Here is a 60,336-nt window from a genome sequence, read left to right as displayed (position 1 = left end):
ACTGCTTAGCATGTAGTACGTCCTTATCAAGTACCATAATCAATATTATCAGTGCTTAGCACAGTGCCTAGCACATAAGTGATTTACAAATACCATAATCATAATCATTGTTAATAAATACAATTGAATGATTAAATAAATTAAGTGCTGACCATACCCAGTTCTGTGTTCCTCTAAGTAGCATGGCTCAGTGGAAAGAGCATGGGCTTTGGAGTCAGAGGTCATGGGTTCAAATCCCTGCTCCGCCACTTGTCTGCTGTGTGACCTTGGGCAAGTCACTTAACTTCTCTGTGCCTCAGTTGCTTCATCTGTAAAATGGGGATTAAGACTGTGAGCCCCCAGGGGAACAACCTGATCACCTTGTAATCACCTTGTAACCTCCCCAGTGCTTAGAACAGTGCTTTGCACATAGTAAGCACTTAATAAATGCCATTATTATTATTATTATTATTATCAAGTGCAGGGGTGGGGAAAACCGAGCTCATAGTTGAGCTTTTTTATCCTCACACTGCCTTCTATAATGTCCCCTCAACTCTAGGCCTCTACCTGATCTGATGCTCTCAGTGAGCTGTTAATTTAAAATTAAAGTGGTATTTGTTAAGCACTTATTATGTTCCAGACATTGTACTAAGCGCTAGGGTGGATATTAGCCAATCAAGTTGGACATAATTCCTGTCCTATATGGGGCGCACTGTCTCAATCGCCCTTTGATAGAAGAGGTCACTGAGGCACAGAGAAGTGAAATGACTTGGCCAGGGTGACACAGTTTCCCTAGGATCTCCACTGAGGCAGCTGATTACTGACATTGAGAATCTGCATCGATGCCAAACTCCAGGAAACAGAGAAAGCCCTGAGCCAACACCCCCTCCCTGCTTCCAAGTGTCCATCCACCCTCTCCCTGTCCCAACTACACAGGCATATTCCCCTTGTCCACAACTGGGAGTCCCCCATGCCCCCTAAATATTAATAATAATTATTATAGTATTTGTTATTATGTGCCAGGAACTGTTCAAAGTGCTGGGGTAGATACAAGACAATTGGGTTGGACACATTCCTGTCCCACATGGGTCTTACAGTCTCAATCCCCATTTTACAGATGAGGTAACTGAGGCCCAGAGAAATGAAGTGACTTGCCCAAGGCCACACAGCAGACAAGAGGCAGAGCCAGGATTAGAACCCAGAACCTTCTGATTCCCAGGCCTCTGTTCTAGCTACTACACCTTGCGCAGCCTCTCAGGTCAAAGACATGGTTTGAACTTGTCCATGAAGCCGTGTGAACGTGATTCTAAAATGGTCAATCAGCAGGTATTGTCACCTGTCACGTGTCTACTTGTTTTTGTTTCGTTGTTTCTCTCCCCCCTTCTAGACTGTGAGCCCGTGGCTGCGTAGGGATTGTCTCTATATGTTGCCGATTCGTACTTCCCAAGCACTTAGTACAGTGCTTTGCACACAGTAAGCACTCAATAAATACAATCGAATGAATGAATGAATCCAAGGTTGGGCTAGGATTCAAAATAATCCGTGAATGCCACTGATAGATTTAGGCCAGAGACAATGCAATTGGCCCCATCAAAGAGGATTGAGGGTTAGGGGAGGGATGGGAGAAGCTTGTGTCCCTCAGAATAAAACTGGTATTTCTTCACTCCCTCAGCCCCCCACCCAGGCTCTCTCCCGGAAATTACACCCGATGGGAGAGAGGGGTACCAGTGACGGCTGTGAGGACAGGCCTGCGTGAGGGTTGCCTCCCTCGACGTAGCAGGAGCTGGTGGCTTGTGTGGCAGAGCCAGGCAGGGCCTGGCATGGACACTGAGGAGGCATTCACACCCTCCAGCTCAGGGGGGTTAATTGGTTTAGGCTCAGAGCTGAGATGTGATCAGGGGAAGAGGGGAAGGGGCGAGGCTGGGCCCAGAGCAGGAGCATAAAAGGAGGGAGGAAGGCCAGAGAAAACCAAACTCTCAGGGAGCTCACAACACTCTTTCAGAACAGCAACACTATTCAAGTAAGTCCTGGGCCGGGCTGAGGGCATCCCACCCAGAGGAAGGGGCACGACTAAGGAGACAGGCAGGGTGGGTAGGGGGTAGGGAAGACGATGAGAAAAGGCCGGGAATATATCCACTTGGAGTCCCTCTGTCCCTGTGGGAGTCGCTAGATGGTTTCCTCTCCGTGACCCTATAGGAGACAAGCCATGAATCTGCTCTTGTGTGTGGTGTCCCTGTGCTGGGGTTAAATAATAATAATGATAATTATGGTATTTGTTAAGTGCTTTCTGAGGAAACATTCACACCCACCAGCTCAGGGTGTGAATGTGTTGGGGTTTAGCACATTTTAACCAGTTTAGTGGTTTAAACTCAGCGCTAGATGTGTGAAAAGAGGAGGAGGGGAAACAGGGAGGCTGGGCCCAGAGCAGGAGCATAAAAGGAGGGGGGAAGGTCAGACTGAACCAAACTCTCAGGGACCTCGCAACACTCTTTCAGAATGGTCACTCTCTTTGAGTGAATTCTGGGCCGGGCTGAGGACATCTAACCCAAAGGAAGGGGCAAGACGAGGGAGACGGGCAGGGTGGGTAAGGGGTAGGGAAGACGACGAGAAAGAACAGAAGCGTTAGGGGGATCCTCTGCCTGGGGAGGGGCATGACTGAGTCAGAGGACACCAGAGGGTGAGTACCAGCAGGGAAAAAGTCCACCTGGTGTCCCTCTGGTCCTGTGGGAAGAGCCACTAAATAATTTCCTCTCTGTGACCCAATAGGGGACAAGCCATGAATCTGCTCATGTGTCTGGTGTCCCTGTGCTGGGGTTTAGCAGTCAGCGTTTCACTGGGGGACTTTGAACTGGACAGACACTGGAAGCTATGGAAGAACTGGCACCAGAAGAGCTACCATGAGGTGAGGGATGCACAGAATCAGGCACATGGAAGGTTCTATTCTGGGTTGGGATTTCTCTCTCTCTCTTCAGTGTATCTGCCCATCTCCCACACCGAAGCTGGAGCCTGGGGACTGAAATCATGAGAGAATGTTCATCATGTATTCTTGTTACGGGCAGGGAACGGGCCTGCTAATTCTGTTGTATTGTAGTTTCCCAAGTGCTCACATAGTAAGCGCTCAGCCAATACCATTGATTAATTGATTGATTCATCCCGGGAATGAACATTGTGCTTGGCATAGAGTAAGCACTTGAAAAATACTGTAACAAAGAGCTGTGTTCAGGCTGCATCAGACAGAGTTAGATTTTATCAACTAGGTCATCGTTTTCAAGAGGCCTTCCCTGGCTTAGCCCATTTTTCCTCTTCTCCCACTCCCTTCTTTATCACCCTTGCACTTAGATTTCCACCCCTATTCACCCCATCCTCACAGCACTTATATATCTGTAATTTATTTATATTTATGACAGTTTCTCCTTCTAGTCTGTAAGCTCTTTGTGTCTACTAACTCCTTTACATTAACAATAATAATAATGGTATTTGCTAAGTGCTTACTATATACAAAGCACTGTTCTAAGCACTGGGGTAGATACAAAGTAGCCAGGGTGTCCCACTTAGGGCTCACAGACTTCATCCCCATTTTACAGATGAGGGAACTGAGACCCAGAGAAGTTAAGTGATCTGCCCAAAGTCACACAACTGACCAGTGGCAGAACGGGACTAGAACCCACAACCAAGCCTGGGCTCTTTCCACTAATCCACACTATGTTGTACTCTCCCAAGCGCTTAGCACAGTGCTCTGCATGCAGAAAGTGATCAGTAAATACAGTTGATCACTGAGGTCCCCAAACACTGGGAAAACAACAATTGTCTAGGTTCAGAGACAATCCAAACTCTGATTTCTGGCTTTCCCTCGAGGCGGAGGAGGCTTGGAGAAGAACTGTGTGGGAGGAGAACTTGAAGGCGATCGAACTGCACAACCTGGAGCAGAGCCTGGGGCTCCATACCTACCGGCTGGGAATGAACCAGTTTGGAGACCTGGTGAGTTTGGGTGAGGGTCAGGGGGCTCGTTCCGAGGGAAGCAATGTGGCCCAGGGGATAGGGCCTGGGCCTGGAGTCAGAAGGCCCTGGGTTCTAATCCCAGCTCACTACTTGTCTGCGGTGTGACCTTGGGCAAGTCACTTTACTTCTCTGGGCCTCAGTTCCTTCATCTGTGAAATGGGAATTAAGACTGTGGGCCCAAGGTCACGCAGCAGACAAGTGGCAGAGCCGGGATTAGAAACCAGGATCTTCTGGCTCCCAGCCCCTTGCTGCTCAGATCAACCCCACCGGCGCTCAGTCTGCTCTATCAATGCTTATTTCAGACCAACAAAGAGTTTCAAGAAATTCTGACTGGTGAAAGACACTTCTCCAAGGGAAACAGGATCAACGGTTCGGCGTTCCTGGAAGCCAACTTTGTCCAGGTCCCCACATCTGTGGATTGGCGGGATCACGGATACGTGACTCCTGTGAAGAACCAGGTATAAGCGCTTTCTCTTGGACCCAGTGGCCTGATGAACAGAATTCTCCTTGTGGGCCACCCAAGGGGGAAGACAGGATCTGAGCGCTGGTATATCGATCATAGCCGCTCCCCAAATTCATTCATTTGGTCATATTTATTGAGTGCTTACTGTGTGCAAAGCCCTGTACTAAGCACCTAGTAGGGTATGAAATAACAATAAATAGGCACAATCCCTGGCCACAGCGAGCTGACAGTCTAGAGAGGGAGATAGACATTAATATAAATAAATAAATAACAGAGATGGACATAAGTGCTGTGGGACTGGGGTGAGGGATGAAAAAAGGGAGCAGGTCAGAGCAACGCAGAAGGAAGTGGGAGAAGAGGAAAGGAGGGCTTCATCAGGGAATGGCTGATAAAAGAGCATCAGCAGCTGTGGCCACGGGGTGCTCGCTTCCCACAAATGTCCAGTGACCTTGGGCAAGTCACTTCACTTCTCTGGACCTCAGTTATCTCATCTGTAAAATGGGGATTGAGACTGTGAGCCCTATGTGTGACAGGGACTGTGTCCATCCGATTTGCTTGTATCCACCCCAGCACTTAGTACAGTGTCTGGCACATACACAGTAAGCACTTAACAAGTACCATAATTATTAGTATTATTATTATTGCTCTGGGCAAACGCAATCTTGGGACTGACCACGGTAGCCCCATTTCCCAGCATCCTCTCAGATGGTCTGCCTCTCTCTCCCTCAGGGTCACTGTGGTTCCTGTTGGGCCTTTAGCACCACCGGTGCCCTAGAGGGTCAACTTTTCCGGAAATTGGGCCGGCTGATCTCACTGAGCGAACAGAACCTGGTGGACTGCTCTTGGCAGCAAGGGAACCATGGCTGCCATGGAGGGTTTGTGGATTTTGCCTTCCAATACATCTTGGAAAACCAGGGCATTGATTCGGAGGACTGCTACCCCTACACAGCCAAGGTTAGTGGAAATTCTTCCCCGGTCCCTCTGGTTTGGTTTCATCTACGGTCCCCTGAGCATCTGGACTGGAGCTGGACTGTCCCAGTGGGAATTCTGGGACCTGCTTGGTGGACTGTGGGACCAGCTGGACTTTTCTGTCTCCTGTAGGACACCGCCCAGTGCTCCTTCAAGCCCGAGTGTGCCACGGCTCGTGTGACTGGCTTTGTGGACATCCCTCCCCAAAGCGAGGAGGCCCTCATGAAGGCCGTGGCCACCATAGGGCCGGTCTCCGTGGGCATCGATGCCAGCTCCACCTCCTTCCGTTTCTATCAATCAGGTAAGCCCCTCTTTTGCCTCTGTGAGTTTGGCTTTGATCTTGTTCCTTCTTGGATGGTCGAATGGCCTTCTGGTCTCCTTCTTGACTGCAGCTTGCCTTTTCTAGGAATTTTTTACGACCCCGAGTGCAGCAGTGAGAGCCTGGACCACGCGGTCCTGGTGGTGGGTTATGGCTACGAGGGAGAGGACGAGGCTGCAAAGAAGTATTGGATTGTGAAGAACAGGTACAGTGGGTGTGATGGGTGGGCTTGGAGGCCCTTCAGATTGGAGGAAAAGGGAGGCAGGGTTTGGCAGATCTCCCCAAATTTAACAGTGCGTGCAAGGCATTCTGGGATTTTCAAACTCTTCTTCCGCTAGCCCGCAAACCCATTTTTCCAAGTGATCTGTACAGATTAGAGCTGAAACCTTGGAGTGTGGTCAGGGTTAGAATACCCACAGGGCATTTGGACACCTGTGGAATAGGCTGCTGTTTTTAAAGTTTTCCAGAGGGAACCCGGACAGTGATATCACTGCCCCATTCCGTCCCTGACCACTAGTTATTGCACAAAGGACCCTTCCAATCCCAAGTAGCCCCATCCTTCATTCCATTTACCGTTGGTCTGACAAGCCTACAATGGCTCAACCTGCAAGGTGGAAGTGGTCCAGACCTGGTTTGGGGCCTACTGAAGGAAGTTCTTGGCCCAGACCCTGTCCAGACCCCACCCCCTCATTCAGCTGCTTTGTTTCTTTCCAGTTGGGGCGAGCACTGGGGAGACCATGGCTATGTTTACATGTCTAAGGACCGGGGCAACCACTGTGGCATCGCTAATGTTGCCAGCTACCCGCTGCTGTGACCACAACACTCCCCCACAAGAGCCCCCCAACCAAGCATCACCTACGAGGGACCCAGCTACGTAGCTAAAACATGGCCATGGTGGAACTGTTCACCACCCAGCTCTCAGTGGCTTATTCCGTGTAAGCTTGTCTCTACATCATAAGCTCGTTGTTATATTGTGTTGTACTCTCCCAAGCGATGCTCTGCACAGAGTAAGCGCTCAATAAATCCAATCGATAGAGCACTGACCCATCTGGATGTTCATATTTGGAATTTGTACATTTAGACATTCCCAATTTGTCAACCTGCAAATGAAGTTTCTCTTCTAAATAAACATCATATCATGGAGGCCTGGTGGAGTGAGTGGATTCCTTTCTCGTGACTCTGCATCCTTAACAGATGGCAGAACTTCTTTTGGAGGGTGATGGGAGGAGGGAGAGGGTCCATTACCTGGAGGCAGAGGTGGGGGGCAGGATTAGTGAGGATAAGGAGAGGCAATCACAAAAAGGGTGGGGGTCTTTGCACATGTCTGCTTTGTGATCTAGGACAAGTCTCTTCTCAGGGCTTCAGTTTCCTCATCTGTAAAATGGGGATTAAGACTGTGAACCCCATGTGGGACATGGACTATGTCCAAATTTATTATCTTGTATGTTCCCCAGTACATAGTACAGCACCTGGCACAGTGCTCAATAAATATGATTGAATGAAATGAATGAATAAGGAGTGTTTAACAAATACCACTAAAAAAACGAGGGAGAAACAGTGTGGCCTTGCTGCCTCATCTGTAAAATAGGAATTAACTTCTATGCTTCCTAATTTAGACCGTTCGCTCCATGTGGAACAGGGACTGTGTCCAACCTGATCAACCTGAATCCTAGCACTTAGTACAGTGTTTGGCACATAGTAACTGCTTAATAAGTACCATTAAAAAAAACCAACAAGTACCATAATGATGAACTGTGCATCACACTGTGGGAAGAGATTGTGAGCTTGTTGTGGGCAGAGAGTGCCACTGTTTATTGTTGTATTATACATTCCCACGTGCTTAGTACAGTGCTCTGTAACCAAAAGTAATTCATACAATTGAATGAATGAATGAATGAGACAAAGAATGCTTCTGGTTTCCGGCCACTTGTCTGCTGTGTGACCTTGGGTAAGTCACTCCACTTCTCTGGGCCTTCGTCTTTCATCCGGAAAGTGAGTCCCTTTCTGGGACAGGGACTGTGTCCAACTTGATTATCTTTCTTATATCCACCCCAGGGCTTAGTATAGCTCCTGGCACAAAACAATTGCTTAACAAATACTCCAAAAAAAAAAAAGGGGGAGGGGGGAGAAACAGCTTGGCCTAGTTACCTCATCTGCAACATGGGAATTAACTTCTCTTTCATTCGAATTTAGACTGTGGACAGGAACTGGGTCCAACCTTATTAACTTGATTCAAAGCGTTTAACAGCGTTCTTGTCACATAGCGAAGTACCATTAAGAAACAACAATGAAGTAACATATTGATGAACTGTGAATCACAGCGTGGAAGGAGACAAAGACCGCTTCTAGTTTCCCGCCATTTGTCTGCTGTGTGACCTGGGCCAAGTCCCTTAACTTCTCTGTGCCTCAATTTCCTTACTTGGAAAATAGGGATTGACTGTGATCCCTACGTGGGACAGCGACTATCTCCAATCTGATTATTCTGTACCGACCCCAGCTCTTGGAACAGTGCTTAGGACACAAATACTGTTAAAAACGATTTAAAAACATTAAAAATAAGGACCTATTGATAGACTGTGAATCACTTTGTGGGCGGAGACAAAACCCAGGTCTGGTTTCCCGCCCTCTGTCGTGTTTTCATTCAGGTCCGACTATTGCCTATATAAAGACATAAATAGGGTTCGTTTTACCAATTTTGCTTTTCTTTCGAAGGTAACTGCTGCATTTAGCCATGTCTGGTCGTGGAAAAGGGGGCAAGGGTTTGGGGAAAGGCGGTGCCAAAAGGCACAGGAAGGTTTTGCGAGATAACATCCAGGGCATCACCAAGCCCGCTATCCGCCGTTTAGCTCGTCGTGGAGGAGTTAAGCGCATCTCCGGGCTGATCTACGAGGAAACTCGCGGGGTGCTTAAGGTTTTCTTGGAGAATGTGATCCGGGACGCTGTCACCTACACGGAGCACGCCAAGAGGAAGACTGTCACCGCCATGGATGTGGTCTACGCCCTCAAGCGCCAAGGCCGGACCCTCTATGGTTTTGGCGGCTAGATTGCTCTGGTTGCCCCCAGTACCAAAAGGCCCTTTTCAGGGCCACCCACAACATCACTTAAAGAGCTGCCACGTAAGGTTTCCAAAATAGGTGGTTAAAGTGTCCCGCTTCTTGGAAGCAGTAAAGAAATTTGAAGCTTAAAGACGCCTTATACTGTGCGGTAGGCTTATAGGAGACACGGAAAGTAAATGCTGCAGTTTATAACTAATGAATTAATGTTATTAAGCGCTTGCTATGTGCCAAGCACTCTTCTAAGCGCTGGAGTGAATAGAAGATAATCAGATTGTCCCATGTGGGGAACACAGTTTCAATCCCCATTTTACTGGTGAGGAGTGAAGTGACTTACCCAAGATCATAGCAGACAAGTGGCAAAAGTGGGATTAGAACCCGCGACCTCCGGCTCTCAAGCCTGTTCATGCTACTCTAAAACAACAGCACAAAGTGGCAGATACGGTAGAGTGATTTTAAACAGGCAAAAGAAGGACGATGAAATACGTGGTCCTGATCGGGGGGCAGGGGGGGACGATAGTAATGGGTGATATTTGTTCTTACAAAACAATAGACAAGGTCCCTACCCTATGTTAAATTCAAAGCCTAGCGGGGAAGTTTGGCAGTCCCTAACCCTTTTAAATACCAACTAATTTATATTCCACATAAGGAGCTAGCCGAGCATTCCTATTCAAGCCCTGGGCTACTGCTGGCCTGTGAGACAGTGGTGCGGAGCCTTTCACAGCGGAGTCCCATTTTAAAATTGATGTGTCGATTTTAAAGTTGGTGTCATGGTACCGTAAAATGAAAGATTAGGAATGCAGCATTCAAACTCGGAGAAATGACTCTGAAGGGAGCCTTAGGCTTCTGTAATGAACAGACGAGATGGGATGTGTTTACTTGGAAATGGTTTATTTGATATCAGCCGCGGTATCTTCGCAAAGCCGATTGCTTCAGAAGACTAGAGAATTACCAGTCACTTCCAATTCTGAGAAAGTTTACATTCCTTGTAGGAACTGGGTGTTCATCAAAGCACGAGGTAATTGTAAAATATGACCCCACCACCATTGGGAATTACTTTTTCATTGTTGAGAAAAGTGCTTAACTCTTTTGAAGGAAAGTGTGGTCGGCTCTGAAAAGAGCCTTTGGTTTCAGGATATGAGGAATCTGACGGTCACTTTACTTGGAGCTGGTGTACTTGGTGACGGCCTTGGTACCCTCGGACACGGCGTGCTTGGCCAGCTCCCCGGGCAGCAGCAGGCGCACGGCCGTCTGGATCTCCCGGGAAGTGATGGTGGAGCGCTTGTTGTAGTGCGCCAGGCGGGAAGCCTCGCCGGCGATGCGCTCGAAGATGTCGTTGACGAACGAATTCATGATGCCCATGGCCTTGGACGAGATGCCCGTGTCGGGGTGGACCTGCTTCAGCACTTTGTACACGTAGATGGAATAGCTCTCCTTGCGGCTCCGCTTGCGCTTCTTCCCATCTTTTTTCTGCGACTTGGTCACAGCCTTTTTCGAGCCCTTTTTGGGCGCCGGAGCGGATTTGGCCGGTTCAGGCATCTCAGAGGAATAATGCTAACAGTAGAGACTCAAAAAGAAATGCTCTTCAGGCAGTGGGGCCACTCTACTTTAAAGTGACAATATGCAAATGACTTCTTTAATCTGCGAAATCTCATTGGAGGATACCCGTGGGCACGCCATGCAAATGAGAGGATTGTAATCGCTGAATTCCATTGGTTAAGACATCACGGGGCTTTTCTGACCAATTAAACGGCTTCAATTTGGCTCCCGGTACAGACTATAAATAATCCTAGTACGCCGTACCATTCTCACTCGGTTGTTTGCTGAGAGGTTTGGTTTTTAGCAAATTTCTATCATCATGTCTGGACGCGGAAAGCAAGGGGGCAAAGCTCGCGCTAAGGCCAAGACCCGCTCTTCCCGGGCCGGTCTGCAGTTCCCGGTGGGCCGCGTGCACCGTCTGCTCCGCAAGGGCAACTACGCCGAGAGGGTCGGAGCCGGCGCGCCCGTCTACCTGGCCGCCGTGCTCGAGTACCTGACGGCCGAGATCCTGGAGCTGGCGGGCAACGCGGCCCGCGACAACAAGAAGACCCGCATCATCCCCCGCCACCTGCAGCTGGCCATCCGCAACGACGAGGAGCTCAACAAGCTGCTGGGCAAGGTGACCATCGCCCAGGGCGGCGTCCTGCCCAACATCCAGGCCGTGCTGCTGCCCAAGAAGACCGAGAGCCACCACAAGGCCAAGGGCAAGTAAAGCCGAAACGAAGTATTCCGATTCCCGTAGCTACAGTCTCTAAAAACAAAGGCTCTTTTCAGAGCCACCCAAACTCTCGAAAAGAGGGCTGCCCACCTGTTTTTCTCATTTCATAATCACATTCAAATTAATCATCAAGGCAACTGGTCAAAGTCGACAATTTCTAAGTGGAGAATCCAATTCTATTCGAGTACTTTAATTGCATAGTGCAATTAAATCAATTTACTAAGTAAATCACTTGGCTCAAACGCTATCACCCTTCTCTAACCAACATTCATCAATCAATCGTATTTATTGAGCACTTACTATGTGCAGAGCACTGTACTAAGCGCTTGGGAAGTACAAGTTGGCAACATATAGAGACGGTCCCTACCCAACAGTGGGCTCACAGTCTAGAAGTACATCCTTGAACATTCATGTACATCCTTTTGAAGTATTGCTTCTGCGTTCCTATTATACACCTGGTTTTTTTTCTCCAGACGGTATCAAAGCAGGAATCGCTTTTACTAATCTTAACCAAGAGCTTACTATTCTGCAGAAAGCAAGCTCAGAAAACGTCCTTATTCTCACCGGATGACATTTCCGCTGTTAGTAATTTTCCTCTTCATAAATTGCTCCCGAATTTCTAAGCTCGTTGCCCTAAAAATTATGCCTGTTGTTTACCGGAGCTGCAAGAAGCAAAATTCAGGGCAATTCATTACTTTGAGGGAGTGGGAAGGGAATGGGCGGGAAAATTAACGTTGGATTGAAGAAAGGAGGGGGGCAGAGGAAGGGGACGTTGAAACATTACTCCTTATCCAATCGAACTAAAGAATGCACAAAGAACGCCGTTTTGAGTACCCAATCTAGAAAAAGAGCGGAAATTTCAAATCTTTTCGCATCCAATCATGGGAGATCTTTAGCTATATATATAACAAAGGCACCAGCAGTTAGACTTATATTGTGATCTGTGTACTTTGAGAGAGGTCTTTAGGCTTTGTGAGATGGCTCGTACAAAGCAAACCGCTCGCAAATCCACCGGCGGCAAGGCGCCCCGCAAGCAGCTGGCTACCAAGGCCGCCCGCAAAAGCGCCCCGGCCACGGGAGGTGTAAAGAAGCCCCACCGCTACCGGCCCGGCACCGTGGCGCTGCGGGAGATCCGCCGTTACCAGAAGTCCACCGAGCTGCTGATCCGCAAACTGCCCTTCCAGCGGCTGGTGCGGGAGATTGCCCAGGACTTCAAGACGGACCTGCGGTTCCAGAGCTCGGCCGTCATGGCCCTGCAAGAGGCGAGCGAGGCCTACCTGGTGGGGCTGTTTGAGGACACCAACCTGTGCGCCATCCACGCCAAGAGGGTCACCATCATGCCCAAGGACATCCAGCTGGCTCGCCGCATCCGCGGGGAGCGGGCTTAAATCCAACTATTCCCACCACCCAAAGGCTCTTTTAAGAGCCACCTCCATTTTCTGTAGAGTGCTGTATTCACACTAGTAAATTTTGCCTGAGCTGCGGAGTTGATAGATGTAAGCCTTAGTAAAGGTGAGTAGAGCAGGGGCCTGGGAAGGTGATGGGTTTCTAATCTTTTGCCACTTGCCTGCTGTGTGATAAGTGCCAGTCCTGTGGCCAAGTCACGTTTACTTGAGACAAGATTCTGTCCAACCCGATTTTCCTTTGAAGGGACCGTTCTGGTACTGTGTGCATTCCAAATTCTGGAGAAGGTGGCTGCAAAATCACCTGCAGTTAGCGCTCGCGCTCAATAACATTTATAATTATAGGAAACTGCCTTTTCTCCCTCCCTCCCACCAAGGAACAAGGTACTAACGAATTGTACTCAGCTCTTTGTCTGAGATCTATGGGTGGCTCTGAAAAGAGCCGTTGGGATGGAGGACAGAGTTATCGCAGGACCTTCCTACTTCTTCTTGGCCGCCGTGGTCTTCTTGGGCTTTGCAGACTTCGGTTTAGCCGCTTTGGGCTTGACAGCCTTAGGCTTGGCCGGACTCTTGGTTGCTTTCTTAGCCTCTTTGACCCTTTTGGGGCTCTTGGCAGCTTTTTTGGCCGCCGCCGCCGCCGCCGCTACCGGCTTCTTGGCTTTCTTCGGAGTCCTTTTCACGCTCTTTTTGGCCGCGGAGGCCGCAGGCTTTTTGGGCTTCTTGGCGGCCCCAGCCGCTTTCTTGGGCTTGGCGGCTGCCGCGGGCTTCTTGGCTTTCGGCCTGGCCTTGCCTTCGGAGCCGGACGCCTTCTTGTTGATCTTGAAGGAGCCCGAGGCGCCGGTGCCTTTGGTCTGCACCAGGGTGCCTTTGGCGACCAGGCTCTTGAGCCCCAGCTTGATGCGGCTGTTGTTCTTCTCCACGTCGTAGCCGGCGGCGGCCAGAGCTTTTTTCAGGGCGGCCAGGGACACCCCATTGCGCTCCTTGGACGCCGACACGGCCTGGGTGATCAGCTCGGACACCGAGGGCCCCGCAGCCTTGCGCCGCGCTCCGCCCGCAGGCTTCTTCGCCTTCTTCTTGGTTGGAGTCTTCTCCGCGGGGGCCGGGGCTGCGGGAGCGGCCGGTGGAGCAGGAGCCGTTTCGGACATAGCAACAGTGAGCTAAAAAAAAAACCCCAAAAATAAGAAAACCAGAGGAATCAAAAGAGTGAGAGACCATTGCGACTGTGGCGTGTATTTATAGGGCGGAGCTGCTCTGTGATTGGTGCGCTGTCCAGCCTGCCTCTCTGCCAACTCAGACCTCTCCGCTCGGCTCCCGAATTGTGTTTGTTACCCCCTAAAAAACGATAAATATCTAAAGTTCTCGGGAATACTTTGACTTTATTTCTATCGGTATAAGAGGAGAGATCCCTCAAGCTTCCCTCGGTTTCCTCCTCTTTCGGGAAACATCCCGCTTTCGTTCAAAAATCTGGAAAAATTCCTTCGGTTGCAGGCGAAATTCAGCCAAGATAGACAAAACTTTCCGATTTCATTGTAAATTGCTAATCAACCATTATACCTGAGGATGCCGGACCACTCGAGGTTGATTCTTTAGATTCTTGGCCTCTGTTCTGGACAGAAAGCCAGCTGCTGCTCCCGAAATTTTCGGGACAAACTCATGTCTCCGTGGGGGAAGTAACACAGCCTCTTCGGTGGCTCTACCTGAGTAGTTGAAGGTTCTGCTATTGCTCAGACTCGTTTAGTTGAGGGGAATCGGGGGTTTCTGTTGGGTTTTGTTTGGGGCTGGGGCTCTGAGCAGGTAACTAGGCAGCGTCACGGCATTTGTCGCTCGTGAATCCGATTATTTGAGCAGTCAGAGGGTCAAATAGGGATTTCGATCCCCCGAGGACTGGGAGTGGGGTGACTCCATGTCTTTCGTTCAGAATAACAAAGCAGCTGGGGACTGGGAGTGGGGTGACTCCATGTCTTTCCTTCAGAATAACAAAGCAGCTGGGGAAAAATGTTCAGAAGCAGAATGAGAACTGGGGGTTATTGGGAGGAAAGGCTTCGGCCGAGAATATAGTCCTGTGTAAAATGACAAATCAGTGTATGACCACCAAAGGCCTTCTGTGCTAGCCACCATTCCTGTCCTTGAGGAGCTTACTCTGTGCAGAGCACTGTACTAAGTGCTTGGGGGACTATAATAGAACAGGAATAGCAGGCACGTTCCCTGCCCACAGTGAGCTAACAGCCTTCATTTCTTTATATCCAACTTCAGCATGTGTGTGTATTTGTTAATAATGAAAAATTTATCATTGTCATTTTTAATATTAATAAATTGGATATTCAACAAGTGTGAGTAGTTCCTGTCCTACTCAATCAGGACAACTATATGGTGCAACTCAGAGATATAGGAGGACAGACCGAGGGGCCATGAAGGCGACCTAGGAGAAAGATGGGAAACCATGGTTGAAGGGGGGCCATATTGGGATTTTGAGGGGTGAAGACTCACCCGATTTCATCATAGTGAGCAGCATCCCCGCGCTGCTCTGTCACTCTTTCATACCTTCAGTGGTGAGAGCCTGGATCTGATATTAGTAGCAGGTGTCAGCTTCCTTGGTCAGGTTTCTGATCTGCAGAGACCCTGCATATTTCTCGGGGTCCTCGACCAGAAAGTGGTGCCCCTGGTTGCCCCTGGAAGAGTCGAAGATCACCGGCCCGTAGGAAACCTGCCATCTCCAGTCGCCTGTGGGGGCCGGACCAGCGCCTAGGGGTGGAAAGAAGCTGCAGGAGAGGGTGACAGTGCTGCCTTCAGGGGCCAAAATATCCAGGGGTTGAGCCGCGCCATAGCTTCCTGCAGACACATGGAAGGAGACAGGGACAGTCTGACTGTCCAGACTGGTGAGGGAGATCCCTGCCCTCTGCCACTCAAGAAGGGTTTGGGCTGCAGTTGGGTGCGAAGGGGCAAGAGAGGAGCATCTCAGGATGGCCGGGTCTGGGGAAGGGAGGTCCGGGGGCTGTGGGGTGAGTGGCGGGGGCTGGGCAAGTGCAGGATATCCAATCCCAGTCCTGATTGCTGTTAGGGAAATACTTGGATACACTTCCTCTGCTATCTCTCAGTTTCCAGGGCAGAAATAATAATACAAATAATAGTAGTAGTATTTATTAAGTGCTTACTATGTACCAGATACAGAACTAGGTGCTAGGCAGGATACAAGCAAATTAGCTTGGACACAGTTTCTGTTCCAGTGGGGCTCATAGGCTTAATCCCCATTTTACAGATGAGGTATCTGAGGCCCAGAAAAGTGGAGTCACCTGTCCAAGGTCATGCAGCAGACAAGTGGCCGGGTCATCTCCTTCAGCAAGCTTCCGTTAATGAGCACCTCCTACTAACCCAATCTTTGTTCTCCTTCTCCTCCTCTTTCTCTCTCCCCAACCCCCCAGCCTGCTCTTGTCATGACAGTATCATCATGCCTTACTCATGTGAACAGGGTGTTTGTCTTGTCTCTGCTGTGCTCCCTGCAGGCTGGGAATTACTGTATTTTCTAGAAGATCTCAAGCTCCTGGTTTTATGAGCCCCCTAATGCTCAGAAAAACTTTCCTGACAGAGGGGCCATGAAGGAGACCTAAGGGAAAGATTGGAAACCATGGTTGAAGGAGGGCCATATTGGGATTTTGAGGGGTGAAGACTCACCCGGTTTCATCATAGTGAGCCCCGGTTGCCCCGGGAGAAGTGGAAGATCACTGGCACATAGAAAACCTGCCATCTCCAGAGCACAGTCACCTGTGAGGGCTGGACCAGCTTCCAGGGGTGGAAGAAGCTGCCGGGGAAGGTGATGGTGTTACACTTGTAGCCTCCCCAGTGCTTAGAACAGTGCTTCACACATAGTAAGTGCTCAACAAATGCCACCATTATTATTACTGTTACCCTCGGGGGCCGAGATATCTGGGGGCTGAGCCACGCCATAGTTTTCTGCAGAGACACAGAGGGAGACAGAGACTGTTTGGCTGCCCAAGCTGGCGGGGGAGATCCCCGGACTTTGCCACTCAAGAAGGGCTTGGGCCAGGGATACCTTCCTACCTGAATCCTGTCCTTCCCTTGACTTTCCCTTCACTGTAGATGATCCCACCAGCCTTCCCATCTAACAAGCCCATAAGCTTGGCATTATGCTTGACTCCTCTCTTTCATTCGACCCACATATTTAATCCACCATGAAATCCTGTAGGTTCAATCTTCGCAATATCATTAGAATCTGCCCTCTCCTCTCCATCCAAACTGCTACCAAGTTATCACAATCACTCGTCCTATCCCTCCCGGATTTTTGTACCAGTCTGCTTGCTGACGTCCCTGCCTCCTGCCTCTCCCCACTCCAATCCATGCTTCACTCGGCTGCCCGGATCATTTTTCTACAAAAATGTTCAGTCCATGTGTGGCCCCTCCCCAAGAAACTCCAGTGGTTGTCCATCCACCTCCACATCCACAACATCCATCTTCACATCACAAACAGAAACTCCTTACTATTGGTCTTAAAGCACTCAATCACCTTCCCCCTCCTACCTCACCTCTCTATTCTCCTACTACAGTCCAGCCCAAACCCTTCTCTCCTCTAATGCCATCCTATTCACTTTACCTCAATCTCAACTATCTCACCACTGACCTCTAGCCCACATCCTGCCTCTGGTCTGAAACACCCTCCCTCTTCATATCTGTCAGACCACTGCTCTCCCCACCTCCAAAGCCTTATTGAAGTCATATCTCTTCCAAGAAGCCTTTTCAGACTCTCTCCTTTCTTCTTCTCCCACTCCCATCATCATCATCTTTGCACTTCTACAGTCACACACAGACACAAAGGTTCACATGAAGACACTCAACAAGCTATCAATGGTATTCATTGAGTGCTTACTTTTTGCAGAGCACTGTGCTAAGCACTCAGGAGAGTACAATATAACAGAGTTAGTAGACACATTCCCTGGCCACGGTGATCTTACACACCAACACAGATACATGCACATACATGTTCCCATGGTGTAGTGGATAGTACACGGTCCTGGGAGTCAGGTCATGGATTCTAATCCCAGCTCCACCACTAGTCTGCTGTGTGGCCTTGGGCAAATCACTTTGCTTCTCTGGGCCTCAGTTACCTCATCTGTTAAATGGGAATTGAGACTGTGAGCCCCATGTTGGACAGGGACTATGTCCAACCCGATTTCCTTGTATCCACCAAACAGTATGCTGCCTGGTACATAGTAAGTGCTTAACAGTGAGCTCCTTGCTTTTAGATGCTTACAAACCATGATACCCCAGGCCAGATGAGACAAGTGCTTGCTTCAGAGTAGAAGAGGGCCAGAAAGGCAGGAACTGGCCCTTCCCCCCAATTATTGCACCCCCTGGGTGTCAGGACCTGGCTGGATCAGGTAGGTATAAGGGTGAAATCCAGACGCGGCAGGAAGAGGTGAAAGTTAACATGCCCCTGGCCTCAGAAAGGGGTGGGTTATATTGGTGGGGAAAGGTGGTGAGAAATCAGTCATTTCCTTTTTCCTCTTTCCACTTCTGCAGTGAGCTTCCATGCCCTTCCTTATATAGTCTCCCTAATTCTCGAATTCACCCCACATGCCAAATAATAATAATAATAATGATAATGGCATTTGTTAAGTGCTTACTATGTGCAAAGCACTGTTCTAAGCACTGGGGAGGTTACAAGGTGATCAGGTTGTCCCATGGGGGGCTCAGTTTTAATCCCCATTTTACAGATGAGGTCACTGAGGCACAGAGAAGTTAAGTGACTTGCCCAAAGTCACACAGCTGACAGTTGGCAGAGGCAGGATTTGAACCCATGACCTCTGACGCCAAAGCCCGTGCTCTTTCCACTGAGCCACACGCCCTCATTCCTGGATATGACCATCCCCATTCCTCCTCCTTCTTCTCCACCTGACTCCAACATCTCTGTGCCAACTTGCCCCATACCAGCCTGATTAACTTGTAGTCATTCATTCAATCATATTTATTGAGCACTTACTGTGTGCTTGGGAAAGTACAGTATAGCAATAAAGAGAGACAATCCCTTCCTACAAGGAGCTCACAATCTAGAGGGAGTTTACAGTCTAGTATCTACCCCAGAGATTAGTACAGCACCTGATACACACTTAACAAATACCACTAAAAGTATATGTAAAGAAATGGTGTGGCTTAGTGGAAAGAGCACGGGCTTGGGATTCAGAGGTCGGGGGTTCTAAATCTGGCTCCGCCACTCATCAGCTGTATGAATTTGGGCAAATCCCTTAACCTCTCTGTGCCTCAATTCCCTCATCTGTAAAATGGGGATTAAGATGCGAACCCCACGTGGGACAACTTGATTACCTTGTATTCATTCATTCAAATGTATTTATTGAGTGCTTAATGTGTGCAGAGCACTGTACTTAGTGCTTGGGAAGTACAAATCGGCAACATATAGAGAAGGTCCCTACCCAACAACGGGCTCACCGTCTAGAAGGGGGAGACAGACAACAAAACAAAACAAGTAGACAGGTGTCAATACCATCAAAATAAATGGAATTATAGTTATATGACATCAGTAATAAAATAAATAGAGTTTTACATATGTACAAATATACACAAGTGCTGTGGGGAGGGGAAGGGGGTAGGGCAGAGGGAGGGAGTGGGGGTGATAGAAAGGGAAGGAAGAGCAGAGAAAAGGGGGAGCTCAGTCTGGAAAGGCCTGCTGGAGAAGGTGAGCTCTCATTCATTCATTCATTCATTCATTCATTCATTCATTCAATCAATCGTATTTATTGAGTGCTTACTGTTTGCAGAGCACTGTACTAAGCACTTGGGAAGTACAAGTCGGTAACATATAGAGATGGTCCCTACCTAACAACGGGCTCACAGTCTAGAAGGGGGAGACAGACAACAAAACAAAACATTGTCTACATGTCAAAAACGTCAGAACAAATAGAATTAAAGCTATATGCACATCATTAACAAAATAAATAGTAAATATGTACAAGTAATAGAGTCTAAGTGTCTAAGCGTCTCCTCAGTGAGACTAGTTTGTCTGTTTACTTGTTTTGATGTCTTTTCCCCCCTTCTAGACTGTAAGCCCGGTGTGGGCAGGGATTGTCTCTCTTTATTGCTGAATTGTACTTTCCAAGAGCTTAGTTCAGTGCTCTGCACACAGTAAGCGCTCAAGCAGCGTGGCTCAGTGGAAAGAGCACGGGCTTTGGAGTCGGAGGTCATGAGTTCAAACCCCGGCTCTGCCAATTGTCAGCTGTGTGACTTTGGGCCAGTCACTTAACTTCTCTGTGCCTCAGTTCCCTCATCTGTAAAATGGGGATTAAGACTGTGAGCCCCCTCGTGGGACAACCTGATCACCTTGTAACCTCCCCAGCGCTTAGAACAGTGCTTTCCACTGTGCACAGTGCTTTTAGACTGTGAGCCCACTGTTGGGTAGGGACTGTCTCTATATGTTGCCGACTTGTACTTCCCAGGCATTTAGTACAGTGCTCTGCACACGGTAAGCGCTCAATAAATACGATTGATTGATTGATTGATTTGCACATAGTAAGCACTTAATAAATGCCACCATTATTATTATTATTATTAATAATAATAAATACAATTGAGTGAATGAATGCTTCCTCTCTACCCGTCCTCCCTGTCCCTTCCCCCCTCCCGCTTGGCCCTAGATATTGCAATTCCCCCACCTTGTTTACTATGGTTGGCGGCGGGGAGGCAGTCTTAAATTAGCGTGCCTGTACTCCAAGTGAGATTCCGCGCCTGTCGCGTTTCATATGGCTACCGTAAGCTTTCATTACCATTAGCTGTCTCGCTTCCACAATGTAATAATGATGGCATTTATTAAGGGCTTGCTATGTGCAAAGCACTGTTCTAAACGCTGGGGGGATACAAGGTAATCAGGTTGTCCCACATAATAATAATAATGGCATTTGTTATGCGCTTACTATGTGCAAAGCACTGTTCTAAGCGCTGGGGAGGTTACAAGGTGATCAGGTGGTCCCACGGGGGGGGCTCACAGTTTTAATCCCCATTTTACAGATGAGGTAACTGAGGCCCGGAGAAGTGAAGTGACTTACCCAAAGTCACAGAGCTGAGAGTTGGCCGAGCCAGGATTTGAACCCATGACCTCTGACCCCAAAGCCCGGGCTCTTTCCACTGAGCCACGCTGCTGCTGGCCTGAGGATATCCAACAGTTAACCAGACTAGGATGAGCGGGAGAGAAATGGCTAGATCAGCTCCTTTCCCCCATTCCACACCTCCCCTTATACCGGCTTCACAGATGCCAACTCCACCCTGCCCTAGGTAGGCCCAACTCCTCCACTCTGCCCTCCTGCCTCCCCGCCTCTCTTCCTCACTTGGTCTTAATCCCCATTTTATAGATGAGGTCACCTCAAGTGGCTTGCCCAAAGTCACACAGCTGATAAATTAGAACCCATGACCTCTGACTCCCAAGCCAGGAGTCTTTCCACTGATCCACGCTGTTTCCCACGCCTTCTCCCTCTCACCCTCACCTCTGGGGTCGCCCCCCCACCCCCGGCCCAACTACACAAGTCACACTTTTAAGCCAAAGTGGGGGTTTCCCAGTGAGCATTTACAACACCAGAAAGTCCGTGGAGACCTCAAATTGCGGGAGTGCATTGCTTGGTCAGCAAGAAAGCAGTTGGATAGAGCAAAAGATAACACTAAGCGCTGAGCACTGTTCTAAGCTCTGGGGTAGATGCAGGGCAATCAGGTTGTCCCACGTGGGGCTCACTCTCAATCCCCACATGATCCCCAAAGAATTCCCTTTGTAATGCAGCTACATCCACCCCTCGGTCAATGTTCTACTTTGAGTAATTAGACGTCTTCCAATCGAGACTATAAGAGCGTTCAAAATGAGAGTTCAGATATCACAGTTCCTTCAGGAAAATTGTGGGTGGCTCTGAAAAGAGCCTTTGGTTTCAGGGAGTGTGAAGTCTCTCGGACGGTTTACTTGGAGCTGGTGTACTTGGTGACGGCCTTGGTGCCCTCGGACACGGCGTGCTTGGCCAGCTCCCCGGGCAGCAGCAGGCGTACGGCCGTCTGGATCTCCCGGGACGTGATGGTGGAGCGCTTGTTGTAGTGCGCCAGGCGGGAAGCCTCGCCGGCGATGCGCTCGAAGATGTCGTTGACGAACGAGTTCATGATGCCCATGGCCTTGGACGAGATGCCCGTGTCGGGGTGGACCTGCTTCAGCACCTTGTACACGTAGATGGAATAGCTCTCCTTGCGGCTCCGCTTGCGCTTCTTCCCATCTTTCTTCTGCGACTTGGTTACAGCCTTCTTCGAGCCCTTCTTGGGCGCAGGGGCGGACTTGGCTGGCTCAGGCATTTCCAAAAGCCGGGATCCTACTAGCTCATACACTGCTACCCAATATCGGATTCCTGGTATTTGTAGGGAATGTATGCAAATTGGGTTTTCTTTTTAAAACTTCTGATTGGACTATATCCTGTTCCTGCTCAATGCAAATAACCGGATTCTAGTTCTAAAAGTCTATTGGCTGTATTTAACAAACGGATTTTTCTGACCAATTAAAAGGCTCCCTTTGGCTCCCGGCAAAACCTATAAGACTAACGAGTGCAGCTCGCTTTTACAATTTCATTCCTTTTCTCTTGCAAGACTCCATCTCTTCTGGTTCGTTATCACTATGTCTGGTCGCGGAAAGCAGGGTGGGAAAGCCCGCGCTAAGGCCAAGTCCCGCTCTTCCCGGGCCGGTCTGCAGTTCCCGGTGGGCCGCGTGCACCGTCTGCTCCGCAAAGGCAACTACGCCGAGCGGGTCGGGGCCGGCGCTCCCGTCTACCTGGCCGCCGTGCTCGAGTACCTGACGGCCGAGATCCTGGAGCTGGCGGGCAACGCGGCCCGCGACAACAAGAAGACCCGCATCATCCCCCGCCACCTGCAGCTGGCCATCCGCAACGACGAGGAGCTCAACAAGCTGCTGGGCAAGGTGACCATCGCCCAGGGCGGCGTCCTGCCCAACATCCAGGCCGTGCTGCTGCCCAAGAAGACCGAGAGCCACCACAAGGCTAAGGGCAAATAAATCCCACACGGAATAACCGATAAAAACAATCTGAACCCAAAGGCTCTTTTCAGAGCCACCCACACTTTCAGTTAAAGAGTTGGCCACGTACGCATGAAAATGAAAACAACCTCACTTGAAAGTCGAACTATTCATTAGCCCTCCTATTGTCAGTGAGCGTCATAACACCGAAAATATTTCGTAGTTCAAGGAAACCTTTAATTGAGCCCACTGTTGAGTAGGGACTGTCTCTATGTTGCCAATTTGTACTTCCCAAGCGCTTAGTACAGTGCTCTGCACACAGTAAGCGCTCAATAAATACGATTGATGTTTGATGATGTGGGAGTAGTTTTAAAAAACGGGAGAGTAAAACTAACAGGCTTTGTCCGGAGACACAATTATAACCAGTATAAAATAGATACTGAGAGGGAAGGGAAATGCTGGGTGCAGTGGATGGTCAAGTGGATTTTTGAAAATTGAAAGAAAGGAAGGTTCAAAAAACTAAAGTGGAATCAAGGCCCGAAGACGCAAAGGGGCCGTCCCTTTGGTTGGGCGGGGAAATAGCCCGTTAAAGGAGCGGAGGGAAACGAAGTGGCGAAACGGTGGCTCGCAGCGGGAAGGTCGGAGGCGGAGCTAGGCTTTTAAAAGGAGAGCCAATCAGTGGAGAGCGCGCGACTTTCGAAAATTTTTCGTCCAATCAAGACGGACCTCATCCTATATAAGCCGGCACCGAGCGTCCCCTTTTAGCTTTTGCTCCCGACAAGGCTGGTGACACTATGGCTCGTACGAAGCAGACCGCTCGCAAGTCCACCGGTGGCAAGGCGCCCCGCAAGCAGCTGGCTACCAAGGCCGCCCGCAAGAGCGCCCCGGCCACCGGCGGCGTGAAGAAGCCTCACCGCTACCGGCCTGGCACAGTGGCGCTGCGGGAGATCCGCCGCTACCAGAAGTCCACCGAGCTGCTGATCCGCAAACTGCCCTTCCAGCGGCTGGTGCGGGAGATCGCCCAGGACTTCAAGACGGACCTGCGCTTCCAGAGCTCGGCCGTCATGGCCCTGCAAGAGGCGAGCGAGGCCTACCTGGTGGGGCTGTTCGAGGACACCAACCTGTGCGCCATCCACGCCAAGAGGGTCACCATCATGCCCAAGGACATCCAGCTGGCCCGCCGCATCCGCGGAGAGAGGGCTTGAATCTCTCTTCCTGCTTGCAGCATCCAAAACACCACCAAAGGCTCTTTTAAGAGCCACCCACGTCCTCATTAATCGAGCTGTTGTGCTGTTTCAGCGGCCTTTTTTCGGTTAGTAAGTACCGTGTTCAAAAAAAGATGCATGTTACTCATCAGCGTTTAATATTAGACCCTCCTATGCCCGTCGATAATGGTTTTATTGTGTGTATTACTTTAGGAATGGCATTGGAGAGTAAGAATATTGTAATCTCCATGTGTTCTAGGAGAATCCCAACTATACATATCACTCCTATAGGCCCTTTCATGAGAGCCACATGTATTTCCTGTATCAAGGGCTCAACTTCCCCCTCTCTATTCCCCCTGCCTAACCTCCTTCCCTTCCCCATAACACCTGTATATATGTTTGTACGTACTTATTACTCCAACTTGTAAATAATTCTGCTTGTTTTGTTAATGTTTTGTTCTGTCTCCCCCTTCTAGACTGTGAGCCCATTGGTGGGTAGGGGCCGTCTGTATGTTGCTAACTTGTACTTCCCAAGTGCTTAGTACAGTGCTCTGCACAGAGTAAGCGCTCAATAAATATGAATGAATGAATGAATGAAGTGCTGAACCGGCATTACCAAATCTTAAACTCCACATATTAAGGAGCGTAGGTAAAAGCATTCTTTACCTAATGAGTCAAGCTGCAGGGCGTAGTGGATAGAGCGCGGAATGGGTAGTGAGTCAGAAGGTCATGGGTTCTAATGCTTGCACCACTACTTTCATTTGTTCAATCGTATGCGGAGCACTGTACTAAGCGCTTGGGAAGTACAAGTCGGCAACATATAGAGATGGTCCCTACCTAGCAATGGGCTAACAGCCTAGAAAGGGGAGACAGACAAGAAAACAAAACATGTAGACAGCTGTCAAAACTGTCAGGATAAATAGAATTTTATGCAGACATAGAATTATATATAAACAGAACACTTGTCTGCTGTGTGACCTTGGGCATTTTGATTTAGTTGTCTAGGCCTCAATTACCACCTCATCTGGAAAATGGGGATTGAGACTGTGAGCCCCACCTGAGACAGGGACCTCGTCCAACCCGATTTGCTGTCTACCACTACGCTTAATATAGTGCTTGGCACATAGTAAGTGCCTAAGAGACTGTCCAATCCAATTTGCTTCTACTCAAGGCACATAATTGCCTAACACCGTAACTGTCATACTTGGCTCACATCATCATCATCATCAATCGTATTTATTGAGCGCTTACTGTGTGCAGAGCACTGTACTAAGCGCTTGGGAAGTACAATTTGGCACCATATAGAGACAGTCCCTACCCAACAGTGGGCTCAGTCTAAAAGGGGGAGACAGAGAACAAAACAAAACACATTAACAAAATAAAATAAATAGAATAGATATGTACAAGTAAAACAGTAAGTGCTCAACCATAGTAATGACATTTAAATTCCCTTACTGTGTGCATACTAAATTTTGGAGAATTGGGAAAGTGTCCAGAGGTGGCTTATGACTGATTATAACATTTATTATAATGCATCGAATTCATTACTAATTCATTCCCTCTAGACTGAAAATTTGCTGTGATGGAAACCTCTGCTAATTCGGTTGTGCCGGGTCGTGCTCTGCACCTTGTAAGCGCCCAATAGCTACCTTCCCAAACGCTTAGTACAGCGTTCTAGCATTCAGTAAGCGCCTAATAAATACGGTTGAATGAATTAATTCTTAAGGAAGCTGCCTTATCTCCCTCCCACCAAGGAACAAGGTACTAACGAAGTGTACTTAGCTCTTTGTCTGAGATCTATGGGTGGCTCTGAAAAGAGCCGTTGGGGTGGAGGACAGAGTTATCGCAGGACCTTCCTACTTCTTCTTGGCCGCCGTGGTCTTCTTGGGCTTGACTGTCTTGGGCTTTGCAGCCTTCGGTTTAGCCGCTTTGGGCTTGACAGCTTTAGGCTTGGCCGGACTCTTAGCTGTTTTCCTAACTGCTTTGACCTTTTTGGGGCTTTTGGCAGCTTTCTTAGCCGCCGCCGCTGCTACCGGCTTCTTGGCTTTCTTCGGGGTCCTTTTCACGCTCTTTTTGGCCGCGGAGGCCGCCGGTTTTTTGGGCTTCTTGGCGGCCCCAGCCGCTTTCTTGGGCTTGGCGGCTGCCGCGGGCTTCTTGGCTTTCGGCCTGGCCTTGCCTTCGGAGCCGGACGCCTTCTTGTTGATCTTGAAGGAGCCCGAGGCGCCGGTGCCTTTGGTCTGCACCAGGGTGCCTTTGGCGACCAGGCTCTTGAGCCCCAGCTTGATGCGGCTGTTGTTCTTCTCCACGTCGTAGCCGGCGGCGGCCAGAGCTTTTTTCAGGGCGGCCAAAGACACCCCATTGCGCTCCTTGGACGCCGACACCGCTTGGACGATCAGCTCGGACACCGAGGGCCCCGCAGCCTTGCGACGCGCTCCGCCCGCCGCCGGCTTCTTCACCTTCTTCTTGGCCGGGGCCTTCTCCGCGGGGGCCGGGGCTGCGGGAGCGGCCGGTGGAGCAGGAGCCGTCTCAGACATAGCGATAGTAGTTTTTAAAAAAAATCCAAAATAAGAGAAAGTCAGACGAATCAAAACAGTTGCAAGACCTCTGCAAGCGCGGAGTGTATTTATAGGGCGGAGCTGCTCTGTGATTGGTGCGCTGTCCAACCCGCCTCGCCACCAGCCCAGACCTCTCCGCTCGGCTCCGGAGTTGTGTTTGTTACCTCTCAAAAAAAGACAAATATCGAAAATTCTCGGGAATACCTTGACTTTATTTCTGTCGTTATAAGAGGAGTGATCCCTCCAGCTACCCTCGGTTTCCTTTTCATTCGTGAAACAACCCGCTTTCGTTCAAAAATCTGGAAAAATACCTTCGGTTGCAGGTGAAATTCGGTGAAGAGGGACAAAACTTTCCGATTTCATCGTAAATTGCTAATCAATCATTATACCTGCGGCCGCCCGACCACTTGGGGTTGATTCTCTAGATCCTTGGCCTCCGTTCTGGATAGAAAGCCAGCTGCTGCTCCTGAAATTTTCGGGACAAACTCGTGTCTCCGTGGGGGAAGTAACACAGCCTCTCCGGTGGCTTTGCCTGAGTAGTTGAAGGCTCTGCTATTGCTCAGGCTCGTTTAGTTGAGGGGAATGGGGGGTCCCTGGTGGGTTTTATTGGGGGCTGGGGCTCTGAGCAGGTACCTAGGCCGCGTCACGGCATTTGTCCCTCGTGAATCCTGTTATTTGAGTAGTCAGGGGGTTAAATCGGGACTTTTATCCCCCGAGGACTGGGGGCGGGGCGACCCCATCTAAATAATAATAATGGTATTTGTTAAGCGCTTTCTATGTGCCAGGCACTGTACTAAGCGCTGGAATGGATAAAAGCAAATCGGGTTGGACAGGGTCTCAAATCTCCATTTTACAGATGAGGTAACTAAGGCACAGAGAAGTTATGAGACTTGCCCAAGGTCACACAGCAGACAAGTGGCGGGGTTGGGATTAGAATTCGTGACCTCTGATTTCCAGGCCCGGGCTCTATCCACGGGGCCATACTGTTTCTCTTCCCTTCAGACATAACGAAGCATTTGGGGAAAATGTTGAGAAGCAGGGCTAGTAGTAGAGGTTATTTGGAAGAAAATGAGGAGGCTACGGAGGTTGTAGTCCCGTGTAAAATGACATCAATAATAACAAGTAGTAATTATGGTATTTGCTAAGCGCTTACTATGTGCCAAGCACTGTTCTAAGCACTGAGGTAGATACAAGGCAAACAAGTTGGATACGGTCTATGGCCACTACAGGCCCTCTGTGCTAGACACCATTCCTGCCCTTGAGGAGCTTACTCTGTGCAGAGCACTGTACTAAGCTCTTGGAAAAGTGCTATACAACAGAATTAGCAGATACAGTCTCCTTCCACAGTGAATTTGCAGTCTTTATTTCTTTATACCCAACCTCAGCATGCGGGTATATAGGTTTATACTAGTAAAATTTTTATGATTATTTTTACTATAATTATTAAATTGTACATTCAACAAGTCTAAGTAGTCCCTATTGTACTCATTCTGGACAACTGAATGGCGCAATTCAGAGACACAGGAAGACCAAGGGTTCACCACCCAGAAGTAATAATGATAATAATAATAATTGTACTTGTTAAATGTTTACTATGAGCCAAACACTGTTCTAAACACTGGGGTAGAAGCAAGTTAATCAGGTTGGGCATAGCCTCTGTCCAACATTGGGCTCACACTCTTAAAACCCATTTTTTCCAGATGAGGGAATTGAGAAACAGAGAAGTTAGATAATAATAATAATAGTATTTGTTAAGTGCTTACTGTGTGCCAGGCACTGTGCTAAGTGAAGGGGTGGATACAAGTAAATCATGTTGGTCACAGTCCCTGTCCCACTTAGGGCTCACACTGTCAATCCCCATTTTCCAGATGAGGTAACTGAGATCTGGAGAAGTGAAGTGACTTTCCCAAGGTTACACAGCAGACATGTGGCAGAGCCAAGATTAGAATCCAGGTCCCAAGCCTGTGCTCTGTCCACTAAGGCACTCTGCTTCACACCACATCATGACATCATTTTCCTACAAACTCTCCCCACACCCAATTGACCTGACCTCAAAAGCCTTATAAGAGAGCAGGGCCAAAGAGGGGGGCATGGTATCGGTCAGGGCTGCCCAGAAGGAAAGGGAGAGGCATGGGCGGGTGGCCCTTTCCTTAAATCATTACTTAGGAGAGGATTCCTCACACCCCTCTTTTCCCTTCCTTTCCCTCTTTTTCTCTTCCCCTTCTCCCCCTCTCCCCCTTTATTTAACTGTTCCAATGCCCCAGATTTCTGGTAGCTGATTTATTTATACTAATGCCTGTTTCCCCATCTAGACTGTAAGCTCGTTGTGGGCAGGGAACCTGTCTGCTTATTGTTTTATTCTACTCTCCCAAGCTCTTAGTACAGTGCTCTGCACACAGTAGATACTCGATAAATACAAATGAATGGATGAAGACCAAAGCCCATGCTCTCTGGTCCAGCACTGGCCAATCAGTACTTATTTCCAAGTATCTATGTCCAATCCCACTCCCTTTCACTAAATCAAATTTAAAGGGGTATGTCAGGGAGGCTTTTATACAACCAATCCAAATCCAGAGCCATTCAAACATCAATATTTAATCAGACTGGAGGTAACACCATCAAACAATTGTCAATAATCAGAATATGATTATACTGGGCTTGGAGGTGAGGGGGTTAAGCTGGGACCCTTTTCTGGTGTTACTGATGAAACTGAACGATCAAATCACACCCTTGATTACCTCAGTGCCCACTGTGATCCCTCCGCCCACCCCCCCATCCAGGTCGCTGGAGAAATAACTCTGTAAGAGACTTGGGTCTGTAACATGGAGGTGATTGGGCTGGTCTAGGAGCTGGTTTTTCTTGGGGGGGAGCTTGAATGTGCTGGGCTTTGTGTGGGAAGGGACAACAGGGAGAGAGAGAGAGAAAGGCTCAGTCAGTGATGGGAAGAATGATGGGGGGCAGGCTCCCCTGGCACCGAAGCCCTAAGAACAAAGCCACGTAAATCCCGATCTTCAAGGAGAGACAGAGGACCAAGGATACAGCCAGGTCCACAGGGGAGAAGGAAAAGAGTTGAGAATAGTTGTCTTCAGTTCCGGAAGGCTTAGACGAAGCTGTTGGTGTCACTGGGGAGAAAATATCAGTCAGTCAATCAATGTGCTGTTTTAAGCACTTGGAAGGGCAAAATACAATAGAGTTGGTAGACATGAACCCAATCCTCAAGGAATTTGCGTCTAGTCGGGTAGACCGACATTAAATTAAATTTCAAATAGGGGAAGGGGCAGAGTATGAAAACATGGACATAAGTGCTGTGGGGCTGGGGAGGGGTGGGTAGCAGAGTACTTAAAGGGATTAGACTCAAGTAAATAAATGATACCAAAGGAAAGGCAACTAGGGTGAAGAAAGAGAGGTTAGTCAGGGAAAGTGTGCTGGAGAAGGTGTGATTTTAGCACTCAATCACCTTGCCCCATCCTACCTCCCCTGGCTGCTCTCCTTCTACAGTCCGGCCCTCACACTTCACTCCTTTAATGCCAAACTTCTCACTGTACCTCCATCACATCTATCTCACCACCACCTCTCGCCCACATCCTGCCTTTGGCCTGGAATGGCCTCCCTTCTCGTATCTAGTAGACAATGACTCTCCCCCTTTCATAGCCTTACTGAAGACACATCTCCTCCAAGAGGCCTTCCCTGACTAAGTCCTCCTTTCCTCTTCTCCGACTCCCTTCGGCTTCACCCTCACTTGCTCCCTTTAAAGTAATAATAATCATAGTGGTATTTGTTAAATACTTCCTATGTGCCAAGCACAGGGTAAACAGGTTGTCCCACTTTGGGCTCACAGTCCTAATCCCCATTTTCCAGATGAGGTAATTGAGGTACAGAGAAGTGAAGTGATTTGCCCAAAGTCACGCAGCTGACAAGCGGCAGAGTCAGGATTAGAACCCCCAACCTCTGACTCCCAAGCCCAGGCTCTTTCCGCTAAGCTACGCTGCTCCTCTAGCTATGCTGTCACCTCCCAGCCTCACAGCACTTATATAAATATCTGTAATTTATTCATTCATATCAATGTCTGACTTTCCCTTTAGACTGTAAAGCTCATTGCAGGCAGGGAATATGTGTGTCCCAAGCACTGAGCAGAGCGCTCTTCACACAATAAGCACTCAATAAATATGACTATTTGGGATATGAAAATGGGGAGAGTGGTGGGCTCTGGGCTATGAAGGGGGAAGGAGCTACAGGCCAAAAGGAGGATTTGAGCAAGTGTTCAACGGAGAGAGAGACGAGATCGAGGTATAGGTTGAAACTGGGTAGTAAGAGTTGTGCAAGGTCAGAGTGGAGGGGGAGAGCTGGTGGAGTGCCTTAAGAGAAGCAGCGTGGCTCAATGGAAAGAGCATTGGCTTGGGAGTCAGAGGTTATGGGTTCAAATCCCGGCTCTGTGAATTGTCAGCTGTGTGACCTTGGGCAAGTCACTTAACATCTCTGTGCCTCAGTTCCCTCATCTGTAAAATGGGGATGAAGACTGTGAGCCCCACGTGGGACAACCTGATCACCCTGTATCCTTCCCAGAGTTTAAAACAGTGCTTTGCACATACAATGGGCATTTAATCCTACTTCTTTCTACTTCTGCTGTGAACACCATGTGTACAGGAACTGTATCCAACCTGATTACCTTGTATCTACCCCAGTCCCTAGCACTTGGTAAGTGCTTAACAAATGATATCAATCAATCAATTAATTGTATTTATTGAGCATTTACTGTGTGCAGAGCACTGCATAAAGAGCTTGGCAGAGTACAACAGAGTCGGTAGACACGTTCCCTGCGCACAATAGTTTTACAGCCTATTAAGCGTTTACTGTGTGCAGAGCACTGTACTAAGAACTTGGAAGAGTGCAGTGTAACAGAGTTGGTAGACATGTTCCCTGCCCATAAAGAATTTAGGATCTAGAGCTGGTCTGTGGTGACGGGGATGATGGAGGTGAAAAGGACAGGCCCCGTTTCCCTAGGGACAAGGATGGGAAATACGGAAGGGAGGAGATGGGTCCAAGGATCTATTCTGGGATGGAAGGAGCACAGGCCTGGGAGTGAGAGGACACAGTATATAATCCCAGCTTTATCTTGTGCCTGCTTTGTGACCTTAGGTAAGTCACTTTACTGAGCCTCAGTTTCCACATCTGTGATATGGGGATTCAATACCTGTCCTCCCTCCTATTGGACCCCATGTGGGGCAGGGATGGTGTCTGACTAGATTATTTTGCATCGACACCAGTGATAACTAAAGTGGTTGGACTATAGTAATGATTCTTTTTTTTAAATGGTATTTGTTGAGCGCTTACTTCGTGCCAGGCACTATACTAAACATTGGGGTAGGCACAAAGTAATCAAGTTGGGAAGCAATGTGGCCTAGTAGATAGCAAATGGGCCTGGGAGTCAGAAGGATCTGGATTCTAATCCTGGGTCCACCACTTGTCTGCTGTGTGACCTTGGGCAAACCATTTGACTTCTCTGTACTTCCTTTAAATTCTAGCTCAGGGTCACTTCCTCCAGAAAGCTTCCTGTGATGAGCACCACCCGCTTGCCCAGTCTTTGTCCTCCTCCTCCTCCTCCTCCTCCTCATTCTCCCCAATGCCCCCAGCCTGCTCTTGTCATGACAGAATCGTCACATATTACTCATGTGGACGATGTGTTTGTCTTGTCTCACCTGTGCTCCCTGCATTTTCTACAGGATCTTAAGCTTCTGGTTTTATGAACCCTCTAGTTCTCAGAAAACCTTTCCTGACTGAAGGGCCGGGAAGGAGACCTAGAGGAAAGATGGGATACCCTGGATGGAAGGGGGTCAAATTAGGACGTCATGGGGTGGAAACTCACCTGTGAGCAATGTCCCACGTATATTCTGCACTGTCTTTGTCCCTTCTGTGGTGAGAACCCGGATTCGGCAGAAGTAGCTGGCCTCATCCGCCTTCGTCAGGTCTCTGATCTGCAGGGACCCGTTGCCTTTCTCGGGGTCCCCGACCAGAGAGCGGTGCCCCTGCTTGTCCTCCTGGGAGGAGTCAAAGATACATGGCCCGTGGAAATTCTGCCATCTCCAGATGATGGTCACCTGTGGGGGCCGGACCAGCGTCCAGGGGTGGAAGAAGCTGCAGGGGAGGGTGACGGTGCTGCCCTCGGGGGCCGAGATGTTCGGGGGCTGAGACACACTGAAGTTTCTTGGAAACTCTGGAGACACGCGGAGAGAGACAGAGACCATCCGGCTGCCCAGGCTGGAGGGAGAGATCCTCACCCTCTGCCGCTAAGAAGGGCTCGGGCAGGGGGTGGGTGTGAAGGGGCAAGTGAGGAACTTCTTAGGACGGCCGGATCCGGGGGAAGGAAAGTCAGGGGGCTGTGGGGTGAGTGCCGGGGGCTGGGAGGGTACAGGGACACCCGATCCAAGCCCTGGTGGCTGTTGGGGAAACCCTGGTACACACCTCCTCCGCTACCACCTTCCCCTCCCCACAGCACCTGCATATATGTTTGTACAGATTTATTACTCTATTTATTTTACTTGTACATATTTACTTTTCAATTTATTTTGTTAAGGATGTGCATTTAACTTTAATTCTATTTGTTCTGACGACTTGACACCTGTCCACATGTTTTGTTTTGTTGTCTGCCTTCCCCTTCGAGACTGTGAGCCCGTTGTTGGGTAGGGACCGTCTCTATACGTTGCCGACTTGTACTTCCCAAGCGCCTAGTCCAGTGCTCTGCACACAATAAGCGCTCAATAAATACGATTGAATGAATGAATGGATCTCTCAGTTTCCGGGTTAGAGCTAACACTACCCCCATCACCTCCCCTGCTCCCAAACATAGGTACACACACACACACACACACACACACACACACACACACACACACACACACACACACGTATTTACATGCAGACATTGGCACATACCCATATAGACACAAATACAGACACCTTCTACCGGGGTAATAATAAAAATAATAACAATAATGATGCCATTTGTTAAGCACTTACTATGTGCAAAGCACTGTTCTAAGCACTGGGGGGGGTATACAATGTGATCAAGTTTTCCCACGTGGGGCTCATAGTCTTAATCCCCATTTTTACAGATGAGGTAACGGAGGCTCAGAGAAGTTAAGTGACTTGCCCAAGGTCACACAGCAGACTTGTGGTGGAGCAAGGGTTTGAACCCATGACCTCTGACTTCAAAGCCCGTGCTCTTTCCACTGATCCACACTGCTTCTCTAGGGAAGGGCACCAGATTGTCTCAACCGACTCCTCTCAAACAGGCCCCAGCCTCCTTCCCCACTCCTTATTGGCTCTAATCAGGTCCCACATGAGACTCCGGATCTATGAAGGAGGAAAGAACAGGTATTGAATCCCCATTTTGCCAATGAGGGAATTAAGGCACAGAGAAGTGAAGTGATTTGCCCAAGGACCCACCACAGGCAAATGGCAAAGCCAGGATTAGAACGCAGGGAGGGCCTCGCACTCCCAGACCTGTGCTCGTTCTACTAGGAACACATATGCACTCCCATAGATATACATAATCCCAGCTCCGCCACTTATCAGCTGTGTGACTTTGGGCAAGTCACTTAGCTTCTCTGTGCCTCAGTTACCTCATCTGTAAAATAGAGATTAAGATCGTAAGCCCCACGTGGGACAACCTGATCACTTTGTATCCCCCCCCCCCAGCACTTAGAACAGTGTTTTGCTCATAGTAAGCGCTTAACAAATGCCATCATCATTATTATCATTACATACACATACTGACACTCGCACAGAAACACACACTCGGCAATCAATCAATCACTCATATTAACTGAGCGTTTACCATGTGCAGAGCACTGGACTAAGCACTTGGGAGAGTACAATATGACAGTGATCTTACACACCCACGTAGAAACACATAGACCCACATAAATACATACACACTCATATACCCACACACAAAAACACTCACAGAGACACACACATATACACACACACATTCGGCTCACCTTGTTGCTCCACACACCAGAATAGCAACCCCAGCAGCAGGAAAGCCAGAAGAGGCCTCATTGTCTCCTCCCCTTCCCCATCCACCCTCCGCCTTCTTTTCAGATGCTCACAAACCGTTAAGAGGCAGTGGTTTGACTCCCGATTGGGAAAAAAGACAATCCGATAGGAGAGAAAGGCAGGAACCAGTCCTTCCCCCAAATACCCTCACCCCCGAGCTCCCTGAGAGGTACTGGAGTCAAGACCCACCGGGGGGTGGGAGCGGTGAACCCAAGAGGGCAGGAAAAGGTGGAAGTTATATGCAACTGGGATGGGTGGGGCATGTTGATGTGGAGGGGGGTAAAAAAATAAGTCATTTCCTCTTTCCTTCTAAATTCTTCGCTCCTCTTCTGCCGAAAGCTGCCATGATCCTCCTTACATAGTTTTCCTAGTCCTAGTCTCTAATCACATGCCACCCCGTCTTGATATGGCTAAGACCCTCCCCTGTTCCTTCTCCCTCTTCTCCAACTGCTCTCAACACCTCCATTCCAGATTGCCCTAAAACCAACCTGATTAGTTTGCATTTACCGCAGCATAAGATATATACTGCACCCCATATAGAGTACGTGCTTAATAAATACCATTGAAAATGTAATATCCACTTCACTTTTCTGGGCCTTGATTACCTCATCTGTAACACGGGGGTTAAGACTGTGAGCCATCTTGATCATTTTATAATCTACCCCGGCACTTCATACAATGCCTGATACATAGTAAGCGCTTAACCAATTCCATTAAAAGAAAAAATACTAAGCATGTTGTAGAGAACAATAGTTACTAGACCTGATCACTGCTTTCAAGGAGTTTATATATCAACCTAGCAGTTTGTAACTTTTTCTCTTTCCCATATCCCCTGCTTTCTTTCCCCACTTCCTCCATTTTTTAATGCTGTTTGTTTAATGTTTACTGTGTGTCAAGCACTGTTCTAAGCACTGGGATAGATACAAGTTAATCAGGGCCGACACTGTCCCTCTCCCACCTGGGACTCACAGTCCAAGTAGGAGGGAGAACAGGTATTGAATACCCATTTTGCAATTAAGGAAACCGAGGCACAGAGAAGTGAAGTGTCTTGCCCAAGGTCACACAGCAGGCAAGTGGAGGAGCTGGGATTAGGACCCAGGCCCTCCAACTCCCGGGCCCATGCTCTTTCCACTAGGCCACACTACTTTACTCTGATCCTCCATTTACATCCTCCATGCTACTTACTACATAGTAGGCACTAAATAATAATTGTATTACTTATTAAGCTCTTCCTATGTGCCAGGCACTGTACTAAGCGCTGGGGTGGGTACAAGGAAATCAGAATGGAAACAGTCCTGTCCCACATGTATTTGGGCACTTATTGTCATTTAATCAATCAAATGCTTTCTTGTGTGCAGAGCCCTATAATATAATAATAATTATGGCATTTATTAAGCGCTTACTATGTGCAAAGCACTGTTCTAAGCACTGGGGAGGCTACAAGGTGACCAGGTTGACCCACGGGGGGCTCACAATCTTAATCCCCATTTTACAGATGAGGTAACTGAGGCCCAGAGAGGTGAGGTGACTTGCCCAAAGTCACACAGCTGACAATTGGCAGAGGCAGGATTCGAACCCATGAAATCTGACTCAAAAGCCCAGGCTCTTTCCACCGAGCCATGCTGCTTCCCCCTGTACTAAGTGCTTGGGAAAGTCCAATTCAATAGAATTGGTAGGTGCGACCCCTGATCAGAAGCATCCTACAGTCTAAGCGCCATGTCTCTAGTTCACCGGAGAAAGGCTAAGAATTCTTTTCATTCTTTCAATCATATTTATTGAGCGCGTACTGTGTGCAGAGCACTGTACTACGTGTCTCAAGACCACGTTTGAAGCCAACTTTGAATTTCCGATATGAAATGGAACAACACCTGTTTCAATAATAATTATTATAATAATTATGGCATTTGTAAAGCACTTACTACATGCCAACCATTGTTCTAAGCACTGGGGTAGACACAAGGTAATCAGTTTGTCCCACATAGGGCTCACAGTCCTAGCAGTCCTAATCCCCATTTTCCAAATGAGGTAATTGAGGCCCAGAGAAGCAGGGTGAGTGGCCCGAGGTCACTCAGCAGACAAGGGGCGGAGACAGGATTAGAACCCACACCTTCTGACTCACAAGCCCCTGCTTCTTCTCTGTGCTTCCTCTCTTCCTGTCACACCTCTCCCTTCTCCTCTCCCCCACCCTTGTTATTACATTTAGGGAAGCAGCGTGGTGGCTCAGTGGCAAGAGCAAGGGCTTTGGAGTCAGAGGTCATAGGTTCAAATCCCGACTCCACCAGTTGTCAGCTGTGTGACTTTGGGCAAGTCACTCCACTTCTCTGTGCCTCAGTTACCTCATCTGTAAAATGGGGATGAAGACTGTGAGCCCCCTGTGGGACAACCTGATCACCTTGTAACCTCCCCAGTGCTTAGAACAGTGCTTTGCACATAGTAAGCACTTAATAAATGCCATTATTATTATTATTATTATTTGGAGTCAGAGGTCATGGGTTTAAATCCCGGCTCTGCCAATTGCCAGCTGTGTGACTTTGGGAAGTCACTTAACTTCTCTGGGCCTCAGTTACCTCATCTGTAAAATGGGGATTAAGACTGTAAGCCCCCCGTGGGACAACTTGATTTCCTTGTATCCCCCCAAGTGATTAGAACAGTGCATCGCACATAGTAAACACTTAACAAATGCCATCATTATTGGAGAAGCAGTGTGACTCAGTGGAAAGAGCTCGGGCTTGGGAGTCAGAGGTCGTGAGTTCTAATCCCGGCTCCGCCACTTGTCAACTATTAACAAATCAATCAATCAATCAATCGTATTTATTGAGCGTTTACTGTGTGCAGAGCACTGTACTAAGCACTTGGGAAGTCCAAGTTGGCAACATATAGAGACAGTCCCTACCCAACAGTGGGCTCAAAGTCTAGAAATGCCGAAGCAGTGTGGCTCAATGGAAAGACCTCGGGTTTGGGAGTCAGAGGTCGTGGGTTCTAATCCCAGCTCCGCCACTTGTCAGCTGTGTGACCTTGGGCAAGTCACTTCGCTTCTCTGGACCTCAGTGACCTCATCTGTAAAATGGGGATGAAGCCTGTGAGCCCCATGTGGGACAACCTGATCACCTTGTATCGCCCCCCCGCCCCCCGCGCTTAGAACAGTGCTTTGCGCATAGTAAGCGCTTAATAAGACTGTGAGCCCACTGTTGGGTAGGGACAGTCTCTGTGTGTTGCCGACTTGTACTTCCCAAGCATTTAGTAAATAAATACGATTTATCATCAATAAATACGATTGATGATGATGATGATTTAGTACAGTGCTCTGCACACAGTAAGCGCTCAATAAATACGATTGATTGATTGGCTAGAGAAGCAGCATGGCTAACTGGAAAGAACACGGGCTTTGGAGTCAGAGGTCATGGGTTGGAATCCCGACTCCGCCACATGTCTGCTGTGTGCCCTTGGGCAAGTCACTTAACTTCTCTGAGCCTCAATTACCTCATCTGTAAAATGGGGATTAAGACTGTGAGCCCTGCGTGGGACCACCTGATCACCTTGTATTCCCCCCCAGCGTTTAGAACAGTGCACATAGTAAGCGCTTAATAAATGCCATCATCATCATCGATTGATAAAATGCCATCATTATTATTCCCACCTCTCACCCTCCCGCCGTCTCGTTTCCTAGTGGGAGGGGGGAGAGGGGACGGAAAGCGCGGGAGCAAATCGGCAGTTCTCAAACAGGTCGGACAGCAGGCTATATAACTACAGTTCGTTGAGTAATGCTCAGTTAGTTGTGAACGACTGTCACTATGTCTGGGCGAGGTAAAGGTGGTAAAGGGCTCGGGAAAGGAGGTGCCAAGCGCCATCGGAAGGTGCTGCGTGATAACATCCAGGGCATCACTAAACCCGCTATTCGCCGCCTGGCTCGTCGTGGTGGAGTCAAGCGGATCTCCGGGCTGATCTACGAGGAGACCCGCGGGGTGCTCAAGGTTTTCCTGGAGAACGTGATCCGCGACGCCGTCACCTACACGGAGCACGCCAAGAGGAAGACCGTCACCGCCATGGATGTGGTCTACGCCCTCAAGCGCCAAGGTCGTACTCTCTACGGCTTCGGTGGTTAAGTTTCGGTCTGAATCCACTTCCAACAACTAAAGGCCCTTTTCAGGGCCACCCACGTTGTCACACAAAGAGGTCTGACACATTGCGTTGCCTTAATAGAAAAGCAGTAGAAAAATCCTGGGCTTTGGAGTCAGGTCCCTTATGGAGAAGCAGCGTGGCTCAGTGGAAAGAGCCTGGGCTTTGGAGTCAGGTCATGGGTTCAAATCCTGACTCCACCAATTGTCAGCTGAAGTCCCTTGGCTTCTCTGGGCCTCAGTTCCCTCATCCGTAAAATGGGGATTAAGAATGAGCCCCTCGTGGGACAACCTGACCACCTTGAAACCTCCCCAGCGCTTAGAACAGTGCTTTGCACATAGCGCTTAATAAATGCCATTATTATAGGTCATGGGTTCGAATCCCGACTCCACCACATGTCTGCTGTGACTTTGGGCAAGTCAACTTCTCGTTGCCTCATCTGTAAAATGGGGGTTAAGACTGTGAGCCCCCCGTGGGACAACTTGATTTCCTTGTATCCCCCCAAGTGATTAGAAGAGTGCCACGCACATAGTAAACTTTTAACAAATGCCATCATTATTGGAGAAGACCGAGCCCCACGTGGGGCAAGTGGCAAAGTCTGGATGAAAACTTAGGTCCTTCTGACTCCCAGTCCCCTGCTCCATCCACTAAGCCACGCTCCTTCTCTATGAACTCAATAAATGGACGGAAAACCAGGTGAAAATGTGCGGACCATTCAAAAGTATGGAAGAAACAAGGCCACCTTCATCTCCCCTTCTAGCAGCACAAATCTAATGCCTTGACTAGGTGTAATGTGGAGAATAAGGAAAGGAAAAGTCTCAGACTTACTGACCTAGGGTGAGGTCTTGTGGGCAGGGAATGTGTCTGTTGTTGTAGCGTACTCCCCTGGCACTTAATACGGTTCTCTTCACCCAGTAAGTGATCAGTAAATACGATAGAATGAATAAATAACTGAATGAAGGGCGCATATTGTGGGGGGATGGAAGAAAGTGGGGAGAAGAGACAGAAGATCAGTGGGGCTGGGGGTGGGTTAAGACAAGCTCCCAGCTCTGCACACAGTAAGCCCTTAATAATGAATGAATGGATTGGAAAAATGAACAAGCCAAGAGCTCGGAGAGCTTCAGGGAAAGGTTCGCGGGCACACACGCTGTAAAGTTTTCTCAAAGTGGAATCCAACCCCAGCTCTGCCCCGCCCCTGCCCCACGAATAAGACCTGTAACTTAGCAATATTGAGATGAAAGCCCATACACTCTGGTCCAGCGGGTGTCAGTCAGTACTCAGTGCCAAGAATTAATGCCCAATCCCCCTCCTATTTACTAAGTCAAAGTTAAAGGTATAGCTCAGATGGATCCTTATATAACCAATCCAAATCCAGAATCATTCAATCATCAATAGTTAATCGGACAGGAGAGAACAATATCAAGCAATAGTCAATCAATAATTGGAATATGCTTATACTGGACTTGGAGGTGAGAGAGTCAGAATAGGACCCTTCTCTGGTGTTACTGATAATAATACTAATGATGGTTATTTGTTAAACGCTATGTGCCGAACACTGTTCTAAGCGCTGGGGTAGATACACGGTAAACAGTTGTTCCACATGGGGATCACAATCTTAATATTCATTTTACAGATGAGGTAACGCACAGAGAAGTTCAGTGGCTTGCCCAAGGTCACACAGCAGACGTCCTCTGACTCCCAAGCCTGTGCTCTTTCCACTAAACCACTCTGATGAAATTGAACCATCCGATCACACCCTTGACTCCCCCAGTGCCCACTGTGATCTACTATCCCAGCTTTCTGGAGCAATAAGCCTGTAGGGGAAGGAGTCCTGGGCCTCTGAGATGGAGGTGATTGGGAAGGTCTGGGAGCTGGTTTTTTGGGGAGGGGGAAATCTGAGTGTGCTGGACTTTGTGTGGGAGGGGACCACAGGGAGAGAGAGAGTCTCAGTGTGTGGTAGTACACACTGTACACACTTAGTACAGTGCTCAGCACACAGTAAGCACTCAATAAATACGATTGATTGATTGGTAGGACCCTACTTGGTGATGGGAGGATTGATGGGGGGTAGGCTCCCCTGGCGCTGAAGCCCTAAACCCTAAGCCACATAAATCCCGATCTTCAAGGAGAGGCAGAGGACCAGGGATGCAGCCACGTCCACAGGGGAGAAGAAGAGCCAGAAGGGTTGAGAAGAGTTGTCTTCAGTCCCAGGAGGATCAGAAGTGGTTGTTAGATTCCCTGGGGAGAGAATATCAATCAATCAATCAATCAGAGCATATATGAAGCGCTTGGAAGAGCACAGTTACAATAGAATTGATAGACATGAATCCAATCCTCAAGGAGTTTACGATCTAGTCGGGGAGACAGACATTAAAGACCCCTAATCCCTTGTCTGCTGTGTGACCTTGGGCAAGTCACTTAACTTCTCTCTGCCTCAGTTACCTCATCTGTAAAATGGGGATTAAGGACTGTGAGCCCCATGGGGGACAATCTGATTACCTTGTATCTGCCCCAGCACTTAGAACAGTGCTTGGCACATAGTAAGTGCTTAACAAATACCATCATTATTCATTCAGTCGTATTTATTGAGTGTTGACTGTGTGCAGAGCACTGTAGGAAGCACTCGGAAAGTACAATTCTGCAACAAATAGAGACAATCCTTACTCAACTACAGGTATTATTTCCACTAGGCCACGCTACTTACACTGACCTATACTTTGAGAAGCAGTGTGGCTCAGTGGAAAGAGCACGATCTTAGGAGTCAAAGGTCACGGGTTTTAATCCCAGCTCTGCCACATGTCTGTTATGTGACCTTGGGCAAGTCACTTAACTTCTCTGAGCCTCAGTTACCTCATCTGTAAAATGGAGATTAAGACTGTGAGCCCCACGTGGGACAACTCGATCACCTTGTATTCCCCCTCAGTGCTTAATAATAATAATAATAATGTCATTCATTAAGCACTTACTATGTGCAAAGCACTGTTCTAAGCGCTGGGGAGGTTACAAGGTGATCAGGTTATCCCAGGGGGGCTCACAGTCTTAATCCCCATTTTACAGATGAGGTTACTGAGGCCCAGAGAAGTTAAGTGACTTGCCCAGTCACACAGCTGACAATTGGCAAAGCCGTGATTTGAACCCATGACCTCTGACTCCAAAGCCCGGGCTCTTTCCACTGAGCCATGCTGCTTCTCTGCTTAGAACATGCTGCTTAGAACACTGCTTCGCACATAGTAAGTGCTTAACAAATGCCATCATCATCATCAATCGCATTTATTGAGTGCTTACTGTGTGCAGAGCACTGTACTAAGCGCTTGGGATGTACAAGTTGGCAACATATAGAGACAGTCCCTACCCAACAGTGGGCTCACAGTCTAAAAGACTGTGATTATTATATCATTATTATTATTATTATATCATTATTATATATCCCCCACACTACTTACTATACAGTAATCACTTAATAAACACAGATTAAAAATGAAATGGCGTATACTCGGCACTTATTGTCATTCAATCAAACGTTTTTCTGTGGGCAGAGCCCTGTACTAAGCGCTTGGGAAAGTCCAATTCGATAGAGTTAGTATACACGACCCCGATCAGAAGTATCTTACGGTGTAAGGACCGTGTCTCTGGTGCGTCGGAGAAAGGCTAAAAACTCTTGTCGTGTTTCAAGATGGGAAGCAGCGTGGCTCAGTGGAAAGAGCACCGGCTTTGGGGTCAGGGGTTCAAATCCCCGCTCCGCCAATTGTCAGCTGTGTGACTTTGGGCAAGTCACTTGACTTCTCTGTGCCTCAATTACCTCATGTGTAAAATGGGGATTAAAACTGTGAGCTCCCCCATGGGACAACCTGATCACCTTGTAACCTCCCCAGAGCTTAGGACAATGCTTTGCACATAGTAAGCGCTTAACAAATACCATCATTATTATCTTCTAGAATGTGAGCCCACTGTTGGGTAAGGACCGTCTCTATATGTTGCCAACTTGTATTTCCCAAGCGCTTATTACAGTGCTCTGCACACAGTAAGCGCTCAATAAATACGATTGATTGATTGATTGATTCCCTGTGCCTCAGTTCCCTCCTTTGTAAAATGGGGAGTAAGACTGTGAGCCCCCCGTGGGACAACCTGATCACCTTGTAACCTCCCCAGCGCTTAGAACAGTGCTTTCACATAATAAGCGCTTAACAAATACTATTATTATTATTATTTGAAGCAAACATTGTAGATAAGAAATGGAATAAAGTGTGTCTCAAAGCGCTTCCTCTCCTTCGGTCACTCCGGTTCTCCTCTCCCCGCCCCCACGCCGGGAAAAGCGCGCCGGCAATTCGGCAGTTCTCAAACAGGTCGGACGACAGGCTATATAAACCGAGGTTCAGCCCGCCTTCTTAGCGCCGGCTATTCGGTAGTTCTGAAGTAGGTTGGCCTGCAGGTTATATAAGGCAGGGCTCAGTTCGCCTTTTTAGGGCGCCGGCAATTCGGCGGTTCTCAAGCAGGTCGGACTGCAGGTTATATAAACCTATTGTTCAGGCTGCTTTCTTAACTCGGTAGGTGTTTGACACCATGTCTGGTCGTGGTAAAGGTGGTAAGGGGCTGGGGAAAGGAGGTGCTAAGCGCCATCGGAAGGTGCTGCGTGATAACATTCAGGGCATCACTAAACCCGCCATTCGCCGCCTGGCTCGCCGTGGTGGAGTCAAGCGGATTTCCGGGCTGATCTACGAGGAGACTCGTGGGGTGCTCAAGGTTTTCCTGGAGAACGTGATTCGCGACGCCGTCACCTACACGGAGCACGCCAAGAGGAAGACCGTTACCGCCATGGATGTGGTCTACGCCCTCAAGCGCCAAGGTCGCACGCTCTACGGCTTCGGCGGCTGAGTCTGACTTAAAGCCCCTTTCAGCAATCTAAAAGGTCCTTTTCAGGACCACCCACACGATCACGCAAAGAGCTTTGCAGCACTGTTAAATTTTATTAGTAGTAGTGGCTGGGCTGGCCGTGAAGACCATGAAGCTCACCTCCTCCAGGAGGCCTTCCCAGACTGAGCCCCTTCTTTCCTCTCTCCCTCGTCCCCTTCTCCATCCCCCCATCTTACCTCCTTCCCTTCCCCACAGCACTTGTATATATGTATATATGTTTGTACATATTTTTTACTCTATTTTATTTTGTTAGTATGTTTGGTTTTGTTCTCTTTCTCCCCCTTTTAGACTGAGCCCACTGTTGGGTAGGGACTGTCTCTATATGTTGCCAATTTATACTTCCCAAGCGCTTAGTACAGTGCTCTGCACCTAGTAAGCGCTCAATAAATACGATTGATGATGATGATGAAGGGCGGGAAATCGGGGCTTAGCTTAATATTGTCCCCCGCCAAGCGTGTGCACTTGAACAGGGTTAATATGCATGTTCTCTGTCCATGAAGGGCTTTTTTCTAAAGGAAAATTTTGACGTATAGAGTTAGTACCACTTGCTTGAGTGAGAAGGCTGAGGGAGGGGCGAAGAGTTAGCTTTGGGTCTGTGCTTTAAAGGCTAGATTTTATTTTTTTAGGGAAAATTGGCGGCCGAAGTTGCTAAGGGGGATCGGAGGAACCAGACTGCTATAGCTGCCTTAAGATACCCAGAGCCGTACCGTCACTAATTCGGGCTTCAAGGGAAGAGCTATTTAAGTTATTTATACACATGTTGGGTTCTGAGCAGTTCTCGAGTGGTCAGTCGGCTTCAGTAAGGCGCGAGAAGCTGCGTGGTCAATCAATCGATCGTATTGAGCGCTTACTGTGTGCAGAGCACTGTACTAAGCGCCTGGGAAGTACAAGTTGGCAACATCTAGAGACAGTCCCTACCAACAGTGGGCTCACATTCTAGAAGTCTAATAGAAAGAACACGCGCTCGGCTACTTGTTTGTTGTGTGACCTTAGGCAAGCCACTTAGCTTCTGTGTCTCATTTCCCTCAATTATAAAATGGGGATTAAATACCTATTCTTCCTTCTTAAATTATGAGCCCCAAGTGGTACGGGGACCGGGGCCCAACTTGAAGAATTTGCCAGTATATAGAACAGTGACTGACACTTAGCGCTTAAAACAAATATGCTGATGATTAGTATAACATCACTGGAAATGGTTCATTTGCATAAAGCATTCCGGGTTTTCTGGCTGATTGAACGGCGGTCGTTTGAACCTAGGCTCAGTGGAAAGAGCATGGGCTTTGGAGTCAGAGTTTATGGGTTCCAATCCCGGCTCCTCCTTTTGTCAGCTGTGTGACTTTGGGCAAGTCACTTCACTTCTCTGGGCCTCAGTGACCTCATCTGTAAAAATCAATCAATCGTATTTATTGAGCGCTTACTGTGTGCAGAGCACCGTACTAAGCGCTTGGGAAGTACAAGTCGGCAACACATAGAGACAGTCCCTACCCAACAGCGGGCTCACAGTCTAGAAGTAAAATCCCCATCTGTAAAATGGGGATGAAGACTGTGAGCCCCCTTGTGAGGCAACCTGATCACCTTGTAACCTCCCCAGCGCTTAGAACAGTGCTTTGCACATAGTAAGCGCTTAGTAAATGCTATTCTTCTTGTTATTGTTGTTGTTGTTGTTGTTGCTGCGTGTAAAGCCCTAGGTAAAAAGAGGGATTCAAATACTGCTTTTTCAAGTAAATGAAGTGATAGCCAATCACAAGCCGAGAATTACATCCCCGCATTAACTATATAAAGGGGCTCATCCGTAAGGCGCCCTGCATTCTCGGTTGTTGTTCAGGGAGTACTGCTAGCGTGTGGCAATGTCTGGCCGTGGTAAGCAAGGAGGCAAAGTCCGAGCTAAAGCCAAGACCCGCTCGTCCCGGGCCGGTCTGCAGTTCCCGGTGGGGCGGGTGCACCGTCTGCTCCGCAAGGGCAACTACGCCGAGCGGGTCGGGGCCGGCGCTCCCGTCTACCTGGCCGCCGTGCTCGAGTACCTGACGGCCGAGATCCTGGAGCTGGCGGGCAACGCGGCCCGCGACAACAAGAAGACCCGCATCATCCCCCGCCACTTGCAGCTGGCCATCCGCAACGACGAGGAGCTCAACAAGCTGCTGGGCAAGGTGACCATCGCCCAGGGCGGCGTCCTGCCCAACATCCAGGCCGTGCTGCTGCCCAAGAAGACCGAGAGCCACCACAAGGCCAAAGGCAAATAAGCCCCACATAGAGTAGCCGAGAGACAATCTGAACCCAAAGGCTCTTTTCAGAGCCGCCCACTCCCTCAAGAAAAAAGCTGTTATTCAATTGTATGGATACATGGTCCAGGAAATTGCTTAACCCCAGCTGCTTGCCCAGGCCATAGAGCACAATATTTGGTAGACTCTGCCTATTCACCAGGAGTTTACATAGTGTCCAGTACTTCAGTCTGCTGCTAAAAAATCATCTTACTGAAAAATCTGTCCACATATTCCCATTCCTCAAAAAAACTCCCATGGTTGCCCATCCACCTACAAATGAAAAAAAAAAACAAACTCCTTTACCATCTGCTTTAGGAAACTCGATCAACTCGCCCCCTCCTATCTTAATAATAATAATGGCATTTATTAAGCACTTACTATGTGCAAAGCACAGTTCTAAGCGCCGGGGAGGTTACAAGGTGATCAGGTTGTCCCACAGGGGGCTCACAGTCCTAGTCCCCATTTTACAGATGAGGTAACAAAGGCACAGATAAGTGACTTGCCCAAAATCTCACAGCTGACAATTGGCAGAGCCGAGATTCGAACCCATGACCTCTGACTCCAAAGCCCATGCTCTTTCCACTGAGCCACGCTGCTTTTCCTAACTTTTCCTAACTTTTCCTAGTGCTTTTACTTCACTGATTTCATATTAAAACCCGACCGACACACTTTGCTCCTCCAGTACTAACATGTTCGCTGTACCCCTATCTTACTGCCCTCCCCTTGCCCATTTCTTGCCCACCTCCTGCCTCTGGTCTGGATCACCTTCCCGATCCACAGAGATCGGTGTTTGAGGCCAGAGGCAGGCCAGGCCTTCCCAACTAAGTCCTTATTTTCCCCACTCTGTCTCCCTTTTGTCACCTATGTACTTGTTTCTATGTCCTTGAAGCAGTTAATATCCACCCCACCCTCAGTCCCACAGCACTTTTGTATATATGCATAATTTATTTTAATGTCTGTCTTCCCCTCTAGTCTCCTGATGGGCAGTGAATGTGTCTATGAATTGTGTTGAATTCTCCCAAGCGCTTTGTGCAGTGCTCTGCACAAAGTAAGCGTTCAATAAATATGATTGATTGAATAAATGAATGAATTCAATAATAGAGTAGTAGTGAATTCAGTAATAGAGTAGTAGTAATGACAGGACTGCATTCATAGCCTTCTGCGAAGTCCTGGGAAAATGCAACAGAAGGGAAATATTCCCGGCCAACAGGAGCTAACAATCTAACAGGCGAGGCAGGCATACAATTGTATACAAAAGTTGGAATCGAGGAGATAAGCAACATAACAAAAAGCTAGGACACAATCTCAGTGAACCTTCGATTCAAACAGTGCTTTGCACATAGTAAGCGCTTAACAAATGTCATTATTATTATTATTGAATTATTATTGAATATGCAAAAATAGATATGATGGAATGCTAGGGATTTCGGTTGAACAGTAGGGAATCGGGCATTAAGTAAGATACAACTAAGGGGAAAGGAGCAAGAGGCAACGAGCTTTCTTTTGATTTTATGTCTTTTCATCTTTAACATTATTTGTCAAGTGCTTATTATGCGCCAAGAACTGTATTCATTCATTCATTTAATAGTATTTATTGAGCGCTTACAGTGTGCAGAGCACTGTACTAAGCGCTTGGGAAGTACAAGTTGGCAACACATAGAGACGGTCCCTACCCAACAACGGGCTCACAGTCTAGAATCAATCAATCAATCAATCGTATTTATTGAGCGCTTACTGTGTGCAGAGCACTGTACTAAGCGCTTGGGAAGTACAAGTTGTATGCAGACTACAACTGTATACTCCCCCTTCTAGACTGTATACTCCCCCTTCTTGACTGTGGGCCCACTGTTGGGTAGGGACTGTCTCTATATGTTGCCAGCTTGTACATCCCAAGCGCTTAGTACAGTGCTCTGCACACAGTAAGCACTCAATAAATACGATTGATTGATTGATTGATTGATCGTATACAAGTTGTATACAGAAGAAGCAGGGGGTTAAATACAAGACAATCAAGTTGGAAACAGTCCATGTCCCATATGGGGCTCTCAGTCTTAATCCCCATTTTACAGATGAGGTAACCGAGGCACAGAGAAGTGATTTGCCAAGGTCACATAGCAGACAAGTGGCGGAGGTGGAATTGGAACCCATCACCTTCTGACTCCCAGGTTCGTGCTCTTTCCTCTAGGCCACGGTTCTTCCTTCACCCCTTTCCCCCCTACCCCCTCTAGATTATGAGTTTACGATGAACGAGGAACGTTCAAAATTCTTGCCCCTGATTTTTACTTGATGCTTAATAGGGTGCTTCGCACATTGTACGTGATAATGGCAGTCATTAGCCTAATTCCCCAGGATGAACAAACACAGACCAGGTCCTAACACGGGTGAAATGATTTTAACAAGTGGCCAATCAAATTGGGCCACGGGCCATTGGACTGTTTACAAGCCAATCAGGAGACAATTAGGTTTATAAATTGGAGCTGTATAATTTAAGGACGCCTATCTTGCCAGATGTTATATGTTCTTAGTGGATTGCAAGCTTCTTGAAGGTAACGACCATGTCCCCACTAATAACCGTAGTTAAACGTTTGCTACAAGTCTACTTAATAATTGTGGCACTTAGCGCTTACTATCTGCCAAGCGCAGGGTTAGATACAAGTATGTTCGGTTGGACAGTCCCTGTCCCATGTGGGGCTCATTGTCTCCATCCCCATTTTACAGATGAGGGAACTGAGGCCCAGAGAAGTGACGTGCCCAAGGTGACACAGCAGACAGGTGGCGGGGTTGGGATTAAAACCCACGACCTCTGACTCCCAAGTCTGGGCTCTTGCCACTAAACCCCGCTGCGCCCCTCCCCAGTGGGATAGTTTACAACACCATCAGGAGGTTTGTCTCCTGTCAATCACAGTCCGAAAAGGGAGGACAGAAATATAGCTGAAAAATATAAGCAGCAGAATGGCTTAGTGAAAAGAGCCCGGGTTTAGGAGTCCAGAGGTTGTGGGTTCTAATCCCGCTCTGCCACTTGTCAGCTGGGTGACTTTGGGCAAGTCACTTCTTCTCTGTGCCTTGGCGTGAGCCCCACGTGGGACAAACCTGATAACCTTGCATCTACCTCAGCGCTTACAACAGTGCTCAGCACATAGTAAGCGCTTAAATACTATTATTAACTGAAGGAGGCAGGACAAGTGTAACTAAGTCATTTGCCCGAAGTCACAGAAGGTTCCACATTTTCCAAAGTACCCCGGAGGCACACATCCCGTTGTTTGGAAAAGAAATTGAGCGGCGTTAAATGAAACGTGTTACATTCCGTTCTTTTCAGTGAGTGTGTGGGTGGCTCTGAAAAGAGCCTTTGGGGTGTGGACAACACGGGTGTGTCTCAATATTGCCAGCTTTTTTTTTCTCTAACATTTCCTTTTTTCTTTCAATTTTATTTTATTATTTTATCTTAGTTTATTTTTACTGCTTCTATTCCAGGTCCTTTTGTGGGTGGCTCTGAAAAGAGCCTTTGGGGTGTGTCAATATTGCCAGCCTTTTTTTTTTCTCTTTAACGTTTCCTTTTTCTTTCCATTTTATTATTTTATTTTTGACTGCTCTTTATCCTTCATCTTCCAGGTCCTTTGGGTTCTAGTCGTAGTTGTAGCGCTTCAGGCTCACATTGGGAGCTTTTTGGCCTCTTATGATTGTCATCACCCGGCGGCACCCATGGGCAGGCGGCGCTTTAGGTGACTTTCCAATCCGTTTCACCGGCTTTTTCGGGACGATATTCCCAGGGCCCACAGCTTTCTTAGGCGCGGCGGTTCTCCCGGTCCCTTGAGTCGGGCGTTTTCCCTTCTTCGTTAGGGTCTTCTTAGACCCGTTAGGGGTTGTAGGGCTGCCGCTGGCACCGGGATTGGCGACGCGGAGGTTTGCGAGGGCGTCTCTTTTCGATCCTCTCTTGCGGCGCCCGTTACCGCCCGTTGGGTAGTCTTGAGGCAGGAGAGACTCTCTGAACGCGGCCAGAGTCAGAGGCTTGTTCATCCCGAAGCCCGCGAACTGTCGGGGAATTTTGTCGCGAGCCGGAGCCCCGGTTCTTTTCCCCATTCCTTTGGACTTCAGCTTTACAAAATCGGCAGAAGACGAAGCTTCCGGAAGCATCTTGTAGCAGGATCTGCCGCTGAACACCAACCGGCTACTTCTGATCGATCCGAGTCCCACCGGACCCCCGCTTTATATAGGCCCGACCCCGACGGAGACGAATCAACTTCCTTGAAGGACCCACGACGTGACAGAATCAATCGTCATCCTTCGCTCCAGCTGTGTTTTTTGGGGGGCTCCCCACCTCCCTTTGACCGTGAACTAAACCCCTCACCTCCTCAAATCAGCCGCTAAAATCCCCCCCTAGGTCCCTGCAATTGCGTTTCACCCAACCAGCGGGGGAAATGCCGTTTGAAACCAGGCAGGGAAGCGCGATCTGACCTTTTGAGGTAGTTCTAGGAAGGTAATTTGGGGAGGGATGGGGGATGTGACGGTCACTGCATTTAACGTCTAGGCAGATTTGGACCCTGGGGGAGGGAGGCCAACGTCCTGAGCCTCGTGGAGTTAAGGGGAAGGTGGGGAAAGATTTTGGAGAGGAAGGAGAAGGCGAGGGCGGAGCTGAGAAAACACAAACTACAGAGCTGAGGAAACACAAGATGGAAGGGCGTGGGGGGGGGGGGGGGGTGTTGATTCTGTTACGTCCAGGCCCTGGTCGCCCTGCGGGATGATTCTGTCACGTCGGACCAAAAAAAAAAAAAACGGTTAAACGTTCGTCTCCCCCTCTAGACTTTGAGCTCGTTATGGTTAGGGAATGTGTCTGATTGTACATATTTATTACTCTATTTATTTATTTTACTGGTGCATATCTATTCTATTCTATTTTATTTTGTTAATATGTTTGGTTTTGTTCTCTGTCTCCCCCTTCTAGACTGTGAGCCCATTGTTGGGTAGGCACCGTCTCTAGATGTTGCCAACTTGTACTTCCCAAGCGCTTAGTACAGTGCTCTGCACACAGTAAGCGCTCAATAAATACGATTGATTGATTGATTTTATTTTGTTATTTTGTCACCTCCAGGCCCATGACCCCCCCCATAATAATGATCATTCAGTCATCATTATTATCCCCCAATAATGATCATTCAGTCATCACTATTATGTTTTTTTGACGGCATTTATTAACCTGTATATATGTTTGTACACATTTATTACTCTATTTTACTTGTACATATCTATTCTATTTATTTTATTTTGTTAATATGTTTGGTTTTGTTCTCTGTCCCCCCCTTCTAGACTGTGAGCCCACTGTTGGGTAGGGACCGTCTCTAGATGTTGCCAACTTGGACTTCCCAAGCGCTTAGTACAGTGCTCTGCACACAGTAAGCGCTCAATAAGTATGATTGATTGATTGTCTGATGTTCTTTTGTCCTCTCCCAAGCGCTTAGTAGAGTGCTTTGCACACAGAAAGCGCTCAATAAATACGATTGAATGAATGACTGGAGAAAACCTCAGCCACCTTCCCCCCCTCCATGCCCCGCCCTCCGGATTGCCCTGTCTCCCAATATCTTTCTATTTTCCCCAAGCTAGCTCTCTTCCTCCCTTCAAGGCCCTGCTGAGAGCTCACCTCCTCCAGGAGGCCTTCCCAGACTGAGCCCCTTCCCTCCTCTCCCCCTCATCCCCCTCTCCATCCCCCCATCTTACCTCCTTCCCTTCCCCACAGCACCTGTATATATGTATATATGGTTGTACATATTTATTACTCTATTTATTTATTTATTTATTTATTTATTTTACTTGTACATTTCTATCCTATTTATTTTATTTTGTTGGTATGTTTGGTTCTGTTCTCTGTCTCCCCCTTTTAGACTGTGAGCCCACTGTTGGGTAGGGACTGTCTCTATGTGTTGCCAATTTGTACTTCCCAAGCGCTTAGTACAGTGCTCTGCACATAGTAAGCGCTCAATAAATACGATTGATTGATTGATTGATTGATTGATTCCCCACTCCCCAGTCTTCCGCAGTCCACACTCCCCTCTGTTTCTTTGCTCCCCCCTGCCTACCGTTTCTCTCATCAATAGCATTGAGAGTCTACTGAGTGCAAAGCACATCATAGTATTTGGGAAAAGACATAGGTAACACAAATGCAGTCCCTACCCTCAAGAAAATAAGGAATCAAGTGAGCGACTATAGCCACTGCAAGCAGTATGTGGATATGACATTTCCCTTATCAGTGGACCTTTTAAAGCAGTTTGTTTTTTTTTCCCCCAATATCAGGCTGTTGTGGAGTTTGTGCTTAATAATAATAATGGCATTTGTTAAGCGCTTACTATGTACAGAGCACTGTTCTAAGTGCTGGGGGGGTTACAAGGTGATCAAGTTGTCCCACGTGGGGCTCACAGTCTTAATCCCCATTTTACAGATGAGGTAACTGAGGCTCAGAGAAGTTAAGTGACTTGCCCAAGGTCACACAGCAGACATGTGGTGGAGTCGGGAAAATTTACACCTGGGGAGTAGGGTGAGAAGCAGCATGGCCTTGTGGATGGAGTCAGAAGATCTGGGTTCTAATTCCTGCTCTTCCACTTTTTTAGTGGTATTTGTTAAGGGCTTACTATGTGCCAGGGGCTGTACTAAGCACTGAAGTAGATAGAAGCTGATCAGGTTGGACACAGTCCATGTCCTATACGGAGCTCACAGTCTTAATTCACACTTTACAGATGAGGGAACTGAGGCACAAAGAAGTTAAGTGGCTTCCCCAAGGTCACACAGCAGAAAAGTGGCAGACTCCCCTTTTGATTCTCAAGCGGGTTTTCTATCCACTAGGCAATGCTGCTTCTCTCACTTGTCTGAGGTAAGAGAAGCAGCATGGCTTAGTGAATAGAGCCCAGGCCTGGGAGTTAGAAAGTCATTGGTTTTAATCCCTACTCCACCACTTTTCTGCTGTGTGACCTTGGGCAAGTTAGTTAACTGCTCTGTGCCTCGGATACCTCATCTGCAAAATGGGGATTGAGCCTGTGAGTCCCATACGGAACAGAGACTGTGTCTAAACCAATTTGAGATTGGGGATTGAGACAATCTCAACTGAGACTGTAAACTCCATTTAGGTCGGGGCCTGTGACCGACTCAGCTTGTATTCACCCCAGTGCTTAGTACAGTGCCTAGCACATAGTAAGTGCTTAACAAAAACCACAATCATTATTATTAGTATTATTAATTTGCTTGTATCCATGCCAGTACTTAGTACAGTGCCTGGCACATAGTAAGTGCTTAACAAAACAATTATTTCATGGACTGTGTCTAATCTAATCAGCTTGTATCTACCCCAACGCTTAGCACATAGTAAACGCTTAATAAATACCACTTTTAAAAGGGGGGTTAATTTGCTTTCGCCCCTGGAAACCTGCCTCTTTGGGAAGGAGAAGGGAAATGGGAAGAACGTGCTGAAGCCAAAAGTGAGGCTGGAGGAAGTTGCTGTAAAGGGATTGCACCCGCTACTGACCCAGGAAGTGAAATGTCTGAGTTTATGAATCTCCGCACACAGCCGCAACATGGAAAATCCGATGTTCGACTCAGACTGTCAACTCCAATAATTATCCTTTCAAGAAGACGGCATTTCAGCTCTATATGTTAAAATGCCCATTTTCGGCGGCGGAAGGGGGTCGGGGGAGGCGATGCAATTGGGGCCCGTTTCCCGCCAAGCTCCATTATCGGTTCTCACTCAGGTCCGCCAGTGAGCTGCATAATCAATCAATCAATCAATCAATCAATCGTATTTATTGAGCGCTTACTATGTGCACAGCACTGTACTAAGCGCTTGGGAAGTACAAATTGGCAACACATAGAGACAGTCCCTACCCAACAGTGGGCTCACAGTCTAAAAGATAATAATGATGGCATTTATTAAGCGCTTACTATGTGCAAAGCACTGTTCTAAGCGCTGGGGAGGTTACAAGGTGATCAGGTTGTCCCACGGGGGGCTCACAGTCTTCATCCCCATTTTCCAGATGAGGGAACTGAGGCCCAGAGAAGTGAAGTGACTTGCCCAAAGTCACACAGCTAAGTGGCGGAGCCGGGATTTGAACCCATGACCTCTGACTCCAGAGCCCGTACTCTTTCCACCGAGCCACGCTGCTTCTCATGACCCATAATTACCTTGCTAAAGAGGTTTCGTTTGTGGGTTATACGGTTTACGCATTATCCCCTTTGTCAGTGGCGTTGAGCACACTTGCACGTTTTATCTGATACCACTTCGGGGGATTTCTAGGTTATCCCGGAGTTAAATCGAGGGCTCTTTTCAGACCCACCTACCATGTCCGAGAAAGCCGCTATAACGACTGCATCTTGGCTTTTTTTTATAGTACTCCCATTAAGAGGGCTAGCAGTAAAATGTAGGTCTCAATGTAGGTAGGAAAAAATGTATTACAGGCAAAAAAAATAAAAAGCTTCGGAGATCTGGGTTCTAATCCCGTTCCGTTATCGCCAGCAGCGTAACCTTGAGCAAGTCAACTAACTTCAGTAAATACTTTGAGGCCCTCCCCGCTTCCTTTCCCTCTGCATTGTCTATGACATAAAGCTTGACTGTCAACTCGTTATGGGTAGGGAACGTGCCTAATTATGGTAAGTGCTGACATAAAAGCAGTATAGCTCAGTGAAAAAAACACGGGCTTTGGAGTCAGAGGTCATGTGTTCAAATCCCGACCCCAATTGTCAGCTGTGCGATTTTAGGCAAGTCACTTCACTTCTCTGCAGCAGTTCCCTCATCTGTAAAATGGGGATTAAGACTGTGAGCCCGCCGTGGCACAACCTGATCACTTTGTAACCCCCCCAGCACTTAGAACAGTGCTTTGCACATGGTAAAAGCTTAACAATTATCACACACTTTCACCTTTAACCTGCCCTAGTCTCTGATCAGAGAGTATCAGGGATATGGCCAACCGACTACTGTCCGTTTAAGTGATTATGGCTCCTTTTAGAAAACGTGGGTGGCTCTGAAAAGAGCCTTTGGTTTCAAGATAAGAAATCTGACGATCAATTTACTTGGAGCTGGTGTACTTGGTGACGGCCTTGGTGCCCTCGGACACGGCGTGCTTGGCCAGCTCCCCGGGCAGCAGCAGGCGCACGGCCGTCTGGATCTCCCGGGAGGTGATGGTGGAGCGCTTGTTGTAGTGCGCCAGGCGGGAAGCCTCGCCGGCGATGCGCTCGAAGATGTCGTTGACGAACGAGTTCATGATACCCATGGCCTTGGACGAGATGCCCGTGTCGGGGTGGACCTGCTTCAGCACCTTGTACACGTAGATGGAATAGCTCTCCTTCCGGCTCCGCTTGCGCTTCTTCCCATCTTTCTTCTGGGCCTTAGTCACGGCTTTCTTCGACCCCTTCTTAGGAGCGGGAGCGGATTTCGCCGGTTCAGGCATTTTAAGAAAAAAGCCTTCGAAAGCTCGAAGAAAAATGGTGCGGTGGGCGCGGTATCTGATACTTATACGGCGCGTATGCAAATAAGGGCTTGAAATCTGCCACTCTTTAATTGGACGAAATTTGAGGTGGTGTCACCCCCCCCACGTATGCAAATATTAGGATTCTAATTCCGCTCTTCTATTGGTCCACGTAGTGACCAATCAAAACGTTTGCCTTTGACTCCCCCGCAGCCTATAAAAGGCGGAGACGCCGAACTACGTAATCTTATGTTTCCTTCACTTCGCGGTGGTCGTTGGCAGCATGTCCGGTCGTGGAAAGCAGGGAGGAAAGGCCCGCGCCAAGGCTAAGTCCCGCTCGTCCCGGGCTGGTCTGCAGTTCCCGGTGGGGCGGGTGCACCGTCTGCTCCGCAAGGGCAACTATGCTGAGCGGGTCGGGGCCGGCGCCCCCGTCTACCTGGCCGCCGTGCTCGAGTACCTGACGGCCGAGATCCTGGAGCTGGCGGGCAACGCGGCCCGCGACAACAAGAAGACCCGCATCATCCCCCGCCACTTGCAGCTGGCCATCCGCAACGACGAGGAGCTCAACAAGCTGCTGGGCAAGGTGACCATCGCCCAGGGCGGCGTCCTGCCCAACATCCAGGCCGTGCTGCTGCCCAAGAAGACCGAGAGCCACCACAAAGCTAAGGGCAAATAAAGCCCTCATGGAATAACCGGTAAAAACAATCTGAACCCAAAGGCTCTTTTCAGAGCCATCCACATGCGCAGAAAAAGAGCTTTCACTTATCATCAATCGTATTTATTGAGCGCTCACTGTGTGCAGAGCACTGGACTTTCACTTATAATTTTCCGAGTGGATCAGACGACCTGCCAGCAATCGTCTTATTAGCATCTCACCCCATTACAGGTATGAAATCAATGAATAGCACATAACTGCTTGTGTGATAAGGGCTTGGGAGGACAACGCAATAATGGTGGTATTTGTTAAGCGCTTACTATGTGCAAAGCACCGTTCTAAGCGCTGGGGAGGTTCCAAGGTGATCAGGCTGTCCCGCGGGGGACTTACAGTTTTAATCCCCATTTTACAGATGAGGTAACTGAGGCCCAGAGAAGTGACTTGCCCAAAGTCACCCAGCTGACAATTGGCGGAGCCGGGATTTGAACCCACGACCTCTGACTCCAAAGCCCGGGCTCTTTCCACTGAGCCACGCTGCTTCCCCTAGAGTAGGTAAATGCGTTTTACTTGTACATATCTATTCTTTTCATTTTATTTTGTTAGTATGTTTGGTTTTGTTCTCTGTCTCCTCCTCTTAGACTGTGAGCCCACTGTTGGGTAGGGACCGTCTCTAGATGTTGCCAACTTGGGCTTCCCAAGCGCTTAGTACAGTGCTCTGCACACAGTAAGCGCTCAATAAATACGATTGATGATGATGGTGATCCTTATCCTGGTCTGTGAGCCTACTGTTGGATAGGGACCGTCTCTATATGTTGCCAACTTGGACTTCCCAAGCGCCTTCCTTCCTCTCCCCCTCGTCCCCCTCTCCATCCCCCCATCTTACCTCCTTCCCTTCCCCACAGCACCTGTATATATGTTTGTACATATTTATTACTCTATTTATTTTACTTGTACGTATCTATTCTATTTATTTTATTTTGTTAGTATGTTTGGTTTTGTTCTCTGTCTCCCCTTTTAGACTGTGAGCCCACTGTTGGGTAGGGACTGTCTCTAGATGTTGCCAATTTGCACTTCCCAAGCGCTTAGTCCAGTGCTCTGCACACAGTAAGCGCTCAATAAATACGATTGATTGATTGGTTATCCCCCTAGCCTGTAAGGATCGCATAAGAGGGAGAAGGACACTGGGATAAATTGGATAGGCACACACGTGAAGATGGGGTTTTAGTAGGGGAAGAAGGGAATCAAATGGTCTGGCTGATTAAGGGGGAAGGGAATTCCAGAATAGAGAGGGGATTCCCTTCCCCACAGCAGCTGTATATATGTATATATTTTTGTACATATTTATTACTCTATTTATTTATTTTACTTGTACATATATATTCTATTTATTTTATTTTGTTAGTATGTTTGGTTTTGTTCTCTGTCTCCCCCTTTTAAACTGTGAGCCCACTGTTGGGTAGGGACTGTCTCTATATGTTGCCAATTTGTACTTCCCAAGCGCTTAGTACAGTGCTCTGCACAAAGTAAGCGCTCAATAAATACGATTGATGATGACTGTCTCTATATGTTGCCAACTTGTACTTCCCAAGCGCTTAGTACAGTGCTCTGCACATAGTAAGCGCTCAATAAATACGATTGATGATTGATGATGATGTAGCAAGAAGGTCACTGCTGATCTCCTATTACTCTATTTTATTTGTACATATTTATTCTAATTATTTTATTTTGTTAAATGTTTGGTTTTGTTTTGTTCTCTGTCTCCCCCTTCTAGACTGTGAGCCCACTGTTGGGTAGGGACTGTCTCTAGATGTTGCCAATTTGTACTTCCCAAGTGCTTAGTACAGTGCTCTGCACAAAGTAAGCGCTCAATAAATACGATTGATGATGACTGTCTCTATATGTTGCCAACTTGTACTTCCCAAGCGCTTAGTACAGTGCTCTGCACATAGTAAGCGCTCAGTAAATACGATTGATGATTGATGATGATGTAGCAAGAAGGAGATCTCTGCTGATCTCCTATTACTCTATTTTATTTGTACATATTTATTCTAATTATTTTGTTAAATGTTTGGTTTTGTTTTGTTCTCTGTCTCCCCCTTCTAGACTGTGAGCCCACTGTTGGGTAGGGACCGTCTCTATATGTTGCCAACTTGGACTTCCCAAGTGCTTAGTACAGTGCTCTGCACACAGTAAGCGCTCAATAAATACAATTGATGGATTGATTGATTTTATTTTGTTATTTTGTCACCCCCAGGCCCATGACCCCCCCATAATAATGATCATTCAGTCATCATTACTATCCCCAATAATAATGATCATTCAGTCATCACTATTATTTTTTGACGGCATTTATTAACCTGTATATATACATTTGTACATATTTATTACTCTACTTGTACATATCTATTCTATTTATTTTATTTTGTTATTTTGTCACCCCCAGGCCCGTGATCCACCCCATAATAATGATCATTCAGTCATCATTATTATCCCCAATAATAATGATCATTCAGTCATCACTATTATTTTTTGATGGCATTTATTAACCCGTATATATGTATATACGTTTGTACATATTTATTACTCTACTTGTACATATCTATTCTATTTATTTTATTTTGTTATTTTGTCACCCCCAGGCCTGTGACCCCCCCATAATAATGATCATTCAATCATCATTATTATCCCCCAATAATAATGATCATTGTCATCACTATTATTTTTTTGACGGCATTTATTAACCTGTATATATGTATATATGTTTGTACATATTTATTACTCTTACTTGTACATATCTATTCTATTTATTTTATTTTGTTATTTTGTCACCCCCAGGCCCGTGACCCCCCCCCCATAATAATGATCATTCAGTCATCATTATTATCCCCCAATAATAATGATCATTCAGTCATCACTATTATTTTTTTTTACGGCATTTATTAACCTGTATATATGTATATAGTTTGTACATATTTATTACTCTATTTTACTTGTACATGTCTATTCTATTTATTTTATTTTGTTAATATGTTTGGTTTTGTTCTCTGTCCCCCCCTTCCAGACTGTGAGCCCACTGTTGGGTAGGGACTGTCTCTAGATGTTGCCAAATTGGACTTCCCAAACGCTTAGTACAGTGCTCTGCACACAGTAAGTGCTCAATAATAATGATAATAATTGATTGATTGATTGGTGGTAGCCCTTTCTTTGAATGCAGAGGTTTGGGGCCAAGCGAAGCGGAGTTAGGGTCTTGAACAAGCCTGGCGATCTTAAAGTTTAATTTCCTTCCATCCCACCGAAAACAAGTTTCTCCACCCATGCCTTTTCAGTTCTTTTATCCCGATTTAGGCCGATCCTGAGCTGACCCGCATCCCGGGCCAAAGGGAAAGCCATGTAGAGACCTGGATTCCAAACTCGACTCTGCCACTTTGCTGTGTGACCTTGGACGAGTCGCTTCAGTTCTCTGGGCCTCGGTTGCTTCATCCGGAAAATGGGGATTGAGCCCCACGTACGACAGGGACTGTGTCTGACCTGATTAACTGGTATATAGAACGCTTAGTACAGTGTCTGGTAAGTAGTAAGTGCTTAATAAATTCTACTAGACATAACAAAAAAAGATCCAAACTCTAGGGGCAGGGACGTGGCCTTAGTGGATAGAACACGGGCCTGGGTTTCACGGTTCTAATTCTAGCTCCACCACTTGTCTGCTGCGTGACCTTGGGCAAGTCACTTCACTTCCCTGGGCCTCAGTTAACTCATCTGGGAAATGGGGATTAAGACTGAACCCCTTGTGGAACAGAGATTGTGTCCAATCCTTTTAGCATTGTATTTCCCCCAGTGCTTAGAAGAGTGCTTGACACATAGTACGTGCTTAACAAATACCACCACTATTATTATTATCAAATACCATTAAATAAAACAAAAAAAAAGGTATAAACGGTGTTGGTTCCTCTCCCACTCCTCCCCCTCTCCATCCCCCCGCCTTACCTCCTTCCCTTCCCCGCAGCACCTGTATATATGTATATATGTTTGTACATATTTATTACTCTATTTATTTTACTTGTACATATCTATTCTATTTATTTTATTTTGTTAATAAGTTTGGTTTTGTTCTCTGTCTCCCCCTTCTAGACTGTGAGCCCACTGTTAGGTAGGGACCGTCTCTATATGTTGCCAACTTGTACTTCCCAAGCGCTTAGTACAGTGCTCTGCACACAGTAAGCGCTCAATAAATACGATTGATTGATTGATTGATCGGTTGGGGTTTCCCTGGTGGCCGCCAGGGGGCGCCCCGTCCCACAGGAATGGGCACAGCTACTCATTCATTCATAATAATGATGATAATAATAATAATAATAATGGTGGCATTTGTTAAGCGCTTACTATGTACCAAGCACTGTTCTAAGCGCTGGGGGAGATACAAGGTAATCAGGTTGTCCCACCTGGGGCTCACAGTCTTAATCCTCATTTTACAGATGAGGGAGCCGAGGCACAGAGAAGTTAGGTGACTTGCCCAAAGTCACACAGCAGACAAGTGGCGATGTTGGGATTAGAACCCACGACCTCTGACTCCCAAGCTCGTGCTCTTTCCACTGAGCCACGCTGCTTCTCTAACAATGGTATTTGTTAAGCGCTTACTATGTGCAAAGCACTATTCTAAGCGCTGGAGGGGATATAAGGTGATCAGGTT

The 60,336-nt window shown here is 47.9% G+C and overlaps 12 protein-coding genes across 14 annotated transcripts; 7 read left to right on the top strand and 5 right to left on the bottom strand.

Annotated features, from left to right (window-relative positions):
• Window positions 1–2,755: 2,755 nt before the first annotated feature.
• LOC119947044 (procathepsin L-like) lies at window positions 2,756–6,543 on the top strand. The gene is made up of 7 exons (XM_038768533.1): window positions 2,756–2,881; window positions 3,835–3,957; window positions 4,281–4,436; window positions 5,171–5,395; window positions 5,543–5,711; window positions 5,817–5,934; window positions 6,444–6,543. Exons 1-7 carry the CDS (start codon window positions 2,756–2,758, stop codon window positions 6,541–6,543), a joined length of 1,017 nt encoding a protein of 338 aa, XP_038624461.1.
• A 3,379-nt stretch (window positions 6,544–9,922) lies between these two features.
• Window positions 9,923–10,321, bottom strand: LOC119947049 (histone H2B type 2-E-like). Its single transcript, XM_038768540.1, has one exon. It carries the CDS (start codon window positions 10,319–10,321, stop codon window positions 9,941–9,943), a length of 381 nt encoding a protein of 126 aa, XP_038624468.1. The 3' UTR covers window positions 9,923–9,940.
• A 319-nt stretch (window positions 10,322–10,640) lies between these two features.
• LOC119947048 (histone H2A type 1) lies at window positions 10,641–11,050 on the top strand. 2 transcript variants are annotated; one of them, XM_038768539.1, is made up of 2 exons: window positions 10,641–10,721; window positions 10,827–11,050. In XM_038768539.1, the coding sequence occupies exons 1-2, from the start codon at window positions 10,641–10,643 to the stop codon at window positions 11,031–11,033; spliced, it is 288 nt and encodes a 95-aa protein (XP_038624467.1). In that variant the 3' UTR covers window positions 11,034–11,050. The 2 variants fall into 2 exon arrangements, with proteins under 2 accessions (XP_038624467.1, XP_038624466.1); XM_038768538.1 differs by having other exon boundaries at window positions 10,641–11,050.
• A 1,871-nt stretch (window positions 11,051–12,921) lies between these two features.
• On the bottom strand, window positions 12,922–13,587 carry LOC119947046 (histone H1.4-like). Its single transcript, XM_038768535.1, has one exon. The coding sequence runs from the start codon at window positions 13,585–13,587 to the stop codon at window positions 12,922–12,924; it is 666 nt and encodes a 221-aa protein (XP_038624463.1).
• Window positions 13,588–21,400: 7,813 nt separating this feature from the next.
• Window positions 21,401–21,781, bottom strand: LOC119946825 (histone H2B type 2-E-like). Its single transcript, XM_038768287.1, has one exon. It carries the CDS (start codon window positions 21,779–21,781, stop codon window positions 21,401–21,403), a length of 381 nt encoding a protein of 126 aa, XP_038624215.1.
• Window positions 21,782–22,097: 316 nt separating this feature from the next.
• LOC119946824 (histone H2A type 1) lies at window positions 22,098–22,490 on the top strand. Its single transcript, XM_038768286.1, has one exon. The coding sequence runs from the start codon at window positions 22,098–22,100 to the stop codon at window positions 22,488–22,490; it is 393 nt and encodes a 130-aa protein (XP_038624214.1).
• Window positions 22,491–23,245: 755 nt separating this feature from the next.
• LOC119946823 (histone H3-like) lies at window positions 23,246–43,286 on the top strand. Its single transcript, XM_038768284.1, has 2 exons — window positions 23,246–23,578; window positions 42,934–43,286. Exons 1-2 carry the CDS (start codon window positions 23,246–23,248, stop codon window positions 43,255–43,257), a joined length of 657 nt encoding a protein of 218 aa, XP_038624212.1. The 3' UTR covers window positions 43,258–43,286.
• Window positions 25,370–26,190, bottom strand: LOC119946822 (histone H1.4-like). Its single transcript, XM_038768283.1, has one exon. It carries the CDS (start codon window positions 26,188–26,190, stop codon window positions 25,513–25,515), a length of 678 nt encoding a protein of 225 aa, XP_038624211.1. The 3' UTR covers window positions 25,370–25,512.
• LOC119946826 (histone H4) lies at window positions 38,055–38,373 on the top strand. Its single transcript, XM_038768288.1, has one exon. The coding sequence runs from the start codon at window positions 38,061–38,063 to the stop codon at window positions 38,370–38,372; it is 312 nt and encodes a 103-aa protein (XP_038624216.1). The 5' UTR covers window positions 38,055–38,060; the 3' UTR covers window position 38,373.
• A 1,857-nt stretch (window positions 43,287–45,143) lies between the features above and the next one.
• Window positions 45,144–45,570, top strand: LOC119947036 (histone H2A type 1-like). The gene has a single exon (XM_038768514.1). The coding sequence runs from the start codon at window positions 45,144–45,146 to the stop codon at window positions 45,534–45,536; it is 393 nt and encodes a 130-aa protein (XP_038624442.1). The 3' UTR covers window positions 45,537–45,570.
• Window positions 45,571–54,595: 9,025 nt separating this feature from the next.
• Window positions 54,596–54,976, bottom strand: LOC119946873 (histone H2B type 2-E). Its single transcript, XM_038768353.1, has one exon. The coding sequence runs from the start codon at window positions 54,974–54,976 to the stop codon at window positions 54,596–54,598; it is 381 nt and encodes a 126-aa protein (XP_038624281.1).
• A 301-nt stretch (window positions 54,977–55,277) lies between these two features.
• LOC119946872 (histone H2A type 1) lies at window positions 55,278–59,098 on the top strand. 2 transcript variants are annotated; one of them, XM_038768351.1, is made up of 2 exons: window positions 55,278–55,880; window positions 58,995–59,098. In XM_038768351.1, exon 1 carries the CDS (start codon window positions 55,278–55,280, stop codon window positions 55,668–55,670), a length of 393 nt encoding a protein of 130 aa, XP_038624279.1. In that variant the 3' UTR covers window positions 55,671–55,880; window positions 58,995–59,098. The 2 variants fall into 2 exon arrangements, with proteins under 2 accessions (XP_038624279.1, XP_038624280.1); XM_038768352.1 differs by lacking the exon at window positions 58,995–59,098 and adding an exon at window positions 56,062–56,083.
• Window positions 59,099–60,336: the final 1,238 nt, after the last annotated feature.

Source organism: Tachyglossus aculeatus, chromosome Y4, assembly GCF_015852505.1.
Source record: "Tachyglossus aculeatus isolate mTacAcu1 chromosome Y4, mTacAcu1.pri, whole genome shotgun sequence".
In the NCBI taxonomy this organism is placed as follows: domain Eukaryota; kingdom Metazoa; phylum Chordata; class Mammalia; order Monotremata; family Tachyglossidae; genus Tachyglossus; species Tachyglossus aculeatus.
The sequence above is the reverse complement of the archived record's forward strand: the minus strand, read 5'-3'. Positions and strand labels throughout refer to the sequence as shown.

What these genes read in the sequence shown, in the direction of transcription:
- LOC119946826 (XM_038768288.1), top strand. Translation starts at nt 38,061, where the DNA reads ATGTCTGGGCGAGGTAAAGGTGGTAAAGGGCTCGGGAAAGGAGGTGCC.
- LOC119946822 (XM_038768283.1), bottom strand. Translation starts at nt 26,190, where the DNA reads ATGTCTGAGACGGCTCCTGCTCCACCGGCCGCTCCCGCAGCCCCGGCC.
- LOC119947048 (XM_038768538.1), top strand. Translation starts at nt 10,641, where the DNA reads ATGTCTGGACGCGGAAAGCAAGGGGGCAAAGCTCGCGCTAAGGCCAAG.
- LOC119946872 (XM_038768351.1), top strand. Translation starts at nt 55,278, where the DNA reads ATGTCCGGTCGTGGAAAGCAGGGAGGAAAGGCCCGCGCCAAGGCTAAG.
- LOC119946825 (XM_038768287.1), bottom strand. Translation starts at nt 21,781, where the DNA reads ATGCCTGAGCCAGCCAAGTCCGCCCCTGCGCCCAAGAAGGGCTCGAAG.
- LOC119947044 (XM_038768533.1), top strand. Translation starts at nt 2,756, where the DNA reads ATGAATCTGCTCATGTGTCTGGTGTCCCTGTGCTGGGGTTTAGCAGTC. An exon ending in ACCAGAAGAGCTACCATGAG is followed by an intron (nt 2,882 to 3,834) that starts GTGAGGGATGCA and finishes CTTTCCCTCGAG; the next exon opens with GCGGAGGAGGCTTGGAGAAG. An exon ending in TATTGGATTGTGAAGAACAG is followed by an intron (nt 5,935 to 6,443) that starts GTACAGTGGGTG and finishes GTTTCTTTCCAG; the next exon opens with TTGGGGCGAGCACTGGGGAG.
- LOC119947049 (XM_038768540.1), bottom strand. Translation starts at nt 10,321, where the DNA reads ATGCCTGAACCGGCCAAATCCGCTCCGGCGCCCAAAAAGGGCTCGAAA.
- LOC119946873 (XM_038768353.1), bottom strand. Translation starts at nt 54,976, where the DNA reads ATGCCTGAACCGGCGAAATCCGCTCCCGCTCCTAAGAAGGGGTCGAAG.
- LOC119947036 (XM_038768514.1), top strand. Translation starts at nt 45,144, where the DNA reads ATGTCTGGCCGTGGTAAGCAAGGAGGCAAAGTCCGAGCTAAAGCCAAG.
- LOC119946824 (XM_038768286.1), top strand. Translation starts at nt 22,098, where the DNA reads ATGTCTGGTCGCGGAAAGCAGGGTGGGAAAGCCCGCGCTAAGGCCAAG.
- LOC119946823 (XM_038768284.1), top strand. Translation starts at nt 23,246, where the DNA reads ATGGCTCGTACGAAGCAGACCGCTCGCAAGTCCACCGGTGGCAAGGCG. An exon ending in TCGAGGACACCAACCTGTGC is followed by an intron (nt 23,579 to 42,933) that starts GCCATCCACGCC and finishes TTAACTCGGTAG; the next exon opens with GTGTTTGACACCATGTCTGG.
- LOC119947046 (XM_038768535.1), bottom strand. Translation starts at nt 13,587, where the DNA reads ATGTCCGAAACGGCTCCTGCTCCACCGGCCGCTCCCGCAGCCCCGGCC.